Source organism: Marmota flaviventris, chromosome 5, assembly GCF_047511675.1.
Source record: "Marmota flaviventris isolate mMarFla1 chromosome 5, mMarFla1.hap1, whole genome shotgun sequence".
Lineage (NCBI taxonomy): Eukaryota > Metazoa > Chordata > Mammalia > Rodentia > Sciuridae > Marmota > Marmota flaviventris.
Window position 1 is genome coordinate 130,860,380 of NC_092502.1, and position 72,089 is coordinate 130,932,468.

A 72,089-nucleotide genomic window follows, 5' to 3' on the forward strand; every position below is an offset into this window, starting at 1 on the left:
ACTTTTTTCCTGGGGCTTCTTTGCACAATTCTAGGGACCACCATTAGCACTGCCTTTTCTGAGGACAAATAGTTCAGGATCATATGTTGAAAGGGTCGCGGTGTGTGTGTGTGTGTGTGTGTGTGTAAATTTTTCAACAGTCTTCTTTAGTACAGTGACTTTGGCCTTCTCTCTCCCCCGCCCCCCTTCCTTGAGAGTCTTTTCTTGAGATTGCAGAAACAAAGGAACAATGTGAGATTGGCCAATTTTCCCTATGTCTAGGAGATCAAGTCTCAAAGTTGAGAAGCCATTTTCAGCTGGGTCCTGGAGCCAGGAACCGAGGTTCTCTGGGGTTGGGACAGTGTGGCTCAGAGGTGTAGTGATTTCCATGAATGATCTGTCTGTGCCTTTTTCCAGGCTTGATGTGGCACATAATACCTACTCACCTTGTCCCCTCTCCCCTTGCCCAAATAACCCCGCCACACCTCAGGCATGAGTGAGCAATATTAAACTTAGTGAGAATTTGTCCCCTGACACTCTTTTATCCCCAAGTCAGCTCTCACCCACCTATTAGAGATGATTTTCCTCCCACGGCCCTGAACCCAGCTTCATATTTTTTAGCCTCCTTTCTCACTTCAAATTGTTTATCTTTAGGGCATGTTCTGCTGTATGCAATTAATGTTATCTTCAGAACAAACTTAATCCTTTTGGGAAATGGAATTCATACATCACCTTCTACAAAGACAGCCCTTTCTCTGTGTTGTTACAATGTGAACATGTTACAATGACTGATACACGTTAACCTTTCTATTGTTATTGTTACTAGGATAAGATGAATTATGAGTTCTGAATGACTGACCAACAAGTGTATTTTTGGAATATACTCTGTGGGCTAGAGGCCATTTTTAAAAAAAATCGATTCAATTCATAATTGTAGCCTTCAGATATTTGCTGAAAGCGCAGTGTACTATACTTATCCTGAGAATAATTTTTCCCCCTAAGGGACAAGAATTATCTTTTATAATTTCACAGCATTTTGGGTATTCATGGAAAATCAATCACTAGGTAAACATTAAAGTAGGCTTGGTTGTTACACTTTTTATTCCAGTAAAGAGGCTTCAATTATGTTAGGTTAGAGTCAGTTATAGTTTGGATTTGATTTATCCCCTGAAAGCTCCTGTGCTAATGCAGGATGCTCAGAGGTGAAGGGATTGGGTTGTGAGAGCTTGAAACCCAATCAGTCCATCCTAGTTTGAATGGGCTGATGGGGTGGTAATTGTGGGTAGGTGGGTTGTGTCTAGAGGAGGTGGGTCACTGGGGGGTGTGCCCTGGAAAGTGCCTGTTCCCTGTGACTCTGTCCCCTCTTTCTCTTTGCTTCCTGGCTGCCCTGAGTGGAGCAGTGCTTCTCTGTCAAGCTCTTCCACCCTGATGTTCTGCCTCCTCTCAGGCCCAAAGCAATGGAGTTGGTTGACTGTAGATTGAACCTCTGAAATGACGAGCTCAGCATAAACTTTTCCTCCTTTAGGTTGTTCTTGTCCGGTATTTTGGTCACGACCATGAAAACCTAATTAAAAGAACAATGTTTAATAAGGATTTGAGATCACTATTTTCTGATAAGAAGAAAAAAAAAAACTACTTTAGCTTTGTATCGCTGACGTTCTTGGGAGGAAATTAGGGGGTCAGGGTCCTGTGTTTTGATCTTGAACAGGGCAGAACAGTAGAAGGCAAGACCCTGTCCTCTATCAAGTGAAATTCAGCTAGGAAAGTGAGATTTATGCAGAGGCTTAGGACATCTGGTAAATTGATGGCTAGTGGTCAGGCAGAGAATATATCATTTCACCCCCAAAGTGCCACCTGTCTGTAACCTGATTATAAAACCACAGGATCACACCAGAATTGGAGTTTGCGTAGAAATATAAAAATATAAGTAGAAAGCATTAAATTGTTAGGCAATAGGAAATTGTCATGCTTTCTTACTGCCCTGGTCATTTTGAATACTCTTAGGCTCCATGGAGAATTTTACCACTATGCTAGTATTTTTGATTGCTGCTCTAAAAAAAATCACCACAAACTTAATGGGTTAAAAACTGCAAATTTACTCTTTTATAGATCTAGAGACCAGAAGTCCAAGCAAATGTCTCCATTGAAATCAAGGTGACAGTAGGTTTGCCTCTCTTCTGGAGCCTCTAGAATTGGTTTCCTTGCTCTTCTCAGAGGCTGTTGACATTCCCAAGTTCATGGCCTGGGTTTCTGTCTTTGTTTTTAGTAACACAGAGTCTTCAGGCCTCTCTCCTTCCCTCTACTCCTATCACACAAGTCCTCTGTCCTCTACAGGACTCCTGTGATTAGAGAAGTCCCACCTGGACAACTCAGGATGCTTCTTCCTCTCAGCTTTCTCAATCACATCCACAAAGTCCTTTTTGCCATGGAAAGTAATGCACTGCCAGGTGCTGGGATTAGGACTTCTTCAGCGGCCACTTTTCTGTGTGCCACCCTCAGTCCTAAATCTAGAGACTTACTTTCCCAGCCTTCTTATCAAGATTGCAATCAGAGTGAGTGTGTAAGTCACTCACCCAGTGGACTAATTGAAAGGAGCAGCTATAAATTCAATAACAAATTTTAAACCAATATTTTAAAGTCATATTTAAAAGATTAAATTTCAAAAACATCCATGATAGACAAAATTTTAAATAAATTCAACATGAATATAGCAGGCTTTCCCTTTAATTTTGGCCCAATGTGGCGGAGCATGGCGATTTCCACTGTAACTATGCAAAGGCATGTGATCTGTACTATACAGAAGAGGTACACATATGGCACACTTCGATTTAGAAACCACAACCGAAGGAAGCAGGGACATTGTATACACTTTTAAAGCCAAGGTGGTTGGAAGCTGGCACAGCAGAGGTGGACAGTATAACTGGCCTTGGGGGAGTAAGCTTCTTGCCTGTGCCTTTGCTTTGGGAGAATGTCAGTGGCTTCTGGCCTGTAGGACTTGTGACTTGAGTTTTGTTCTTGGTCACATTGCGTATCAACCCATTCTTAGATCTATATGAAGATTCTGAGAGGTAACTTTTATCCTTTACTGAATCCCTTTTCTGCTTAAACAGCCAATTTACCATTGTTTGCAAGTAACTACCCTGAATAATGTAGTTTATCACAATAAAGGTCATCTAATTTGGTTGGGTTAGCCAAGGCGTGCATCAACATTTAAAGGGAACCATGACAATGGCTTAATCAAGGAAATACAGCATGTGTACACCATCTAAAAACTCATCCTAATATTTTCTGGAATGTAAAAATAAAATCTTTATTTTTCAGTTTCTCACCTGATATTTCCCTGGCTCCAAATTAATACCTTATTCAGGGATGTATTAGTAATAAGAAGGTTTTGACTTTATGTTTTCTCACAGAATAATGGATCAATTCTGGGTGGAATCACATATGAGGCACTGGAAGGATTCTTCTGATGTGAGCTTTGGTGCATGTGTGCACACACTTTCTCTTTTCTTCTGAGTATTCTAATATTGAGGTAGAATTATTTGTGGTTTCAAATTTCAAAACTTTCAGATCATATTTTCAGGTTTTTAAATTTTTCTTTTAGTTGTAGATGGACAAAATGCCTTTATTTATATATTTATGTGATGCTGAGGATAGAACCCAGTGCCTCACACATGCTAGGTGAGTGCTCTACCACCAAGCCACAACCTCAGCCCCTATTCTCATATTCTTTAACTGGATTTTCTGTTCAAAGATGGCATTGTGACAGTTTGCTCCAAAAGCCTTAAGAGATACCTTGCTTGTATAGCTCCATTTTCTTCTTTTCAATTATTTTCTTTAAGCAATTTTTTGTCTTTTTGTCCAAAATGATTTAACTGAATTGACTATGTATCAGAATCGATTATGTATTCAAAAAATAAGGCTTTTGATCATGAGCCTGATACTGTCATCAAATCACAAATGTGTGTCTAGAGGAAATATAGATGAAATAAGTAAATGTTGGAGTTATTGATCAAGGTGGTTGAAGTGAAGTAGACAGTTGACCTGGAAGTCAGGGAGTTAGGACAATGTCCTGCAACATTTAAGTAAGCTTTAGAGCAGTAGGCTCCTGTTGGAAGATTCATCTTTACTGCCATTTCACATGCAAAACCAAGGCTCTTCTAGCTGTTCTTCCGTGCAAACATTTCCATCTCCTTATTTCTCTCCAGCTTCTTAGTCCTGATGAAATTACTGAGGTTGTAGGTAATTTATGACACATTGGCAAAGAGGATGATGTATCAGTGACTGTGCCCAAACCCCTGCCCTTCCACACTGATGTGAATGAGAAATACTCTGCTCCTTACAGATGAATCTAGCACATGTTTACATATTGGGTACTGTGCTAGTCTCTGAGTCAAAATACCTAGATAATCAACTTGTGAGGAGGAGAGATTTATTTTGGCTCAAAGTTTCAGAGATTTCAGTCCATGGTTGCTTGGATTCTTTGTCTTTAGGCCTGTGGTGAGACTGAACATCACGGCAGGGAGTGTGTTGTGGAGGGAAGCTGCTCCACTTTTTTATGGCAGCCAGTTAGGAGGGATGGGGGGCAGGCAGGCAGGCCAGGGTCTTCTTATTTCCTTCAAGGGCACACAGCTTCTCAATGTTCCACCACTTCTCACACCTTCTCAGTGTTCCACCACCTCTCAGTAGTTCTGGGACGAAGCCGTCAACACATAGGCCTTTGGGAGACACTTCAAAACCGTAGCAGGCACTGACAAAATGCCCATTGCTGTCATAGGTATGACCTTGGAAGTAAATTTAAAGCACCATGCCTTCTGGATACTTAAAGTCTAATTGGAGAGTAGAAATTCATATATTAGAAAAAAAATACAGAGTAAGATATGAAAGTATGGAATTAAGTACAAATTTGTGAGGTGCTGTCTGTGCCCTACATAATTTAGGAGTTCAGACAGAGAATGGAAGAATGCTGACTGGGAGGGAGGTGTCTGGGAGGACTTTCTTGGGGGTGGTTATCACATAACTTTCTTCCCTACCAGATAAGCTTTAGAATTTAGAATACAATTTGCATTTATTTAAGAATGTGAAGTGGACTCAGGACAATTTTTAAAAATTGCTTAAGGTGATTCCAGCAGAGAGGTAAGGTATCTAAAATGAGGAATTAGATGACAAAGTCATGGGACTACTGCCTGGAGGAACAGAAAGGGGAGCAGTTTCAGAGGTTAGGAGCTACAGGAATGTGTGCCAGCCCTGTGGGAGTGTGTGACTCCTGGGTCAAGCTGCTGACCATGAGCAAACGTGTGGTGTTCTGTCACTCCAGAGCTCAGATGTCTCCAGCAATGGCTAAAGCCTGAGAAGGAAGGTAGCTGCTCTACTTCCCCTGACTGCTCTCATGTGAGAGGCTGGCTGAACATTGACTGGAGCCTCCTGGCACAGGAGTCTGTGATGTGTAGACTCCAGGCTTCTAGCTTGGCTCAGAATCAATAGAGAATATCTCGCCCAAGAGTGGCAGGTGCCAGTGCTGTTAAGAGAGGTTTCTCAGGTACTGACCAACGTCTCAGTTTCTCACAGTGTTTTCTCTCTTCTCTTCTTACTCAGACCAAACCCCCTTGCAAGTACTTTTGGATTATTTTTTTTTGACATATGCATGTGACATATTTGTTTCATGTGTCTAAGTTTTTTCTTCCTAACTGAATTTTTAAAGATTGGGAGCAGAACCTCATTTATTAGCTAATTATTTTTATGTGTACAGGAAGTAAAACACTGTTCGACACACCAAGGACAGAGTGGTGACCCAGACAGCCACATTCTGCTCTTAATGGAGCCTACGTTGTAATGAGAGAGACTGACAATCAACAATAAATGCATAATTAATATCCTGGGATGATAAATGCGCTGAAAAAATAGAGTGGGATAAAGTGCTAGAGAAAACAGATTGGCATGGCAGGGGCTGCTTTTCATGTGGTGGGTAGGGGAGGATTCTCTGATGGCAGGATCTGCAGACGAGGAGGGAGAGGGAGCATGTGTGTAACTGGAGAAAGAGGTTTCCAAGCAGACAGAGCAGCAAGCGAAGAGTTGAGGCCAGACACATTTGAGAAATGGCATGAAGCCCAGTGAGGCTGGAAAGGAGAGAGCAAGAAATAAGACCAAGGCAGAGGAGAGGGGAAAGATCTTCCATGTTTATGTATCTTCTGTATTCCAAATAGAGCTGGCTTTCTTCTGGAAAGGTAACACATTTAGCTCCAATCTTCAAACCCGACACCCGCCATCCTGAGCGTGGTTTTTTCCCCTTCTGCCTTATAATGTGCTATCTTCTCTTTGATGTGGGTTCGTAGCTGCATTTATTTTTTTCCTCTTTATTAAGTCACACAGACCACTTGCTGGAATAATATATAGATCTGTTATTCCTGAAGGCAGGTTGCCTTAGCAACAGGGCAAATCTTACCCATTTGAGCAAAACCTTATCAATAAAGCAGTCTCACAAGAGACTAGTGTTCACATCATTAAACGTCTGCTATGCTTTTTTCCCTCTGTTCCTTAACCATGGTAATTCTTAGATTGTTAATTAGGTGAGTGCCAATCAGCTGAATAGCTCCACAGAAGGGACACTAAGAAGGCATAATAATAGACGGAACCCCAGCAGTCGCAGTTGACAGCCTCAAGTTGCCATGTTGTTTTCATTCCCTAGCTATTCCACAGCAAATCTTTATCCCTTTCAGGCACAAGCAAGCAGCTTCCATGTTGAACACCTGGCACCCATTTAGCCTGGGCAGTATCTATTACCTAACAAGCCTCAGGCAATGAGGAAGCAGAGTTTGGAAGAAGAACAGAGTGTGTGGAGTCTTGCCAGCTATGAATAAACAGATATGTGGCTCCCTGAGGAGGCAAAGTCGAAAAAAATAAACCCTAAACCTCTCAGCTTAAATCTTAAGGGATTTCATACTATGAAATAAATTACCTAATTAATAGCAAAAGAGGTATGTAAATGTAGGTTTTTCTTTTTGTATAAGAAATTGTATCACTTGTCTGAAACAAGTGCATTAGACAAGAGAAATTGTATACACACCCTCACCCACGTATATGCACACATAGATTTGGTGTACTCATTGATTGATTGGAATTGGCTCACGTAAGTCTGGAGACTGGCAAGTAAGGTAGACTGGTAGGGGAGAAATTCACCCGAGATGGTGCTGCAGTCTTTAGTTTGGATTCTGCAGGGGAGCAGGCTGGAAACGCAGGTAGGGTTTCTATATTGCAGTCCTGAGAATCTTGGGGAGAAGTTTGGAAACCAGAATCTTGGCCTATATGACCTGCACCTGACTGGATGAGGCCCTCAAGGAGGGCTGTCTGATAGTGTCTGCTCATTTGGAAGTGAGGCACATCCTTGAACACCTTCCCAGCAACATCTCAACTGATGTTGGACCATTCAATGGGACATCATAGCCTCTCCAATTTGACATGAAGTTAACCATTATGAGTGCAGAATAAGATATTTTTTAGTTTTGGTAGTTCTAGTTTTCTAAGGGTGATTTCTTTCTTTCTCTCTCTTTTTAAACTTGAAAAACAAGTGAACCAGGATATAAAAGAAATATGGAAAGTTAGAGTAAAAGAGACTAATCATTCTAGAACTTCCTTATCATTAATTATTTTTCCTTCTTAATCATAGCACTCTTAGTTGGTAAAGCCATTAGGGAGGCTGAGAAGAATATTCAGTAAGTTGATGAATCAGAATTTTCTTTGTAATTATTTTATATAGTATCATTGAGTTAAAGAATAATGTTATACCTTGACAACAGAAAACTGTTGCATGTCCTGGAAAGATAACATCTGCATAATTTGAGACTTTTTCAGTTAAAATAACACTTTTCATTTATGTGGTATGACTTATTTAAATCAATGAAGATTGGTTTTGCTTAAAGAAAAAAAAGGTATAAAGAACTCAAATCAATGTAATAACCAGAGTTGGGTTTGGCCCTAGAGGTCTGTCTCTCCAGCCTATGTGGTTGTAACGTATATGGTTTGACATAATTTCCTATGACCATTATTTTCTATCATTAGATGGTCTCCTCTTGCACAGTGAAAGCCATTCTCCTCTCACTGATGTCATCTTTGTTGATACTAAAACTATAATGATATTGTGGATTGATAAGGACCACCACTCTGTGACAGGTTAATGTGTCAACTTTGCTAGGCTACAGTACTCATTTATTTAATCAGAAATCTAGGGGTTTCTGTCAAAGTGTTTTGTAAATGTAGTTAATATTTAGAGTCAGTTGACTTTAAATAAAGCAAATTAGCCCCGATGATATGGGTGGGCCTTATCCAATCAGCTGAGGGCCTGAAGAGTGGAAACAGGTTTTGTGGAAGAAGAAGGAATTCTGCTGTGATAACAGAAATGCTTTCTGAGTGACTAGTCTGCTGCCTGCTTTATGGATTTCATACTTGTCAACCCACACTATCATGTAAGACAATTCCTTAAAGTAAATCTCTGAAAAAAATATGTGTATTATTCATAATGCAATTCAGATTCAGTCGGATCCATTCCACTCTTCTTCCTTTGTCCCACCCCTCCTCCCTCCCCCTCAACTCCCTCAACAAGTCCACCAATCTTTCCAGTGTACATATATGAATATACCACAGAGAATCTCACCCTCATGTATATTCATAAGACACTAATTAAAAATACACTGTAAGTAAGTAGTAGAAAGATCAGTAGAGTGAAGGGAACAGGAGGGGTGGGGGAGGGAAAAGGAAAGTGCTGGGAACTGAATTAGAGCAAATTACATTCCAGGCTTTCATAATTATGTCAAAATGAATCCTAGTGTTATGTATGATTCGAACTGATAAAAATTCTTTTCTCAAAATTATGTTATACATGTCTATGTTTACGCATACACATATGCATATTCATATGTAAATATATCCTGTTGGCTTTTTCTCTAGAGAAGCTTGAATGATATGTACACTAATATCATTTGTTTACTTCATCCATTTTCGTTATCAAACTTGGAAAATCAGTTATCTTTAGGATACTGCTTAGTCTAGTGGACATATGATGTCATTGAGCCAGGCTGCTGTGGACCAAACAGCTATTGTACTGGGAGTGGCTAGTGATTTGTAAAAAAAATTTTTTCATGTTGGATTCAGTGTGGGATACTGAACTAGGCTGTGCCATCTTCAAAAATCAATTTATTTGATGGTGGGATTCAACCTTGAAAGTATTAATTAAGTTTCTAGTAACAAAAATTAGACTAACGACACTGCCTAAAATCATGACCAATTGCAAATGGTATGGGTCTCTGCAAATGGAAGCATCCAGGAACCAGGGAATTGAGAGCATTCATCATGACAGGCATAGGAAACTCTAAGTGTGTGTAAAAACACCTGCATGAAGTTTCAGTACCTTTAAAAAGGATGCCAGAATGGAGGCTTGGTTTCAAAACATACAGTGGGTGAGTGCTGTGGCTTGGTTTTGTGATGAGGACACAGAAGTGGAGAATAGTGTAGACGTTAAGGAACAGACCAATGAATGAGCCTTCTTCTAACTGTAGCCAGTGGAGATCTATTGGGGAAGGTGCTGGATGTAGAGTTTATTCTGATAGAGCACTATTTCAGAAATGAAGTCACAAATACACAGTTGTAGGAAATAACCTGGAGCTACTCGGTGACAGAGGACAGAAAACATCCAGTGTTTCTGGAAAGTAGATTTTCTGTGTGCGTGTTAAAATATGTGGTTCTGCAAATGGTCACGAGTACCACTAAAGCCTTCAGTTTTATTACTCATATAAAGATTTCTTCTGCTTTCTTGAGTTAACCAACAGAATTTGAGGAGTCTGACACATGATGATTTATAAGAAGTTAGGAAGCTAAGTTAAGGAAGTACAGGATTAGAGGGGATGATTTCGGCATTATTTGTGTCATGCAAAGCACTCCTTTCTGCTAAAGGTCACGGTGTCTTTCCTCATGGTCAGTTTGTTATCTTCGAACCTGCCCTTGTCCTCCAGGGTTTCTGCTCGAGTTACCCCTGCAGCAAGTTGCTTACTGACAGTCCTTTCCTCTGACCAGTGGTTTTTCCTCTGCTCTGTGGGTTTCTCCTTTTGCTCTCAGTCACATTCTTCTTTACAGACTGAATTTTTAGAGTGCCTAAGAATACAATGGTTTTAAGAAATAATGTTCTCATCACTAGGAAAACCACTTTTCATGCCCTCTGCATCTCTTTCCTTTGCCCTTTGTAAAGAGGAAGAGGGAGTTTTAAAATAATGATAATATGTGGAATTTGCTTCAAATTGAGCTGGAGAAGGGGTTTGCTTGTATTGCAGCCGGCTTTCTCCGGAGTCTGGAAGATGCTGCTTCATTCTGGGGAAGACAGATGGGGACTCCCATATCTAAGGAGCTGTCACCAGCATGGAGCCAGAGGTAAGGGTCAGAGGTAGGGTCCTGACACTTTCTTTCCACTTGACAGAAATTGCCAGGAGAAACAGGTCAGAGGACACTGGGAGTGGGCAGGAGTAGATCAGAAAGGTAAAAAGTGAGGGAGTGAGATGGATCCAGGTGAGCCCCACTGGACAGGCATTGAAGGTACCCTTGGGAAAAGTATGGAAATGATTTCACACACTCTCCCACTTTGCAAGTTTATATTTTGCAGGTTTTCTCCTAGGAGAGGTCTGTGCCTGCCTGCTCTTCCTGCCATCACAGGCCTGCAGAAATCTTACCTGGGGCCACATAGCAAGGCCTTGGCCTGTGGCACACACTGGAGATGGAATGGCTGTTATGATCTCTTTTCTTTCATTTCCCCAAAACATCACATTCATATTCCTGCCTGCCTTCCAGAGGTATAATTTAGATCTCTCAATGTTTGAAGGGACCCAACTTGCCCCAACTTGGCATGCTCTTCTCTTTCTATTATGGCTCATATTCCATATCCTCAAAGGAATCATTATTCTTCCAGTCAAGAGGCTTAGGAATTTGGAGTTTACTTGTACTCTTCTTTATGTTTCACAACTCATATTTGGCCTGCCTTAAGTTCTGTGGCTTTTTGGCCTGTGGTTCATAGCTGGCCTCTGTACTCTCTTTTCCATTAGCCTGTGAATAGTGTTTGAGTCTCTATAGGGTTTGCACTCCCTGACATTTCTTCTTCTCTCTCCCCATCCCAGGAGGTTGCCTGCAGCTGCCATTGAAGAGGCAGAGTGAAAGTGTAGACTCAGCAGAGGGCGGGAGGAGACATTCAAACCCTGACTCTGCTATTCCCTTCTTTGGAGAACAGAAATGCTCATTTTCTGTGTGGCTATAGGTTTACATGAGGATTATATGCCTTTCTAACCAACGTCCCCTGTTTGAGCACTATGGTGTGGCAACATCTCTGATTTCACAGAAGAAAAATGAAAAGCTGGATTAGGAGAAAACTCAGAAATTCTTTGGGATTAGTTGGGGTTTCTGTGAAACCATTGAAAGCATGATGGAACGCTTCAAAATACAAGTGTGCTTTTAAAATTTCCCCATTAATATATTGATGTTATATGACATTCCATCATAGGCACATTCAATGATTTTTTTTTACTACTTCCTCACATTATACACATACACACACACACACATACACTCATGTATACACAAGCATATATATGTTTATACATATATGTGTGTGTGTGTATATATATATACACACACACACACACATTTGGTATTTTAAACATCACTAATAATAAATCCTTATCTGCCTTCCTTGTGAATTTGTGGCTGTGGATTCTTGGAGGAGAGGCTGTAACCATTTTAAGAACTAACTGTGAGTTTGAAATTTGAAATGTCCCTTGTGAGATGGGTAACTTTGGCAGAGGAAAAAAATACGCAGAGTTAATCATTAGCATTAACTGCTGGTCACATTTACATGGGAACTGCACTCTTGAATATCACTATGCACTAAGTTGTAGCTTTTTTTGTTTTGAGACAAGGTGTCCCAGTGTTGCTCAGCCTGGTTTCTGACTTCTGGCCTCAAATGCTCCTACCACTTCAGTCTCCCAAGTAGCTGTGGGGAGGCCTCCTTGTATCTGTTTTGGAACTGCAAGCAGACCCTAAGGGTGGCAGTCAAGGTCTGTCTGTTAAGGTAAGAGAGCCTTTCTCATTTCTCATGCCAGATTTAAGAAATACCTTGACTCTGTTTCCCAGTGCTGGTGCAAGTACCCTGGGCTTCATGGAGGACAGGGCGGTGGTAAGCCTGAGTCTCCTTTGTGGTCTCAGATGAGGCATTTAGGGCCACGAAGAAGCATTCTCCTCTCTCTGAATACTGGGCTACTTTTCTGTGTTTTCCTTTTATCAGAACTCACTGTACTTTTGCAAAGCTAGGCCCCCTCCTTTCCCCTTTCCTTATGTCATATTGAGAGTGCTGCATTTTTCTAAATTGTCTAACCAGGCAGAGCAATTAGTGCCCAAGGATACAGGAGGTTGACTGCCTGGCAGGATGAACGGCTTTCTTGGGAACCGCGTTGAAAGCATGGTACGGAGTGAGGAAATTTGCCAGAGCTCTTGTTTGGTGCTGGCCCTCCTGTTTGGCTGCACACAAGCTGTTTATGCTTGCTGATGCTCTAATAAACAGCCCCTTTCATGGAGTGAATCCTTGAAATAGTTTCATTCCCAGCATGAGCTCCTGTCACCAGCCAGACGACAAGCTAAGGAGGGCATCAGGAGAGTCATGGTCTTCTCTGTGGTTCAGTCGTAAATGGACACACTTCTTGGTCACTCCTGGGAGAAAGATTTCACCAGCCTTTCAGTCTTCCAGTATTTGACAGTTGGCCAAATGGTCAGATCCTGTTTTGGACACTGGGGTTGCAGTGAGGGATAAGACACACAGGTCCTATTTCTCCTGGGGGGTTGCAGTCTAGTGAGTCATCAGACAGTAAACAGATAAACGAACATACAGTGTGTCAGGTGCCGAGAAGGGTATGTGGGGGATTTTATTAGCCTGCTGTAATGGTGAATTTCTGTCACTCATGGGGCGATCTGGGAAAGTGTCTCTAAGCTGACATCTCAATAAGACCTTAGACTGGTATGTCTGGAAGAGGGCTGAGGATTGCCAGGCCAAGGGATCAAGGACAAGTAAGGAGAAGATTGGTGGGTTTAATAAACAGAAAACCAGGAAGAAGGCAACCTGGGTAGGGTTTAATGAGTAAGTGGGTGTGGTGTGAGATGAGGTTCCATAGGTAGGCAGGGCCAGGTCACAAAAGGCCTGGAAAGCTAGAATAAGTGGAGTGGGTTGTATTGTAAGTGTCATAGAAAGCCACCAGAGGACTGTGAGCAGAAGAGTGCTCCATTGTGATTCGTGTTTTAAAGTACTGCTGTGCCGTTTGAATGCTCACTGTATTGTAGGACAACAGAGGAAGCAAAGGGCTCATTCCCACTAGGTGCTCCCACTTCACATGTGAGCCACAAAAGGTGTCCCCAAGTCACCCATACTTTTGCCCAGGCTACTACAAAGTTAGGGGTCTCCATGACTCTTCCTCAGGTTTAAAAACTTGCTGAGATGATACTCAGAATGCAGAGAAATGCTGATCTTCCCAATGCAGTTAGTTATAATGATATTAATGAGCAGCCAGATAAAAAGGAGTATATGTAGGGAGAGGTCCAGAAGGTTCTGTGGCAGGAACCTCTGTCTCCCAGCATGAGGATATACTCACCCATTCAGAAACTGCCTTAGCCTCTTCCTTTCCGTGGCTCTTCAGGTTACATTGTGGAGGCATGATTGATTAAGTCGTTGGTTATTGGTGACTGAGTGAAATGTCCAGCCCCATTTTTTCCTCAGAGGTTGAGAGGGATGATGAAAGTTTTTATCCTTGAATCGAGTGCTTGTTTTTTCTGGTTACCAGACCAGTGCTCATCCTGAAGCAATCTAGGGGCCTTGCCAAGAGTCATCTCATTAACATAAATGAAAGAGACTCATTATAAATAACAAAAGACTCTCCCATCACTCAGGAAATTCCGTGGGTCTTAGGAGCTCTGTGCCAGGAACAGGAAAAAGGGCCTAATATACATTTCCACATGTATATCTGTGGGTAATTCTCAGCTTTCTTGCCTGTCTAGTACCAAATTGTGCTGGTTGTCTTATTCATGTTCAACAACAGAGAAAAATGACAGTTTGTATCTTATTATTTCGATTTGTTTATATTATTCTACAAAAAATTCTCATTTTGTCCCCAGCATTTTTTAAGGGGAGGTGAGTACATACTGGAAAGACGGGATAGGATTGGAAGCATGAGTTGACCTGTTTAGAAATTTCAAATGGACTGGTAGTGACATGCTCACTGTTCAAAAGATGAAAGGAAAACTGTGTTAGAGGGAGTGTATGTATGCCCATGTGCATGGGGCTGATCTCAGTCCCGGTTCCACAGGTGTTAGAGGGACTTCCTTACTAAAATTCTGACCTGGGGGATGATTACCATTTTCTTGAGCTTAACTGATGTGATGTGAGCAAAGCTTTGCAGTAGGCTGACCAGCAGAGGCACCTGAACTGGCTGCTAAGAGGGTAGGTAGAAGAGCAGCAGTTCCATCTTTGGACAGAAGGGGAGCTCATGGACACAATGGCTGCTGGGGCTGCAGGAGTGGATCACTCTCCTAAGGCCCGGGTGGGAATGTCCAGCAAAGCCTCTTGTGTCCCTCCTTTATGCTTTCATGGCCTCTCCATGCCTAGTTTTTTTCACTAGGGATCCCCAAACTTTTTCTTCTCTCTTACCACTTTTTCTAGCCTGGAAGAATTGCTTTCTCATGTTTGGTCTCAATCACTTCTTTTGCCAGAGATTTCCTTCTCTCTCAGTTTGCACAGCCCTTGGCGTAAACCCTATAGGGTTTTGCTTCAGTTTGGGAAAAAGGCTTTAGGAACTGAAAATCCACGGGCTACCGAACTCATGCAAATAGAATGTTTGGAAATGACACTGGGTTAAGTGAGGGAAGACATTAAGGGATTTTGGAAAGGAAAACACTGGAGGAGAAAATCATTTAATATCTCAAAAAGTATTAGCTTGACCTGTTCTGAAGCCAATATTTCTCTTTCAGCTACAAAATCTGCTTTTCCACCAATTTCTGAAAGAATAGCTCTTCCATGTTTTCAGTCATATTTTGGTAATGTTTTAAGTGATGGGCTGAAAGGCTACCCAGATATCTGAGGAAGCTGTGAAGATGATTGAAGTAGCTTATAGTCATACAAAAGCTGGTAAGGAAGTATAAACAGTAAATGTCATTTAAAACTTTTCTCTTCCCATTGGCTACCTTTTGCTCAAGTCATTGCCTTCTCTTAGAGACCTCATCTAAAATTTCTGCATGGTTCTTTCTTTTGCCTAAAAGTGAGTAGTCTCCACCCTGGGGTGTATGCACAGGCTTAAGTGTGAGGAATCCAAATAATCTGTTTGCATGTGAGAAGAAAATATTAGAATTTGCTCTTCTGTTTTTAATCCCATGTTTTCAATTTGTCTATTTTTTGATGTTATAATATTGGCACAGTGAACATGTGTATAATACAAAAGTATAACTCAACAGCATAAATTATTTGGGGGCCTGGAGTTGTGGCTCAGTGGTAGAACACTTGCCTAGCAACATGTGAGGTACTGGGTTCAATTTTCAGTGCCACATAAATATAGATAAATAAAGACATTGTGTCAATCTACAACTTAAAAAAATTATCTGGGGCTACTGATCTAGAAATCTTATAGGTTTGCATTTTCTTTTCTGAACCTGATTTCCTGAGTCCTTGGTCATCAAAGTCCAAATTGCTCATGAAAAGTGCTGATACTTGTTCCTCCACATTCCTAATTATGCATCAGTTGTTCTTGAGTTGGGCCCAAGTAATCTTCATTTTAAGGAGGTTCACAATGGTTCTTGAACAAATGTTAGAAAAGAACTCAAAGTTTTAATTTCCAGCAGCTCATAGAATCTCCATGTAAAACACAAGACCACATGATTTACCTGCAGGTTTTGACTAACTGTGGCAACTTGCCATGGATTCTGACCCTTGGCACAAGTCTTCTAAATGGAAGCGATGGCGGGCAATATGTTCTTGAGCCCTGTTGTAGACTCCAGTAGTGGAATGAGATGGCTTGAGATATTTACTCTCTGTCATCATTCCAAGTCTCGTTCCTACCTCTCCTTCCATTGCTCATTGTTTTGTGAGCAAGCTGTGGAATCTCTGCACTTGTCACTTGTAATTATAAGCAGCAGGATAGTGACCTCAAATGATGCTTCCTTTGGCCTTCTTTTCCTGCCCCAAAGCACAGTACTCCACATCTGGTAGATGGCCGTTAGCATCAAAGCCTCAACATTTAAACATAGTTATGTTCCCAGCAGCACCAGAGACGGGCATGCCCACAAATGACCTGAAGATATGGTCTTTTAAATATCACTTCTCTTAAGGTCAGACTGTGGATGAATTCAGGAAAAATGTCATACCATATGCTATAGATCTTGACCAGTATAATTTGCTCCATTTCTACCAAGGGGATGAAAACCTTTGTGATTTAGTTGTAGATCCTTTTCTCCTGCCTAGGGAAGAAAATATGAGAAAAACCAATGATGGAGGGTCAGTTGTACATGGATAAACACACCTGGGGATATTCAAGTGAGACTGCAACCTCAGGCAATGATCTCACTTGGGATATTTAAGTTGATGCACACATCCTTCAGGCAGTAGGTGCAGACTCTCTAAGGTATGGGTGGAAGCCTGGAGAATTATAATGGGTTCAGATTCTAGAAACTCTGTTTCCATATGTGTTTTCTTGGAAAATGATCTGCCTCAGAGAAAGTTCATGATGAATCTCAGCCATTATCCTTCCCACTTCTCCTTTCAAAATCCTATTTATTTTTGCCTTGTAAATAACAGCATGGCTTTCTTCATGTTGCTTTTCATCATGTGCTCTTATTTATAATGAATAAATATCAGGGAGGCCAAACTCAAAATCCTATATAATATTGGTGTCAGAGAATTTTTTTTTCTTTTTAGCCACACCCTAAAATCATGCCTATTCATTTCAGTAAGAAATGCACTTCCAAAATGTCTTGCTTGTTATTACTTATTAATTACCTAAGTGCATTATATATTTATGTTATTTTAATCAATCATGGACTAACAATAATATAATTGATTTTTAAAACACCTGCCCCCTTGAAATTTAATACTTAGAACTGTCTGAACACAGTGACCTAAACACTGTAGGAACTTAAAATCATTAACACCTGCCTGTTCACTTTTGATGGGGTGATCCATAGAAGTCATTCAAGCATAAAAATATATCACCTTATGGTAAATTGTATGGGAAAGGGAAACAAAAATGTGATTTTAAGAAGAAAGGGAATACTGTGAAATCTCGTTTACAAAAGAGCTAATACATGTATTTGAAATATGGCTGATGGTAGAAATCAAATTGCTGATTTTTAATTTAATTGTAATTTCAAAATATCAAAATTTAAATATATGATAGAAATTATATTCTTTGCAACCATTAAAATATGCAATAAAGAATTTTAGATGTAAACTTAAAATGTGTTAAATAATCAAAAGTCAGAAGTTATAAACCCTTGTTAACAACTTTTAGAGTCGCTGTTGCAGGCATAAGTAATATGCATATTTTTTCTCAGTTTGCTCTCTGATTTTAGTCCATTAGAATGTTTAAAATTATTCTCATGAATCTTTAGTTCTATCAGGATAGAGTGACTTGAGCACTTTCAAATGCTAAAAGGAGCTAGTAAAGATGAATCCAAGGGAGATACAGAGAGATGAGGAGTACATTGAAGAACAAAGGGTAATGGTGGACCACGGTCTTGGAGGAGGGAAGAGAGGTCAGGAGGGAACACAGGGAAATGGAAACTAGCATGAATGCAAAGGGGTGCCCCTTTTTTCAGTTGTTGTTGGGAAGAAAATGAGAATAAAGGTGGATGTAACCAAGCTTGATGGTGATGGTGGAAGGTGGTGGTGATTGTTTAGTTGTGATGATGTAAACTCTCTCAATCTTTTTGCTGAAGGAAGAAGTATTTGTTTTTTAGTGGGGTGGTGAAAGAGGCAGGAATTGGATAGTTGGCATGCACCATGTTAAGATTTTGAATTGTTTCCATTAGGATGGGAGAAGAATTTGCAGGTATTGGGGCTTCCACTTTGACAATTTTTATTCAGTTTTGCTTGTGGGAAAGAATCCTGCTGATTTGCTATTCTTTTCTCTAAACTGCTGATCTCTAAACATGCTTACAGAAGTTGATTCTCTCAGGATTTAGAGAACTTCACTGTTTTCTGTTACAACAGGAAGAAGAAAATCTAGAGTCTAGTTTGTGTCTGATATGTATTCTGTACTATGACTAACCCAAATCCTTCTCTGAGGCTCTCTGATTCCAGAGCCCTTGGGGCTCTGCATTCATCTGTTTGAATTCAAGAATTGGTAGAACCCTCAAGCTAAGAAATGCAGCAGAAGAAGGCTGATAGGCCCATAGGCAGAGCCCAGGCTAACACCTGGTGTCTCTGAGCTCTGGCTGGTGTTTTCTGACTTTCATGAGCTTATTAATATGTTTTAAAATTGAATGCTGGTCTGCATCAATTGCTTTAATATTTAAATTGTCTAATATTTAAAATGCCTAAGAGACTGTGTCCCCCACATTCGCTTCCACCCCTTAGCCTCTGAAACATAATCATGTAACATCCTTGCCCTTGTTTTTTTTTTTTTTTTTAGGTCTTTGAGTGAGCTGACCATAGACTGAGCCTCTGAAGCTGTGATCCCAAAATAAACTTTTCTTCCTCTAAGTTGTTCCTGACTTGGTCTCATTCTTTTCTGCTTTATTTTCAGCACTTCGGACAGGGTCTTGCACATAGGTGGTGCTCAATAAATACTTGTTGAGAAAAATAGTGTGAATAAATGAGTGAAGTTGACCTCCTTTGTATTTTGAGTTATTTCTTTCTTGAAGCAGTGGAAGTGGCTTGAGTAAGGGGAAGAGCTTTGGGACCAGAGATCCCCTGCCCAAACTGCATAATATCTGACAATGTTGTACCATGATATATATGTGCAGGTGATAGCTACAATAAATGTATACATGGACTATGAGAATGGAGTTGATGTTTTCCTAAAGGTAGTAGAGTCCACCCAGTTTCTTCCTGGTAGACAAATTTTGTTTCCTGGTGTGCATGTCAGAAGAAGTTGGTGACGGTTTGGAATGCAGCATGGCTGTCGTGGCACAGCTCCTGGAAGTCTTCTGCTTCCAGTCATAGTCATGGGTTCTTTCTACCCGAGTTACTGCAAAGGCCCTGTTTACATTCTTCTTGGAAACTCTTGATACAGTGGGTTGCAAAACCACTGTGGAATGCAATAAAACATCAGAATGGAGACACTAGTGGGAACTGGATCTGAAGTTCTTAGTGTTTTTTTTTTTCTGTCCAAAAATACAAGCATAGAGAAATTTATTTTTATAGAAATAACTGTTTTTCTAAATAGCTTTGTTCTAAATAGTACCGTAAGTCCTATCCCCACCCCCAAAATCTGAACCTAGTATTAAAGAACATAAATATTTTGAAAAGATTTACCGACTCACCAGTATCACCAGCTGAGATAGAAGATATCCAGTGCACACACTGGGAAAAACCAGTGTGAATCCACACAGTCAGAACTGTGGGTACAGATTCTTTTGGATTGTAGAGAGGAGAGATATGAAATTTTTTCTGAGAGTAAGTATAGCTTACTCATAGATTACAAGCACTAGCAAGACTAACATTTTAAATCATATGCTTATTCCTGATAATATATGGTCACTCCTTGCACTCATTTAAAAATACTTGGCAGTAACAGACTCATCTCTACCTACAGATCACAAATTAGATATGGGGGATTTTTATGTAGGTTATTTTTGCAGATTCTGAGTGAAGACCTATTTCTAAGAAGAATTATACTGTCCACATATTTTGAGCTCTAGTCAAGGTCCCATTCTGGTAATTCCCAGTTCAGATGTTTCTCATTTTATGCAGTATTACTCCCTTGAAAATGCAGCTAAACTAGATCATCTTTTAAATGCACTGAAAGCACTGGCTGTAATAAATCAAGAAAGATGATATCTTCTCCAAACCAAATCACTACCTCTAATGTAGCTGACTTTTAAATTTGAATTCCCTGAGGTTTGGCTTAAAGCTTGGCTCTGGGCCAAGCTGCCATTAGGAGATTGTGTGGGTGACTCTAATACACTTTGTGTAATTGCCCCCAGGCTTGTAAATGGCCCCAACAAAAGGGCAAGTCACATTTTTATATGATTTTTGCAGACAGAAAAAAGATACCATATGGAAATTTTGTTACAATATACAGTTTATATTAGTTATTGCTGCTTATGTGCATATAAAAAAAAGAAAAAAAAATACAGGTATAATTAAATTGAAGAAAGGAAACTATATTTTTATCCTGTTGGTATTTATCCTGTTGTAGAGAGAACCTAAAGGAGGAATTATGTGGTCACATGGCCACATGAATCAAGGCACTTGGACTCTGTGCATAATATGCTTGAAGACCACTTTTCTCGTCCATTTTCCACATTTGCTGCCAAATGGAGCAATTTATCAACTAGACATGTTAAGAGCTGGTAGGAGGGATATATTACAGGGCCTCTGTGTTTTGATTCCTGCTTTATGGTTTTGAGGCTCATAAAAGAATGCAAACTCATCCAAAATTTCAGCTCACTATAGGTGCAGGGTTGCCAATATTTCTTTTGGGACTTAGAGGCGTCTCCTTTTCCCCTGGGACTTGGAAAAAAGATTTCCCACTAAGAGTTAAACTTGGAAACTAGCTTATACAGGCTTATACTAGTATACAAAGGATTCTTAAAATAGACAAGATGGCTTTTTAGACCCTTTTACCCAATGAAGTCAATCTTTTATTAGCTATGCTACTACTGTCATTCTGAATGGAGGTTGAGCACACTTGGACACTTGGATAAAAGGAGAATCATAAGGCAAACATGATGTTAACCATCTAAGCGCTGTCTAGGATAGCAAGTTCAGTCAAGCAACCTCACAAGCTAATGGCCCCAAGTCATGACACTGTTCCTCTTCTGGAGCTCAAAGCCCAATAACAGTACATTTCCAGTTAATCTCATTCCCTCCATTCTGATTCCAAATTCATTTGGCCACATGCTGAATACAATTTTTCTTCTGTTATCGGTATGCAAATTTCTTGATTTAGTGAGTTCATGGATCTTGATGTGTGTCAGTGCATGTGTATTTATCTTACATATTTTGTTACTATACATTGCCTCCTGAAAGACAAAAACACCCCCAGTTTCCTTTGTTCAGTCAACTAGGACTCACAGGACACCCATTGCTGGCTAAAGCCATTTGCAAGGCCTTTTGGGAGAAGATCGAGGATAAGGATTCCACACTGGCTTAGGGTCCCTTTCTCCTTGGAAGTGTCTACGAGCTCTTTCCTCTGTTCCCTCCCCTTTGAGCCTTTCTCAGTGTTTGATGTGGCACTGTTGTTAAGTGACACATTCAACCTTTGCAAAGCTTTGATAATTTTTGTGAGCTTCCTGGATGGCAAAATGAAGCCACTGAGCTCTACTCTGCAAATGAAGTTTATGAAAACCATTTCTTATACATCCCTTCACTCTTGCTCCAGGGGTGTATGTTCTTGGGTAGATGGCTCCTGGGTTTGGGAAAGGCTTTGCGGTACATAGCAGCCTCTTTACCAAGAGTAGGTTATGATATCTTGAGGCCATTTTGGAGCTGGATGGAGCCTGAGAGATTGTAGCCCTCATGTTTCCAGAAGGAAACTGAGGTCCAAAGGAGTTAAATTATTGGCCCCTAAAATATGGCCTAATTTAATTTGATTTCTGTGATTTGAGGCTAGTTCCAACTGTTATTAGCAGTGATTGAAGCAGAAAATGTGCTATAGAACACGCCAAAGTGGGCTAGTTCTGAAGAATGCTACAAATCAATGTGGCAGCTGCCTTAGAAGGAAGACAAGAGGCCCTACTTCTGTTGTTTCTATGACTCTGCATATTTCATATAACCAGTTGCAAACTAATCATGACCAAGAGCTCTAAAGGGTATGTGAAGGTTAGCTTCTCAGGTGGCTCACAATACCCACTGCTTTTTGGTCTGAAACTCTTGTGTCCTTGTCTCCTCTTGCACATGGGCTGAGCCTCATGATTTTCTTCTAACTGATAAACTGTGCAAAAGCAGACCATGGCAAAAGTGTGAGGGCATGCCACTTGCAGGATTCCATTATGAAAGGTTGGGACTTCTTTGTGGCTGATAGTCTCTTTATTGCTTTCCTGACTTGAACATTTGGATGAGGCAAGTTGTCACAATGAAGAAGCTAATGTGACAAGGAATTGAGGGTGGCCTCCAGCCAACAGTAGCTAGAAACTGTGATCCTAAGTTTAACGACCCAGGAAGAAGTGAATCTTGAAAACAATCATGTGGGATTGCAATTTAACTGTAAGATGTCTACAGTGATCCACATTCCTTGAATGCAGGTAAGACCTGCTTGTGACACCTGCGGTTGAGGAGGCAATTAAACCATGCCCAGATCCCTGACCCATTTAGGCCATGGGGTAATAAGTATGTGTTGATTTAAGCTGACAAATTTGGGGGAAATTGACTATATAGCAGTAGATAACTGAAGTAATAGAAAAAGGGATAAGATAAGTTTGCAAGCATAAGTTTAATGTTAATGCATTGATAGCCACACGAATTGCCTGAGCTTAATTTGGCAATTTCAAAATGAAAGATATTTTGAATGAGAGCACATTCAGGTAACATTTGTGAGTCCTCTGCTCCTTTTAAGTCTACAGGGACAGTGAAGCCGTATTTGTGGCTTATATAAAATTTGAATTGCACCAGACTTTTCCAAATTTGAAGTGTGGAGGGAAAACAAAATGATACTTGCCAGTATAATATATATACATAAATCATAATAGTAATGATTTATTGAACACCTGATATGTGCTAGGTAATGAGCTAAATGATTATGAATCATATTTCAAGGAATCTCTTACCCCAGGATCTAAGTTGGCAGATAATCCGTTTTAAGTGAAGGAAAAAAAAATATTTTGGCAAGTTTACCAGTTCAGAGTGTACGTCAGTGAGGACCCTGGAAGCCTGGTACGTTCATGGTTTTTAAGCTTGAAGAATTATCTAAAGTATACCATCCCTCTACTCCACTTTGTTCAAACAATGGTGGCAGACTTTTAGAAATTGTTACCATCGTTTTGCAAAAAATAAAAATAAAAATAATAACTCCTCCCCTCCAAACCCCCAAAACTTCTAGGCTCTAAAAGCTACTTTTTTTTTTTCCCAGAGCAAGTTTGCAATTAATCATATTCTGATTGGTGAATTTAAAATGCTTATCCTATATGTGAGTTTCTTTATTATTTGGCTTTTTCATGTCACGCATTTTTGTTGTATTTACAATCAAGTAAGATCTTGGAGGACAGGAATATACTTTGAAGCCTGTCAGTGAACTTTGCAAATAACAAGTACCAAATCTTTTTAAAATGAATTTTACTCACTCAAAAAAAAAAAAAAAAAAAAAAAAAAAAAAGATAAACTGCGAGATCACTGCTTTCTAGGAAACTGTCAGCTTTGCACAAAGGGCCGGAGGGGAGGGGCTCAGGAAAGTAACACAGCTCAGGGCATGCAAAGAATCAGAAGTTGCTGCATGATCTGCCCTAGGAATTCTCTCTGATGGAGCTGTGCTCCTGGACCACTCCTGAGAACATTTACAGGTAAATTAAGGTGACCAACCATCTCAGTGTGCCTGGGACTGACAGGCCTTCAGTGCTAAAACTAGGACAGTCCCAGGCCAAACAGGGTGACTTGGCCGTCCTAGTCAGAGTGAATATTTGATAGGAGGGCTGCTATTATTTTTGTTTTTATGTGGCTTGCTTTCACTATGATTTTAAACCCAACTAAACAAACAATTCCAACTATCTTAAAGGTGTACTGAAACTTATTATATCATAATGCTATATGTTTCCTATCATAAGTATTCCTGAATTTAAGTAACCAGTTTTAATCTGAAAGATTCAATGGTATTTTGGAGGTCTGTGATGTGCAGACAGAACCCCTGGGTCTGTTCCATGCTGCAGATTTTCTTTGAAGTTCTGGAGAGATTTACCCACTGAGCAGCCATAGAGGGTGCAGTTAGGAATAAAAGAAGGTTATTAGCATGCACTCCAGGTCCAAGAGACCGGTATCAAAAGCTCACGCACCAGGCTATTTAATTTGTTGGCCTGCTCAGTAGAAAGAGACCTGCTGGGCAGGGTGGGACTGAAGAATCAGATGGAGAGAAATATAAATGAGTCTAATTCACACTATTATTTCTTGGCTTTACTCACATATAGGTGAAAATTTTCCTACCCTGAGCTGGCATATATCTCTTGCCACTTTCTCTGAGCTGAAAGTTGATGGAGAAAATAAATCACACAATTGAGCGGACTAGTTTTTTTTTTTTTTTTTTCCCCCCGTTGCTTTCGAGTTATTTCGACTTTCCATTTGGCACTGCCAGGTGAGTTGAATTGAGTTTCTTTAGTGCATGTTCTTTGCATTCCCTAAGGTTGTTCTTCCAAAGCTTCCTCTTGTCCCTAAACCGCCCACATCTTCCTTGCTCCAGATGACCTTGCCTCATACTTCATGGAGATTAAAATATGTCATCAGTCCTAATGCTGTGGCTTGTCGTCACCAATTACAGCAATCTACCCTAACCTTTACCCACATGCATCTCTCCTGTCCACTTATGAAGGGATATCTCTTCTCCTCCCCCATGACCACTCATTTTGTGTGTGCTCCACTCACCTCCTTGTTCTGTGTGGGCAGCTTCTGGGTTGGCCCCTGTGATCCCCACTGCCTGTTATCCATGACCCTGTGTGGTCTCCTCAACTTAGTGTTGGTGAACCTAGTGACTTGCTTGTGAAGACTACAATATGGCTAAAGTGATGGTTTGTCACAACCAATGTTAGGTTATAAAAAACTGTGACTTCTGTCTTGCTCATCCTCTGTCTCACTGCTGGCCCTGGTGAAGCACCTGCTATGTTGGGAGCTGCCTCATGGAGAGGCTTCCATTGCAAGGCTGAGGGCAGCCTCAGCATAAATATGTGAAGAAGCTCAACTAGCTTTATATTTCTAGAATGCTGTTGTCCAGTAAAAATATGTAGGGAGCCACAAATATGAACCATATGTCACATAAAATTTTCTAGCAGCTACATAGAAAGTGAAAAGAAACTGGTAAAATTAACTTTAATAATAGGTTTTATGTAGTCAATACTTCAGAACCATGTTGTTTAAACATTTAATCAATAAACTGCATGATTAAAAAATATTTTAGACATATGTTTTTGTACTGAATATTTGAAATCTAGTATTTATATTACACATACAAGACATCTCAATGCAGATTAGCCAGCTGATGGCTACATGTGGCTGATGGCTGTGACAGATCCGTTTCAAAATGAAACTCATTTTGCTCAAAAAGTACTTTATTTTTCAAATAATTATTTTTATTCCTATTTTAAAAAGAGTCTCTTTGGATAATTTCCCCACCACTGAAAGTTTATTTCTATGACCTTTGTGGGTGCAATCCAACCCTGAAGGTGCTATGCAGCCTGGGAAGAACTCATCTCCCAGACCCGTGTCATCCCAGATGGCTGGTGTCCCTGTAGGGTCCCATGTTGTGGGTCTGTGGGCTTCTCTGCGAATGCAGCTGCTCCATGCTTGCTCTTCTGCACAGGTCTTCCTGCTCCTGTTACAGGGAGGTCTGCTTTGCCCCCTCCCACTCTACCTAGCCCTGCTGATTCCTCGGAGACTTGAAGAAACTTCCACTAGACTCTGCTAGGATTCGAATATCCCCCCAAGACTCATGTTGACATGTAATTGCCATTATAATAGTGTGGAAAGATGGAACATTTAAGAAGTGACTAGGTCATAGGCCTCCACTCTCATGAGTGGATTTAGACTGTTATCTTAGGAGTGGGTGAGTTATAAAAGAAGGAATTTTATCACCTCTCTCTCTTCCCATAGCTTCCTCTGTCTCCCTCTCTCTTCCTCCCACCCCCTTCCTTCCCTCCCTCTCTGTGATACCTTTGGCCATGGTCTGATGTAGGAAAAGATCCTTGCCTGATGCAGATCTTGGACTTCACAGGCTCCAGAATTCAAATAAACTTCTATTGTTTATAACTTACTCAGTATATGCTATTTTGTTATAGCAGCAGAACACAGACTAAGACAGACCCTCAGCTTTGGACTGTGAACATGTTCTGCTATAGGGTGTCTCATCCTACATTTCGCTGACTCTTTTCAGGCATGCTATGTCCTGTTTTCAGTTATTCTCCTCTCTATGGCCAATGAGGAATGTTCTAGGTTCTCTCCATGCCTTACAGGAAATGGGGGAGCCTGAGAATGGGGAGGGGATCTCCTGGCACTTCCTATATTTGCCTCTCTCCCCTTCCTGTCCTGCTGTGGCTGCTGTCTGTGGGGTGGGGTGCTCTGTGAAACTGCCTCCCCTTGGTGTTCCAAAGGGCACCACATTCTTGCATTTACACTGGCACACGTACTGCAGATTTCTCTCACCCTCATCCCATCAGCCTGATATCAACCATACTCTCTCCTTTTGCCCCCTTTTGCAGCAGCCATCAACTCTGTCTGATTTTTCTTTTCTTTTCAGGTTCTTAACTATAGTAAGAGCAAAACTAAAACACACACAAAGGGGTGGACAGCATTGGTTCTGTAGTCTCCTTGTTCCACCGTTAATGGCAATAAACTTTGCTCTAGTTGTCAACCTGTTTTCATTTTCCCATCAAAGCCCTTTGGTTTGGGGAGCAATGCCTCTTCCTTCACCATCTCTAAGCTTTTCTAGTTCAAAACCACTTTGACATAAGAGCACCACAGAAGTTGTCTGTGAAGAAGAAAAATCATTTCACCACTTCAGTTGGCCTCTTGTTCTAGTCTGGGACTGACCTTCTGATGCATGTCACCAATCTAGTGGGAGAAGAGAAAAATACCTCATTAAAAATATGTAAAACTATTACTCTCCTGCTTCCCTATTGACCTCAATTCAGCCTCTACCTTTTTCTGGGATTATTAAAATCACCATCCTGCACACACAGCTCTGGCTCAGATGGCCCATTTTTGTACCATGATAAGTCTTTCCTTCTGCCCAAGATCCCAGGTCTTGTTGGGAGCAGTGCACCTAAGTACATTTTCTAATATCCTTTGCAGATAGGTGAGACTAATGAGATGCAAATAAAAATCTGGGAAAACTATTAAAAAAAAAATGATTACCCAGCTGCTGGCTGCCATTTGGCCTTTTTCTGCTTTCCATTTTTTTTTTCCTGATTGCAGTGTAGAAAGTGATGCTGGAACTAGCAGCTGTCATGTGACCACAAGGCATCTTTAAGGAAGGGAGATCCGTGCTAAAAATAAGTGCAGAAGTGTAGAAAGAGCGAGCTATCGATGTCAAGTTTAAAGCCTGGAGAGCCTAGGTTCATTAGTAGAAACCCTGGAATATCTACTTCTGGATGTCATGTTATAGGGGAAAAATGAACTCCTGTCTGGTAGACACCATGTTTCCATTTATAGCAGTCAAATCACCATCGCAGACATTCTGACTTTCATTTCACTTTCTTAACTGTTTATAATCATGGCAACTTGGACCTTCTTCCTATCACTACTTTGAAACTGCTTTGGTTAATTGAAAAAAATATATTGACAACCCATTGCCAAATTGATTTGATTTTTGTCCTTACCCACTAATGGTGTCTCCCAGGTTCAGCTCTGTTTCGTTCCTGAAGCACTCTTCCCTCAGCAGCCGCTCCTCTTTCTTTCTTTGGCTGATTCTCTTTCCTGTCCCACATCTGAGTTGTGACGTCACTGTGGGCTTATTATGGATTAGATGTGGGGTGTCTCCCAAAAGCTCATCTGTTAGGCAAGAAAGTAAAATGATTGGGTTATGAGAGCCTTGAATGTAATTAGTAGTTAATTCACTTGAACAGATTAACTTAGTGGTAACTGCAGGCAGGTAAAGTGTGGCTGGAGGAGGTGGGTCCTTGGAGTATGCCTTTTGTTCTTGGTGAAGATGGCTGTCTCTCCTTCCTGACTGTAAGGTCCTGAGCTGCTTTCCTCCTCCATACCCTCTGCCATGATGTTCTGCCTCACTTCCAGCACAGAGCAATGGAGTTGGCCATCTATGAACCAAGACCTTTGAAATGGTGAGCCCCAAATAAACTTTTTCTTCTCTAAATTTATTTTTTCTTCAAGTCTTTCAGTTGCAGCAATGAAAAGCTGACTAGAACAAGGCTCTTTGAACTGCTTGTCTCCTTCTTCTGTATTTTTCCTTTAGGTGAGGTCAACCATTTTCATGAATTGAAAGCAATTTCAGCACTAATGATGCTTAAAATTTTGTCTTTTGCTTACAACTTTCCAGACCTCACATTTGTAGCTGAATCTCTGACACTTCCTTTTAGAGTCACATGGACCAAACTCAATGTGGACAATGGCAACATGGGGCGCAGTCCGTTATCTACTCCTCCAGCTGCTTCTTGCTCCTCCACCCACCCTCCATGTAGCAGCTGGAGCAGTTGATCTTCTCTCCATGGAGAGAACATAATGTTGCCCCCTTGCTCAGAACCCATCATTTTCCATTTATTACACTTGGAGTAAAATCAAAATGCTTGGATTGTGTGACACGGACCCTGCATCTCCAGAGTGAGATGCTTCCTCCTCCTAGAACTTGGCCTCATCTCTTTTATTTTCAGAGTGTCCTGAGCAGAGGCCTGTTCTGCATGGACTCTGCACAAACCCTTCCTTCTGCGGGAACTGCTGTCCCTCCCAGGCATTTGCAGGAGGAGGTACTTCTCTCTCTGTGTGCCTCCGCATCTCCCTTTGCTTATCTCTGAGTTTCTAATTTGTTTGAGTTTCCTTTAATTCTCACTAGAATTTGTAGTTATTTCATTTCCTTGACAACTTCTTTCTTTTTTTGTTTCCCTAGTAAAATTTAAACTCCAACCAATGGAGGGATTTTGTCTGCATTTCTACCAATAAATTCCGGGCACCTTGAAGGTGTGAAGTGCCAATCTGTAATGTGAATTGGGACAGTGGCCCTGGCTCTGCCTAAGCATGAATCTGCCCTCATCCTCAATTCCATTTGTCACTGAGAGAAATATAATGGAAACCAGAAATCTGTAGATAATACTAACATATAATTCCTCAAGGACAGTTATTCCTCAAGGACAATTATTTTTGTAAAAATTATGCAAAATGAGCATAGTGGCACATACCCGTAACCAAGCCACTTGAAAGGCTAGAGGCAGGAGGATTGCAAATTTGAGGCCAGCCTTGGCAACTTCACCCTGTCTCAAAATAGAAAATAACAAGGCTTGAGGTGTCGCTCAGTGGTCAAGCATGCCTGGGTGTAGATCCCCAGCACCCCCCCCACCACAAATACACAAGTTCACTCTAATAAATATGTCAACCATAAATATGTAGAAGAATGTAAAAACTCACTCCAGATCTGACTACACAGAATATACAATTATTAGCATTGGTGACTATCGTTTGACATCTAGCTGGGAATACAAGAGAAAACATGCATTTAATTACAGAAAATAGTATTAAGTTCTATATGACTTATCACAAATTGTTAATTTAACTTTAACTCGAAATACTTAGAAAGAAAAGTGGTCTTAAGAATAATTCTTCACTTTAAAAAAAGATATCTCTAAAGTTAAGAAAAAAGAGTTTTCGGGGTGCTGATAATTTCAACAAGTTGATGTCATTGTATTTTCAAACCCAATCTTTAAATTTTAGGAAGACTTAATGGACTTTTCTTTATCCTTTCACTTCTTTCTCATGTCTTGATTTTTGATGGTTATGTGGTTATCCTTACATTGCGATGGCATAATGCTCACAAGTTGTTTAAAGTTCACTTAATGCTCATTCTAAATTCACCCTTGTCCTGTGTCATGACTTCCTCAGACCTCAATGTTGAGAGAAAAACTTCTTTCATTATCAAAGAAAAACATGTATGGCATAGGCTGTATTGCCTTCCTTTTTGGTTCCTGTTGGTGATTTTTTCTTTCTTATTTAAACTTCTTCTTTGTTTTGACTATTTTTGGTTATGTGTGATAAGATTGTATTTGTCAGATCTCTTTGGTTGTAGATTACAGAAAGCAAGAATGAGTTTAAGCCAAATTTGGAATTTTATTTTCTCATCTAAGGGGTTTTCTAGTGTCAGGCATGGCTGGATCCAGGAGTGCAAATGTTATCACCAGGTCCATGTCTCTCCATGCCTCAGCTCTGGTGTGTTGTTCTGCGGTGGTTTCTTTTATTTGTAGTGCCAGCGATATTGACCAGCAATGCAAGCTTCAGCTGTCTTCATAGAAAACTGACAACCTGTATGCAGAGCACATTTGGTCTGTGAATTTAAAATCTTTTCATTGCATTTCTCCTACTTTTGAGTATTTTGTACTCCAGTTTGATGCCCCAACCTAGTAAACACAGGTGAGTGGTTTGTCAGGCACAAGCCATTTCCTTGGGAAAGAGAAAGCGTTGATTATTTTAGAAGAAGACGAAGGATTTTCTTGATGCTCTGTCATGATGTGCCATGACAGAAAGCCAGCTGGAAGAACTGGTACCGTTACCTGGGAAGCTGCATACACTCTTCATTTCTGCCTTGCCTGATATGAGCAGCCTGACTCTGGGTGAAGTAGTTTTCATCTTTCCGAAAGCATGAGAGGTGTTTCCCATGACCTGGGTCTATAAATATCTTTCTGATCTGTGTAGGGACATCAGAGTCACCGCAGGCTCCCACAGCAAAGCAAGCCTGTGAGCATTGGACCATTTGAGATCCTGAATGCAAAGTGAAGAGGCCGGAAGACCCTGGAAAGTTGGCCTCCTCTGGGCAGGAAGACATTCTATCCTTTTCCTCTCTGGGTCTCTAGCACACACAGGGCACATAAAAGCAAATGTGTGGTTATGTATTAATGGTTTGAATAACCAGGTCATTGTAGAAAAGTTAAGACATTGGAGTGAAAGTTAAAAAAAAAAATAAAAAAAAGGGCTTCCTAAGTTGCTCCCTACTCAATGAATTTAATCCTCACACACTGAAAAGACTCAGTAAGTGCTCGTTTGTAGAAGCAACTGATTTTCAATTAACTTGTAATAATTACCTTAATAATTCTAGAGCAGTAATTTGAATCTCCTTACATGTTCTCCAGCGTTTTCCTTTGTTAGTCCATTCTGGGGGAATGAGTCACAGTATTCATTACTGGGTGGGGATTGATTTTTTTTTCTTTCTTTTTAAAAATACAATGATTAATATGTTGCACTAATATTAAATAATTCTCAGTCATTTTTGGATACTTTGGAGGTTATTAATAATTGGTGGACAAAGAGAAGATTTTGTTCATTTGTCCAAGCACAAGGCAAAAGAAAATGAAATTAAGGTGTTGAATTTCTGCTTCCAGTGAAGAGCTGAATAAAAATGAAACTAGAGAACATGTAATTACCCCAAAGGAATGATTATGGGACATAAAAAAACTGGCCATCCTAGGTGGTTAACTGCATGATTAGGAAACAATAATGGTGTGGACAACGTGAACCTTGCCCAGTAGTGATCTCTATTTGCATTTGGATTCTGCAAAGCAGGAACAGGTTAACTGAGTACCAAAGAGCAGTGAATTGCCTATGATTTGCATTCTTAAATATATGGTTAAGAATTCAAGGAATTAGAATGTAGTATTTATAACAGTATATGGCCAAAATGCCATCTCAACTTCCTGTATTTGCGAGTGGAAAAAGGCAGAAAAGGCCATATTCTTCACTTCTGTAACTGATAACCACTAATTTTCTAACAATTTTCCAATGATTGCTTGCTATAAAAATGTAAAACTAGGCCAAAATCTGTGGCATATATTATTCACACTACAATTTTGGTTTATTTCTTCCTAGCCTTTTCTCTGATGGATACTTTTTGGAGCAGTTGTACTCATACTGTACTTATAATTTACTCTGACTTTTTAAAACCTGGTGTTATAAATATTACTTATGTTTGCAACAGCCAAAAATCTGAAAACAAAATAAATATGAAACATACTCAGTAGACACACCATATTCTCAAAGGTTTTGGTTGTGAAGGTGATATCATTTATTCAACCATGTTTATATATCTGGTTTAAAACATCTCTGTTTTATTCTTGTTATAAGTGAGACAAATGTTACAATGTGTGTATTTTTAGGCACACAGATCTTTTCCCCAGGAGTCTGTTTATTCTCTTAGGAGAAAATAGCTACCAGGGAAATTGTGGTTGAAAGTTTATAAACCTCTTTTCAATGATTCTTGAAGTAAATATTGTTCAGGCCCTATGTGTTTTCAAGTGACACTGATAGGTCAGTAGTAAAGGGGGGAGTTGGTAAAAGTAAACTATCATGCTTGCATAACAACAGAAGAGAAAGTGCATCTTGGAAGCTGGATCCAGGGACTTACGTGCCATAGCGACTTTCTCTGATTCTTATTCTTTGCAAGGCTCAGCAGTCAACCTCATTTCATTCCTTATCTGGTGAGCACACTCCTCCCACCTAGGGGAATACCACCTTTACAAACTTCCAAGTTTCTTACCAGTAATGAAGGTTTCAGATCCAATTAAACAGCTCTTAGAGAACTATTTTCATCTTGACCTGGCTTGGTCAAGGGCCTGTTATGAACTAGTCTACCTACATTGGCCAAGCGGGCAAGATCCTACAAAAGAGATCACATCTCAAAGTCTTATAATTCCACTTCAAGAGGCTGCAGAGCTGGGAGTGGTGGCACATGCCTGTAATTTCAGTGACTCGGGAGGCTGAGATAGGAGAATCCCAAATTGAAGGCCAGCCTCAGCAACTCAGTGAGGCCCTAGGCAACTTGGCAGGATTCCTTCTCAAAATAAATAATAAACAGTGGTGGAGATGTGACTCAGTGGTTAAATGCCCTTGGGTTCAATCCCTGGTACCCCCCCCCCCAAAAAAAAAAAAAAAAAATCAAGAGAATGCAGAACTTTGGTGAACTAGGTATATTTGTTATTTATGCCGATTAAATTATCTGTCACTTGCAATTTTATTAGCAGTATATAAAGGTGCTGGTCTTCCTTCATGGGAATTGAATATCAGAGTTTTACCTCTTAAATTTTTTTTCCACTTCTGGTTCAAGAGGGTGGACTGAACACACGCTCGTAATGCCTTCCTCACAACAATTTCACTGCAATGCCACTAGATAATTATAGTGGAACAAATCCATAAGGCACTCTGAAAATGGGATGATGGGTCATAAGTTGGCTACTGATATATTTTTGATATTTTATGAAGGACACAAGATCCACAGAGGGAGTTACAGTACAGATACATAAAGATAAAATAAATTGTGGAAGTAGAATTGGTCCTGATGGAAGCCCCAGAGGAGTGTATCCTACTCAGAGTTTACATATGAAGAGAAAATGGGAAGGGGAAGTTGCTGGAGAGAATTACTGAAGGATGTGGTGCCAGGTTCCCTCCACTACCCCTGCCCAGGACATTTCTATTCTTGTCATGTGGAGTGACAGCAGCAGCATCAGCACAGGCCACCTGGGGTAAAACCTGAGATTTGCTCACCAAATAACTGGCCAGATATATTTAGCTGGTATCACTAGGCAGGACTTGACCCCCAGGACTTTTTCATTTAGTCATGGAAGCTATTTTAACTATCTAATGCTGAATACTAAGGACCTCAGAATTTAGTGCTTAACCCGACTTGCTTATTTTTCTCAAGATTATCAGTTTTCCTTGAGGTTGGGGAGGGGGTTGGCCAGGCCCCTCATTTAACTGCTTTCTGTTGAAAGCTCTGCTAAGCTGAAACCTCTGAGGTGGCATACAGCACATGTTCTGACCTCAGCCAGAACGACTACAAGGTCTGTGGGCTTTCAGGGTCGGGTCACTCTCTCTCTCCACATTACCTCTCATTATTCTATGACCTAACCAAGATTCTTTACTTGGCAGCTGGATCCAAAAGGTAGAGCACATAGTTGAGGCAAAACTTCTCTTTTCCATTGATGATGGTGGATTTCATGTGTCATTTTGACTGGGTCATAGGATATTCAGGTTTGGCTAAGCACAATTCTGGGTGTGTTTGTGAGTGTGTTTCTCATATGAATCAGTAGAATAAAACAAATCACTTTCTTTAATGTGGGTGGGCCTCAAAAAATTGGTTGAAGGCCTGAAGAGAACAAAAAGCTGTATAAGAGGGAGCTCCTGCTGCCTGATCACATGGGCTGGGACATTGGTTTTTCTGGCCTCTGGACTCAGATTGAAACACGGGCTCTTCCTGGGTCTCCAGCCTTCCTGCTTTTGGACCAGAGCTTATACTATTGGTTCTCCTGGTACTTAGGCTTACAGACTTGAACTATGCCTTAATCAGATTTCTGCAGTGACAAAATACCTGAGATAAACAACAGGAGGAAGGTTTATTCTGGTTGACAGTTTCAGATTGTCATCACTAGGCCCTGTTGCTTTGGACCTGTAGTAGCACAGTATTTTATGGTAGGTGTGCCTGGTAAAGGAGGACTGTTGGAAGACAAGAAGCAGAGAGAGAAAGAGGGGAGGTGGCTGGGATCCCAGTATCATTATGAAGGGCATGTCCCCAGTAACCTAGCCTCCTTCCTCTGGGCCCCACCTCCTAAAGGTTCTACCCACACCTATCCCCACCAATAGCACCATGAGATGGGAACCAAGGACTCAAGACATGGGCTTTTGGGATACAGTCCACATCCAAAGTGAAGCAGTGCATTGGCACTACTGGGTCTCCTGCTAGCTGACTGAGGATCCTGGTTCTTACCAATATTGATATACTGATTCTGATTCTCTAGAGAACACCTACTAGATAGCATGCATACATGTGGATAGTGGAGATCTTTGGGGAGCATTTTTGAAGATATTCTACCACCTTGGTAGTGGACAGAGTTGCATTCCCAACAATGTGTTTCCATTGCTCCTTCTCTGTCATGTGCATAGATCGAGGGGTTAGTATGGCCAGCAGGGGAAAGCACAGGAGGGGAAAGAGCTGCACAAAACCTTAACATTTCCAGACTGTCTTCCTCAATATGAACAGGTGACAAAGGATCTGAGACATTTAAGGAAAATTACCAGAAAGAAAGAAAAGTGTCCCTAGGACAATATGACCATTCTGGAGGAAAGAGAACAGAACAACCAGAGCTTTAAATGTTAATGTTAACTTTAAAATAATTATAATTAGTGTCCATATCAGTCGCTTTTGTAACAGATTACCAGGAACGTAAAGAACACAAACATATCGGGGTGCAGTTACGGAGATCAGAAGACTGAAATGCTCTTCACTGGGCTAAAATCGAGGTGTTGGCAGAGTGGGCGTTGCTTTGTGGAGCTTAGGGAAGAAACCCTTTTCTTGCCTTTCTTACCTTCCAGAGGTTTTTGACACTCCTTGGCTCATGGTCCCTTCCTCCGTCATCAACACCAGCACTGGCCTGCCGAGTCTTGCCCCTGCTGCCATCTTTCTAGTTTCAAACCACTAAACTCCCTCTCTACTACTGAAGCCCTCTTGTGATTACATTGAGTCCATACAGATAATTCATGATAATCTCCTAACCTTAAAATAGGATAAGTAGCAAACTGAATTTCACCTACCACCAACAAAATTGTCTTATAATTTAAAATATTCAGTTTCCAAGGATCAGGATGAGGACGTCTGTTGTGAGTGTGTGTGCAGGGAAGCATTATTATGTTGTCTCTTACAGTTCTTAGGGAATTTGTGTTTTCATAGAACATAATTCTATAAAAATAGGAATTAGACTGTTTTTCTTTGGTTCAGTAGCATTTATATGTTTGCACAATCTCAAATGTATTAGGGGCTCAATGAACATTTTTAGTGGTTATAGAGGAGAGATAGAAGACCAATAACTAGACCCCATCAAGTTTGCAGGTCTTGGTGATACGAATAAATATCCATATCACTAAAGTTTGCAGAAGTACACCTGGGGACACCCGGTGAGGGGCTGTGGAGCAGGATCTTTCTATGATGTGGGAAGCAAATATAAAATAAGGAGGAAAGAATGTGAAAGATACCTCGGGGGAATCTGAAGTGTGTGAGTGGCATTAATTGGAAAGTAGTTGGAACATCTAAAACCCTAACTGGCATTTTTTGTGGCCTGGGTCAGAAATATTCAGGTACCTAAGTTATCTAAAGTTGGTAGGAATATAGAAAAGGTTTGTTTATCTACTTTGTTATAGGGTGGATGATGACTGGATAAAGGAACCAACTTTAAGGCTCAAATAAATAGAATGTGGGGTTTGGAAAGTCTGATGTTTCCAAAGAAACTAACAGAAATGTTTTTTTCAGTTTGTTGCATGGTATAGTTAATAAGATAGGTTCTCTATGGAAGGTCTTTTTCTTCTCTGTATTTCTTCAACTTAAAAATAATTCTCACTTTTGTTATGAGGCAGATCCTTGTCTAAGATGCTGTGACTTCACAGTGGATGTCTGCTTTATTTCTTTTCAGAATTCCATGAACTAGGGAATAAATTATTTTTACTAATGTTCTTCATATACATGTAAACAAGATGTTCCACTGAATCCAAACAACCAGAGCTTTAAATGTTAAATAACTGTGAGAAAATTGAGTACTAGAGATTCAAAGAAAAACACACGCACACTCTCCATTCCCAAAGCTAAACGTAATGATAAGTCATTAAAATGAGATTCTCTCAGGATCTGGGACAGAAAACTGCATTTTAAAACCCACTAAGATATTCTTATTTTGGTTCAATGGGTGGCATTGACATGTGATGTCTTTTGAATTATCTCACGAAAAAGAGCTTTGGTTTTTTGAGCAGGGAGTTTCAGTACATTTCTGTCATGAATAATCCAGCCTGACATGGTCCATGGCCCTGTAGCATTCTGGAGCACAGGAAATATTTTAAGGCTGAAGGTAAATAAGTAGCAGAGTTGTGTTACCTTTTTTTTGCTCAAATGTAAAGTATTATATTCAGACTCTGTATTATACATAGAATTTTAAATGTGGGTTCATGTTTAGACTTAATGAATATTATAGGGAATAACGCTTGAGGCCCTGCTTCACAATGAGTATACACCTATCTCTCTATATTTTTGTAATACAATTTATTTTGAAATCTTTTTGGCTTTATAGCAAAGTCACAATGATAGTACAGTAGGGTTCCTTTATATGCCTCATTCAGCTTCCCCTCATGGTATCATGTTCAAGCCCCTTAAATTTGTCAAAACTGAGTAACAAGCCGGGTACAATGGTGCATGCCTGTAATCCCAGAAGCTTGGGAGGCTGAGGCAGGAGAATTGCAAGTTCAAAGCCAGCCTCAGCAACTGCAAGGCACTAAGCAACTCAGTGAGAATCTGTCTCTAAATAAAATACAAAAAGGGCTGGGGATGTGGCTCAGTGTTAAGTGCACCTGAGTTCAATCCCTGGTACCAAACAAACAAACAAACCAAAACCAAGACAACAACAACCCCAAAACCAAACAAAAAACCAAAACTGAGTAACAACCACTGGTACAATATTAGTGGCCAAACTCCAAGCTGCACACAGGTTTTGCTGGTTTCCCCCTAATTTCCTTTGCTTCTGCCAGGATCCTATCCAGGGAACCACATTACACTTGTGTCTCTTTACCTTTCTCTGGTCTGTGACTACTTCTTACTCTTTTCTTATTTTTCATTACCTTGACAGTTTTGAGAGTATTGGTCAGGAATTTAATAGACTATTTCTCAGTTTGTGTTTTTTTTGATGTTTTTCTTGGGATTAGGCTGAGTCATGAGTTTTGGGGTATTATTTACAACATGGAGTTTTTGTTCACAAGACAGGTTACCTGAGGTCCATGCTACTTATCACTAAGTGTATCACCCTTGATCACTCGGTCAATGCCACACTTACCAGTTTTCTGCATTGGAAAGTTACTCTTTCCCCCGCCTTTTTTTTTTTGGGGGGGGGGTGAGCCTCTAAGCCCAGCCCATACTCAAGGGAATGAGAGGGATTAAGCTCCACCTCTTCCTTATTTGGAATTCAAAATTGAATTTTGGTAGTGTTGGCAATATGAGGATTCTCCCTCAGTGGACCTGCATTTTGTGTGTGTGGAGAAAGGAAGTACACAAAAGCCTGGTGCGAACTCTTCCTTATTGCTCCTGTGCTGATTGAAGGCACATGCCTGATGCCTTGTTGACACTCTTGGATCATTTGTCTAAGACATCCAACAATATTGACCTATGCAGAGTGATGGTGGAAGTATGTGGAGAGATTTGCACATCCCTTTGAATGTATTTTCATCTTCAAGTGAAAGGAAGCTGAGTTCTAACTATGAAATATAATAAACCCATTGATTTTAAAACTAAACTTAGGGTATGACCATCTAGCCATCCATTTATATGTCTCTGGTTTTAATTGGGCCTCCATGCTTACACAATGGCTCGCTGACCAATAGGTTTCTGTCTTGATTTGCAGCATTGATCCCTAGGGCAGATGTTAGGGTTTGAATTATGTCTCCCAACCTCCACACACTCCAGGATTTCAGAATGTAACCTTGTTTGGAAATGGTCTTTGCAGGGGCCCTAGTCCTATATGACTGATGCCCTTATAAAAAAGGACAGTTTGGTCACAGAGGTGTGTGCATAGGGAGGGTGACTTGTGAAGATGAAGGTACAGACGAGGGTTATGCTTCTCCAAGCCAAGGATCACCAGTGATTGCCAGCCCACCCCTGATAGTGGGGGATAGGCATGGAACAGTCTCTCACAGCCCTCAAGAAGAGTCAACTCTATCATCACCTTGATCTGGGACTTCCAGACTCTGCAACCATGAAAAGATGAATTTCTATTGTTTAAGTCACACAGTTTGTGGTACTTTGTGAAGGTATCCCTGGAATCCAGCACAATAGATAATCGAAGTTGGACTGAGCAGTCTAGCTTTTGTGGTGCAAAGTCAGCTTGGTTATAGGGCTTTATCTTGTCATACTCTAGAAGGAATCTGTAATTTCTCATTCACAATGAGCCCTTCACCATTAGACTCCTCTCCTGATTCATTCGAAATATTTTTCATGAAGTGGATCATAATGAAATTTGTGTTATTTCTGACTATAGAAAGGCCTTTGCCTTCCAGAATCTCTTTCAACACCTGACAGCTTTCTACCTACTGACACTATCGTGATGGCAAACCATTGCTGGTTTTGGTAGTCAAATTCCTTCCCATTTCCTAATCATTGACTCATTTAGCTTTGCATTCAGATCTTATCATGAGTGAAGGCAGCTACACTACTTCTCTGATAAAGCAGTCACCTTTGGCAGGGGTATGAATGGAATACAATTTTTTCCTTGACAGTTAAGTTGTAGGAGTTTGTACATCTGCCCTCTGAAGCAAGCCCTTTTCATTTCTCCAGTTGTGCAGGGCTGCAGTAACTGTGGACCCCTGTAGCCTGGACAGGTGAGGCTGTGGACAACTCCCCAGGTCTGTACCTGGCTCCATGGGCTATGGCACATGCTTCCCCATTCATTTAGGGACTGGAATGTATCTACTTTCCATGGAGGAATTATTTAGTTAAGTGATGAACTGGAGAGTGGAGTAAAAAGGTAGTGAGTGATTATATTCATTAAGAAAATATTATATTCATTAAGAAAACTGAAAATTTAGTTCCTCGAAGTGACCATAAGCTAGGCAAACAGAACTGAATGAGTATCATTATGTCTACTTAAAGTCTAAAGGAAATGAACCATGGCAATGAATGAACAACTCGAAGATGTACATTTTCCTCTCCAGCTTCGCAACCAACATTCACTAGGGAAGTAGTCTGGGTATTAGAATAGGCCAATGGAATCTTGGCACTTTTATCGATTTTTCAACAAACTGATCAAATTTTGGTGATATGAGGTTTCAGAAGGTGAAACAGACTGTCCCTACATTGAAGAAAGAAATCCAGGAGTGAGATGTTACTCCCTAACTGTGCAGCAGGGACACAGACTGGTCCCAAAGTCAGTTGAGATCACGAAAGAGGAATGGATTCTGTGCACATCAGTGTTTAATGTAGCAAGGAGTCTAGATGCAGCTTTGGTGTTGTATAGCATGCCTTCTTCAAATCCACTGCCTATATTCCATATTATATTCTTTGGTTTTAGAGCAAAAATTCTTATTCATCCCCAGTATGCTGATTTCATGTCTTCTTGGAGTGAGTGTGTTTTTAAAGAATGAGCTCTAATTTTTCTACCTGTCAGAAAATTACTGCCACGCCTGGATTATCTGGAGGGTAGAATAAGCCAACCCCCATCCTTGGAATGGCATCACACCTTAAAACTGGAGGAGGAATGGAGGGAGAAGAAAGTATTTCCAATCACAAAATGAGCTAGGATTTAAAAAACAATAACCATAAATAAATAAATAAATAAATAAATAAATAAACAAGCAAACAAACTGAATAAGCAAGTGAGCACTGGAGACTTAAATACCTCCAGGTAGTGCAATCGTTATTTACCAGAGCAGAACCAAATAGCACGCCCTTTGCTACAGTGGGTCTGAGAGCAGAAGCAACAGAAGTGCAGGGAAGAAGCTTAGAGGAGAGGGTAGAAATAGAACAAAATAAATCAAAATAAAATAGAAGAAGCATAGCTCCATGGAAAGGTATAGAAGTGGTGACTGCTTGGCTGTGCCCAGGGACCATAACTTATGCAGGCTCTCAGTGACTGTCAGGCAGTGACAGCGGGAGCTTTTGCTAGGTCTGGGAGGAAAAAAATGGGAACCATTATTTGGTGTAGAAACTCATGATCCTACAGGTGTTGGCTCATCAGGAATTGATTATACAGCATGAAAAACTGAGGCTCCTAATTAGGATCTTCAGTTAGCAAGGAAAGTTTGAATTATGCTTGCATATTTTACTAATGAAGGAAAAGAAGTTCATAATACATGAGTTGTTTCATGTAAAACAGTTTGCATTACAGAGTTAAACCCAGTGGTCCGGGAAAGTGTTATTTAGAGTTATTTATTCCATAAAATATTGAAAAATTGATGTGGAAATTGTGTTGTACCTCATCACGAAGATAAAAAGATTGGAATTGAATTTCACAGAAAAATAAATAATTGCCTTGAAATGACTGCCATTGTTGTTGAGGCAATTTGTGGGATGTAAATGTTGAAGAATGCAAGGAATAAAGGTAAAGATACATACTCCCAACTTCATACACACTCACAGCCTCCACGCACACCCATGCCCATACACTCATGCACCTCATGCACCTCACACCCTGCACACACACACATACACACACAACTCCTAAGCTCGTTCACACACACACATACACATTCATACACACACACACACATATTTACCTCACTTACCTTACAATAGAAAAAAAAAACTATGAAAAAAAGCAGCTACTCTTCCTATTTCAATATTTCTGAGTATGAAACCTACCTAGGAGGTGGAAGTGCCAGTAGGAGAAAAGTCTGTTTGTGTACTGAAAATTCTCAGCAAAATGCAGCTCTGGGAGAGCATTCATCTGAAGCCTGTCACCAAGTGACTCATCTCTTCCCCCCTCCAAGTTGGCCTTAAGCACACATTTCTAGGGCTTTCTGTGCTCATATATTATTGACAAGTACCATCCTCCATTCCCCGGGCGGGGGGGGGGGGTGCCGTGTGAATCATGTCAAGCGAGCACTTTAGCCAGGGGAAGCTGCTGAGGACATGGATCATGGGTCATCCCAGCAAGCAGAATGGCTGCCCCTGACCTGTCTGCCAACTGGTGGAACCAACAACACTCATTAGGAACAGGGAGGTCTGGGCTTTATAGTTCAATGCCATCACATCACTGCCCCCTTCAAGAAGAGACGGAGACCCAGAAGGAGAAGATTGTTTGGAAGGAATGAAGACGCTTACATCAAGGCTAGATGGAGATCACCTTGGAGACTCCTGGAATGTATTATTTGCCCTCTCACTTTTAAAACACAGGGTTGTAAGGCACATGTCTAGGATGCCCCAGAGGTTGAAGGGACAGGTAAACATTTAGACAGTGAACAGATAAAGAAACAAGAACTGTAATTCCTTGAGCTGGGAGGGAGCTCTGTGTTTGCTTGCTGACCTTCACAGGGAGTCCAGGGTGGGAGAACAAAAGTGATCCTTGTGGCACCAGCTGCCTGCTGGGCTTTGGTGCTGAAGAATGCACAAACGTTTTTTGGGCTAGTAGATTTTCTTAAAACTGCAATAATTCTCTGGGAATTCCTTTGGAAAATTTGAAATATGTCATAGAAACAGGAGAGTGAGATTTTTTTTTTTCTCTCTCTTTTCTCCAAGGAGTTAAAATGATCCAAATTTAGACTCAGCTTTGAAAGCACATTCTCACTTTGTCTAAGGAATTCAGAGTGAGGGAAATTAAGTGTCCTCGGTACTGGAACTTTCAATGTGTGTTGGAGGAAAAGCAAAGCCCTGGCTCATTTTCACTGAGCACAATGATGTGAGAGATTTAGAGATTTTAGGTCATAAAGGGTCCACACATTCACTTGTTCCCAAGTTCTGCTATTGGTGTGGAGGCATCTGAGTCTCCCAGGTATCTTGGTCAGGGTCCCCTGCTGTGGTGAATCCTAGAGTTAGGAGGAGGGGGAGGAGGGAGGGTGGAGGAGGAGGAAAATGGGGAGAAGGGGGAGGAGGGGGAGGAGGAGGGAGAGGAAAAGAAGGAGGAGGGGAAGGGAGGGGGAAGAGGGGGACCAGGGAATAGGCAGCAGCCAACTGGGTCTCAGAGGCAGGAGTCAGCAGCAAGAGCTTTGGAGGAACTGAATAATTGGAGATGCGGAGCAGGTAGGCAATCAAGAATACCATTCAAGGAGTTGTTCTTGCAAATTAAAATGGAGACCAGATTCAAAGAATCCCTGAGCAGACAAAACCAGTTGGGTTTAGTGACCTAAACCTTACTTGTTTTGTTGACACAAACAAAACTTAACTTGAGCTATTTCTTGTAAATACCTCTATTAAAGAAGGGTAGAATTTAAAGCCCAACTAATCAGAAGTAGCCAATAAACTTATGCTTCTATAACTAGGGACTTTCTTTTTCTTTTTTTTTTTTAATTTGTTTTAATTAGTTACACATGGCAGTACAATGATCTTGACATATCATAAAACAGATGGGGTATAATTTCTCATTTTTCTGACTTTCTAATAGAATAGATCAAAGAAGGCCACTGTGTGCTGAAAGGAGGCTAACATCCCCCATGCTGTGGCCTTCTATAGGTCCTCCCCTGCTTCCCCTTAGGAGGGCTTCTGAACCACTTCCCATTTGAAGCTGGTTGATTCATGAATTATTGTTTCTTAAATAAACTTTTTCAAATTTTATTATGCTTCAGTTTGTCTTTAACTCTGTTGGGTTGACACCATAACCAGGGAGGTGGGGACAGATTCTTCCAAGGCCAATTTAGGGCAACTCTTCCATTCTTACTTCAGACTCAGGACTAGGAAAATGTATTTTCCCTTCTGGCTAAGGTGGGTTCTCAGCTTAGCTGACCTGCCCTGGTGTCATTGTTACTCACCAGGTCACACCAAGTTCTCTTGGAATAGTTGGGAAAGTCCCCAAGGTCATCCTATGCAGCTAGTTTTCCGATTCTCTTTCCCAGAATTCTGGTGCATGCTTGGAGGGAGAAGGAGGAGGCTGAATTATCATCTTTCTTTTATCAAAGCTGTTACATTTCAGCTTTTCTCTACTAGAATTCCCAGTAAGCTTTCCTTTGGGAAAAAGAAGGGAGTTCTGTTGAGTAACAAAATGTATGAAAAATCACTCACCTAATCTCTTCTCGTTTTACAAATGAAGAAACTGAGACCTAGATCTGTCAATTGATGGATCTAGGACTTCACAGTTAACGACACAGATTGAGTTACCACTCTAATCATTTTACACCAGGGTCCTGGTGGTGGTGGTTTTAAAGGAGAAATAGAATACGAGAAGGCTCCGTATGTTATCTGTGCTTTAGCTATAACTCTATTTTATACAGATGCACGGTAGCAATCATCCATATTTGTGTGTCACATCAATTTAAAAATGGCATCACTACGTGTAGATTGGATTACATTAATAAAGTCTTTTTTATTTTATGATGGTTACATAATAATTCTAAAGACCTATTTTGCTGGTTTGCATCTTGTACGACGACAGAACCAAACTCCAATTTCTGGTTTTAAATAATTCATTTGATGACTAAAAATAAACCAAGTTGTAAACTTCTTCAGAGTTTTGAGCCTATTTCTTCAAGAACAGAAATAATTATACTTATTGACCTTTACAATGTATAGGAACATTTAATTTCTTCCCTTTCCTCTCCTTTTTAGTTGGAAATCCAGACCTCCTTTGATCACACTCTGCTTAACTTGAAATTACTGTCCATCATTGCTTGTTAGTAACTGTAGGTGTTTATCTTCAATAGCAAACAAAATGCAATCAGTACCTGGCAGTGAATCATAATACTTAACAGTATTAGCAAACCAAACCAAAGGTCATATAATAGGAAAAATTTAAGGTTGGAATTACTGCTGTGTTCCAGTTTCTCTGCTGTCAATTGTCAACCTTTTCTATAAAGCATCCTTAAGACTTTAACCAGCTGCTATCTTTTTTCTTTATTTATACATTTTTTTTTTTGGAACTGAGAATTGAACCCAGGGACACTCAACCATGAGTCACATTCCCAGCCCTTTTTATATTTTTATTTAGAGACAGGGTCTCGCTAAGTTACTTAGGGCCTGGATAAGTTGCTGAGGCTGGCTTTGAACTCTTGATCCTCCTGTATCAGCCTCCTCAGTTGCTGAGATTACAGGCATGCGCACCACCATGCCCCACTATGTGCTGTCTTCTAAGATCATCCCAGGTGCTGTGGTTACAAATGTGAGCAAGGTGTGTTCCTTGCCTTCACAAGTGTACCCTAGAGCTATATAAAGAACATTCTGGGATCCAGCAAGAGGAACAAATAAAACAGCCTGGGCAGGTGGGGTGTGGAAAGACTTTTAACAGAAGCAAGTATTTTCAGACTCGTGTTAGAACTGAGGAATAAACTAAAAGGACAAAAGCTGGTCAGTGAGCACCACCTTTGAAGCTCTTAGCTGCACTGGAAACACAGGCCTTCAGGGACTCTGTAGAGAGGAAAGCACATTTGCGTGAGATGGGGGCTCAGGCTAGATTGTTAAATTTAGTGCAATGAAGTGAAGGGTTTTAAGTGTGGAGTCACAGAGCAGGGCAGCAGTTATCAGGAACAGAGGGAAAGTTAAAGTCTGAGTGAAGGCAAAGGCCTATAATTGCCAGGCAGTGGTGGCCAAGCTGAGTAGAGAGGGGAAAGAGTGTAGTTGAGAAGGTCAAGGTAGTAAGCTCAAAGCCAGAGTGTGGGATCAATCATCCATTTTGAGACAGGGATGTCATTCTCAGCAGTTCAGGGGTGAAGGTGAAGAAGAAACACTGGTAGCTACTAGATGACCAAATCCTCGACAGATATCAGGGAGAGTCAGGAGTTTGATAGAAGAGATGGTCTCAGTATGGTAGAAGAGATGTGATTTGAAGAAACATAGGAGGTGAGGGGAAGTCTTTTCCTTCTCTAAGTCCTGACTGAGTCCCCTGCAGGAGAGGTGGGAGATGGAGTGGGCTCCTCTTGAGCAGGGCTCGAGTTATGTCAAAGTTCAAGGGAAAAGCATCTATGCGTTTTCTACCTAAATGATTTTAAAATTATTAGGCATATATTGCTCAGAAATGATTACTAAATATTGCATAAAGAGCTGTGGCTGTTTCGTGGAGTAACAGATCCTGATTACTCAATATCTTTTTGCATTTTCTCTAGTCTACGGAGATATTTGCAGCATTCCTACACCTGTCAATATCTCTACTTTTAGTGCTGTAAGTTTATCTCCATCAATTTGCCTTCAAGTGAACTGAAGTTTCATATTCATGATTTTATGGATATTTAATGTGTTGCCAGTATTTTCTGAGCACTATTGTGTATTAGATGCTGAAAATATAAAGGGGAACAAGTTAGAGAAGGTGTCTCTTTATTCCTAGAGTTTATGTTTGGGTAGATGTGAAGTCTTAGTGGTATTTTTTTTAAATAATTTATATCTTTCCTTTAAGAACCAGAAAAAAATGAGTAGCTCTTTATAGAAACATTATAGCACTTATCATCAAAGATGAATATATGCAAAATGTAAATATATCAATATATAGAAGTGACCATTATTCCTTAATTATTGTGATACATTGATTAATCCAGCCTGTGTTTCCTTTTTACTTTTGAATTCTTAGAGTTCTTTGACATTTTAAAATCACAGTCTATGTTCTTCAATATGGCATTCAAAGTCCCTAAAATCATAGGGGTTTTTCTACCACACACATTCCTTAGTTTTTGGATTAAAAGTAAAGATTTGTCTGTACCCATATTCCTGTTTTCTCTCTTTGAGTCTCATTTTCCTTATGAGTTGTCTACAGTCAATTTAGGCAAATATCTGAGTGAGTATTGAATATCTTTATGACAGTTGGCAGAGATGATCAATTTTTTTCCATTTCATAAGAGAAAGATAATTTTCCTCATTCCCTGTAGAAATTAAGCTCATTTGCTATTTATTTTAATGATAATTTGCACTAAATTTCTCCATAGCAAGGAACCATCTGAGTTGCAATGAGGAAAATTCAGTTTACACTCTAAATTGCTTTTATAAAAGGTTCTACATTTCCTCTCATATTTTTTTTAAAAAGCAAAGAATGAAAAAAGTCCATCTTAAAAATAAAATTAAAAATGGCTTACAATCACAGGTATAGTAAAACTCCAGTGATTGTTACAAATCCAATCAAGAATCAGGTGGGTAAAATCATAATTATGCCATGTATAGTTTTATCATTTTAAAATATATGTACAAAGTTTAAGGAATATTTGAGAGTAATGTGTTATTAGCAAATTACTTTCTAAAGTAATCTTAAAAGGCTTTGGATTTTTTTTCTCTTGAGGTGGTCATATGTAGTTTGCTCCATAGAGCTTTTAAAAGGCACAAGGATCCAAGTTATTTTATCTTACATTTTGATGTAAAACAGTCCCAGATATGGGACTGTTTGTATATAACTATAGACATATATCTACACAATATTACGCTAACAACAGTATGTCCTTGTGGTCATTGTTAGTTGCATATCCAACAGTTGCTTCCCTTTTCTTTTTTTTTTGAAAAGTTGTTTCTCAAGGTTTGAAGAATGATTGCCCTCCATGCCTATAGCAACATATTACCAAACAGTATGCTCTGAGCAATGAGCTATGAGTTGGAATTCCAACTGGGGCTTCTGGGAAAGATTTTGTCTTTTGAGGAAATGGTTACATGCAAGAGGAGAGTTCTCTGGTTCTATCCCTGTCCTTACTCTCCTGCCCTGAGTGCAATTATGTGAGAAAATGATGGTAGTTCTGTGTCAGCCATCTTGGTTGGGGCCACGGGACCACAAGACTAAGGACTGTAAAGGCATCGTAGTTGAGATGACAGAAAATGGAAAAAAGAAAGAACAAAAATCAGGTTAGAAACAAACCTATTCTCTGATGACATCACTTCCTACTGTACCAAATTTAGAAGACTCTACCTGGTGTTTCATTATATATGAGATAATTAAAAGTTGGCTGTGCCAGGCCCCTGTTGGTGGCTGAATGGTAACTAATATATTATAACGTTTTCCTGACTCATGTCCAGTTTCCTGTTTGATCTGTTATCAGCAGCAGATATTTAAACCTGGTTTCTGGACTGAAAGACTGGTGTTTCCTGTCCTTTTTATCTGTGTACATAGTTACAATTTGTGAAATAAATACAACAGTGTGCAGTGATCACATGCATTCCCCATTCTGAAGAATTTCCCTGATCTCATTGAAGGCCCTGCTTCTTTCTTAACCCTCTGCCCTCACTCTGACACATTGTAGGTGAATTTTCCTTGATGGTCATTTGTCACTGAATGTTCACTTGCCTCGTTAGGACTTTGGGATAGTTGCTGAACATCAACTGTATTCCATAATCCTTATAAAAGAAAAGTTTATATTAGTATCTTTATATACTGCACAGTCTTGTTGAGTACAGAGGGGTTCATGGGACTCAATTTATCATCACTATTCAATTTTTAAAAACTAGCTCAATGACACAGATAGCTAGTTTTCAAATACTTTTTTTGTGCTGTAAACAATTAGTATTAACTACTAATAAGAAAGCAGACCAGCTTGTAATAGTTGAAAAATTACCCATTGATAGAAATTTGATATGTGGGCATTCACAAGAGAGAGAGAGTGGAGACCAGGAAACTCATGATTGCCTGCCAAGGTCTCCTTTGGAGAGGGTTTGTTGCTTGCTTTGGCTCTTTAATAAAGAAGCCTTTAATATAAAACTAAAGTTTATATGAATTCACTGTTGTTTGAACCTCAGTTTATGTTTTCTAATGTATATGTCTGTATAGAAATTATACATTGAATAAAACCCATAATTAGATGCTACATTTCTATTTGGCCTGGTCTGTAAAGAAGTGGTTGTACTTAACATCTTTCTTCAATTTGCAATGGTGGCAGTCCATCATTTTTTTTTCCTGTTGATTTATCTCTTTCTCAACATCATGCACGAAAGATCTATATTTAGATATTTACTATGGGGGTAACTGAAATCTCATTGTGGAGTTATTCATGTACCCAAAGAAACCACAGAGATTCTCCAGTTAAAGCTCATGGCCCAAACTGGGGATTATAATGAGAATTTAAGAATTTGGAATAAGGAAAAGGGGAAAAGCCTTCCAAGAATACCATAAAACTGATACATTGATACATAAGTGAACAAAGTGGAGATTTATTGAGATACTAAATATAGAAAAATCATCCTAGGCCATGAGGACCTTGATTTTTGGTCAACTAAATATACCAATATATTTAAAGAAAGAATGTGTCCAACAGATGGATGACTGAGAAGCTGAACAACATAAGAAGAGGGAATCTATAGGAAATCTTTGTTCTATTCAGCTAAGACTTGTCTGGATATGATGATGTGAACCAGGGCCCTCTGCTTCTAGGCAGGCACACCATTGCTCTGATTATTATTATTAACCTCTAGTATGTGTGGGCTGTTTTCTATGTCAAGTGCTACAGCTTTCTAATCCTCAAAAAAACTTAAATATGTAGGCACTGATATAGATTCCTATCTTATAGACGAGGATGTTAGAATTGAAGGAGATAAAGTTGTTTGTCTAGAATCTTGCAGCTAGTTAAAAGTCTGCCAGTATTTGAACTTGGTCTTGAAAGCCTGCACATGTAACCACAATTGTGAGAATTCATAAGGGTAAATAGAAATCTTCTCTTCAGTTTTGCAAAGAAGAATTGGAGGATCAGAAGTGTGTGACTAGCCCAGTAGGATATGACAGAAGTTGGAATTAAGTCAATAACTTGGGTATCCTGAATCTCTGTTCAATGTATTTTCAGTATACCAGGATGCTTCTCCTTCATGGGGAAGTTAAAGAATAGACCAATAAAGACTATATTGCATTCAGGGTTGAGACAAACACAGAGAACTGTACTCTTTGGAAGGAAGTGACTAGCATAGATCACTCTTAAGAAATGAATCTATCCTCCACTTTCTTGAAGATAGATTATTTACATGAATTGTTTGGAATTCTTCTGTGTAGTACATTCATCTATTCTTACCTATTTATTTATTCAATCACTTTCTTATCTCAACATGGACTCAAGGGCCATTTATTTATTTTTGAGTTATAATTCGATAGATTTTACTTATTTTCTTGCTCAGATTGTTCCAGCTTTGACCACTGGAGTGTGTTCATTTGAAGTCTGCACCATTCAACATGTCCATCGTTTTATGTGTGTGCATGTGTGTTTATCATTTCACTTTCTGGTACTATGAGATGCTCTAGTTTTCCTCCCTCTAACCTCTGAATTGGCCATGTCTCTAAAGAGCCCTATTTTCTCTTAATAGTGAATGATATTAGAAACCAAGGTCTAGGTTTGTGCCAAGTGTACGAATCTTGCTATAAATAGTAGCCAATGCTTAGAAGTCAAGGTGGTGACTGCTCTTGGAGGAGGGGAACTGGATGGTGACTGGAAAAGATCACAAGGGTCTTCAAGAGCATCTAATCTGTTTCTTGATCTCCATCCTGGTTGTCTGGGTTTCTTCATTTTATGAAAATCCATCATGCTGTATGCTTAATGATGTATGCTTCTCCTTTTATGCTGTATTTCAGTAAAACCCTTTTTTTTTTTTTAATTAGAAACTAAAGGGAAAAAACCCACACACCCAAAAAACTAATTCTTGCTTACTGAGTATCAGGCAATCTCTGGAGTCTGAATCTTTGGGTTTACTTAAACCAAATATTCTAGCTATATAGTAGTACCTTCAAGTAAGTGCTTAATTTTCTTCATTCATAACATAGGGAGAGGGTTACCATTTGCCTCAGATGGCTGCTGGGAACATTAAATGGGTCTGCAGATTTTCCTACTTGTTCACATTTATTTGAAACCCTCAAATCAATACTTGTGCCACTTTCATGGTCACTCAAAGCATTTGAGAGTTGCAGGATGCTCATTTTCCCAGTGAACTCCTATGAAGTGAAGCTCTGCCTTCGTGCTTCAGCTGTCACGCTGTGCACAAGTGTCCCTGCTCAGCATGTTTCATACCACGCATTTCCCACTTTGTCGTGTTTTCTTTTTGTTGTTGTTGTTGTTGATTTCACTATTGAAAATGGCCCCCATGTGTGGTACTAGTTTCATCTGATGTTCCTAACTGCAGGAAGCCCAGGATGTGCCTTACAGAGAAGATAAGTATGTCCCATAAGCATGGCTCATACTTGAGTTACAGGGAATCAGCATTATAAATCAAAGACAATGCATATAAAACAAAGTTACTGATTGACTGGTTGATGGAAGTGGTAGGCCAGATGCCCTTGGTTGTACATTCTGTGTGTAAGGAACTGCTGAGCTAGAGCGAGCCCAGGGCCAGATGCCCTTGGGAACCTAACCCTGTATTTCTTCTGGAAGCAACAGTTTAGCACTCACTAACCATTCTTACTATTTACATCAACTTTATAGACCATGGTTATGATAATGAAACCAACTGTATACTAGGTATTAACTGTATGTTAGGTATTATTATCTAGGTATCTGGTTAGATTTGCTCTCCAATACTTCACCCCTAGGAAAGTTGATGATTATTTTTTTAGCTCCAAATAGCATTGCTTCTCCACCTTCCTATCCCTGGTAGAGAAAGAGCAAATATCCAAAAGCAAATATCCAAGTCTTATTGAACTTACATTGTAGTACAGATTGAAACCCCTCAATTCACCCCTATATAGAGAGCATCTAGTATTTAGTACCTACTACTTAGTCCATACTTGATATTTTTTTATCTGAATTATCTAGAAATATTAAGGAAAAGGTGTAAATATAAAAGGAAAGAATGGTAATGTAGGAGACCAAGAGGCAGAGTAAAGGAATGGGTAAGGAGAGGCAATGCAAAATGAATTCTTAAAAAATTATGCTATGTGCATATATAAATACACCATAGGGAATTTCACCTTTATGTATAAGTAAAAAGAACCAATCAAATATAAATAAAGGAGTGAAAAGAGGAGAATGGGAGGGGAAAGGGAGGATGGGAGGGGAAAAGGAGAGGAAAAATGAGTGGAACATAAATTGAAATAGAATTTTATACATCTATGAATTTCTCAGGATGAACGCAACTACTAAGTATAACTATAAAGCTCTAATAAAATAAATAAATAAGGGAAATGAAAAAAATAGTAAAAGAAAAAGTGGAGTTATAATGAAGGAAGATCAAAGTTTGAAGTTAAGCTACTATATTAGACTAAAATAGACAAGTATGCAAATGAGCCATGGGTTAGGATTGTATAATGATTTGCCTTTGTCCCGAAACTCAATGTTCTGTGAATAGGTGTCTTGAGCTCCACATAAACGATGACAATCCTGCCTGATATAGGAAATGAACACATGTTCCAGCTTTCAAGTCAATTAGGGCGATATTCCTATTTTTTTCCTTTGGTTAAGGAAGCAAATCTGTTCTGATGAGATGCCAATTAAACACACGATCTGATTGTTCCAGCTATCCTGTGCCAAAAAAGCAAAAAGGACTTTCCAGGGCTCATTATGGAATATTGAACATATTTGCTGTCTGTAGGCCTGAAGAACAAGCCACTATTAAAAGCTTTCTAGGCAATTTGAATTAGGTTGCTGTGCTTTGAAAACCACTCTATAGCTAAGTGTAGAAGACCAAAGAACTTAGAGAACAGGCATGCTTAGAGCATTTTTAATAATGCTGCAATCAAGCATACGAGCAGTACTCAGGGCAGTACAGACACAAATAACATGAGGATGGATTTTAATGGAAGGGGGAGCAGGGCAGGGACGGTGTCCTGTGTGATTGTAATACAGGACAAAGACAAGCCTATTTTACCTGAATAAGAAAAGCACAAATTTGGGGAAATCTAAGGGGTACGATCATTGGTTGAAGTTAGGTGAGGCCCAGAATATGTATGAATATCAAATCATACATAAGTTGTTGCTAGAATTGGGCCCAAATAACTAAGTTCAAAGTCTTCTGGGCTGTCAAACTGTACAACCTGGATGTCTGATTTTTAGGCAAATGATACAAAAGGAATATCAGGAAGCCTACTCCAGAAACATGGAGTTAAGAGGTAGGGGTGAAAACCTACTTAAATTAACACAGACCTGCTCATATATATTACTCAACTATTTCTAAAGACCTCTTTAATCTCTAAAATACATTAATTGGGAGAAAGAAATATACTATTCTATTTTCTCCTCCCTTCCTTCCTTCCTTCCTTCCTTCCTTCCTTCCTTCCTTCCTTCCTTCCTTCCTTCCTTCCTTCCTTCCTTCCTTTCTTTCTTTTTGTACCAGGGATTGAACCCAGGGGTGCTTAACCACTGAGTCACATCTCTAGTCATTTTCTTTAAGCAACAAGGCCTCCCTAAGCTGCTTAGGACCTCACTAAGTTGCTGAGTCTGGATTTGAACTTGCAATCCTCCTGCTTCAGCCTCCAGAGCCACTAGGATTACAGGTGTGTGCCAGAGAAATATTCCATTGTTACTGCATTCCAGGAATCATTTTATCACCAAAATTGTAAAAAGTTCTACCAGCACACACAACATATACTGCTTGTGTTTTTCCTCTTTGAGGGACTGAAATTCTTCTTTTCACAGGGAAATCTATAAGATAGAGCTAACAAAACACCAAGGTGGCTGGCATACGTGTGGAGGCTTGAGGTGCATTGCTCAGTGTTCTCTCCAGGTAAAGTTGCTTCAAGCTGGGAGGTTGCAAAGGGCCTCCAGGTAATCCTCCTTCTAATTCTGTGGGGCACTCATACTAAAGCTATGTTTTCCTGGGTTTCCCTCAGCCAGCAACTGAGCATGGTCAGGGTACACGCACCAGGACATTCCTGCAGAAGGTGGGTGTCTTCTACTGTGTAACCTTTGTTCCTGGGCTAGTCATCTTTCCAGAAAAATTTCTAGAGCTCTCTATAGGCTCAAGTTCTTTATACCACATCTTTTATGTTTCTCTTTTCTGATACAGAGGTCAGAACTTCATCTCAGCTCGAGGACTATCCCCAATGCAATCCCAGTCTTTCTCCTCCCTTCTCCATTATCCTTCATGGGTATCCCACTCATCTCTTGAATATTCAACTCTGTCTTCATGTCTGCTTCTTTGAATCATAAATTGATACATATGAAACAAAGGATTTTCTACTCAATACAATTCAGGAAGGAAGGAAGATGATCTCTATATTTCTGAGTCTGGTCAACAGGAGCTTTCTTTGACTGAGTACCTGATGAAGTCAAGTACAATAGACACAGACTGGCCCCTTCTTCTTGGGCAGGAGGGACACATGACCCATCCTGACACAGACTGGGGATGGAAAATCTGGGCTATATCTTGAAACACAAGTAGATTTGGAGTGAGAAGGATTAGACAGATTCTTACAAACAACCTCTAATCAACTCCAAGTCTGGCAACTGAGAGGGAAGTTAGAAACTGGCCTAGCAGAGAAAGGCAGAGGTGGTGTATTCAAATTCATGCTATTTCCTTCACACTTTCCATTTTAGATCCAAAAAGTGCTTCCAGATCCTTCCTTTCTTTCAGGGTGCCATGAATTTTCCTTGTCCAGTAACTCCTAAATGGAAATGCTGGATGATGTGTCAGGAAGGAAAATCTAGTTAGGAATTGGAAGTTTCAAGTCTGTCTTCCAAACCCTGTGCAGACTTGCTGTGTCTCTACCATGAAGGCTTCAGACCTTGCTGACCCTCAATGTCATGCACAGACATATGAACTGATCTAGAATACAATGAGAAGCTCTGACATTCTCTGCCATATATTGCCCAAATAAAAAAACTGGCACACAGAATATAATCCCATGAAGACATATTGAAATTGGGGTTGTCCTTCTCAATCTGGTCAGTCATCTTTGCAACTCCAGTTCTTTCTAAATAAAAGTTTTTCCTAAGTATTCCATTGGAAACCCTATCTACCTAGAAAACTTAATAAAGAACCTTTGGTAGATATAGAAGTACATTATTCTCTGCTTAATTCAGAGTTTGGTTACCAGGCCTGTTCAACCTAAAAACAAAGGCACTTTACTTAAATCAAAGTTTATAAAGAAGGTAGATTACTTATAAAAAAGTAATCTTGTAATAAATGTCATAATTATTCCAGGAGTATGACAAACACATACTTATTTACCCAAAAACATTAGCTACCAAATAGAATTTTAGATTAAAATTTTTTAATAAAAATTATTAAAGAAAAACAAATCTCCAATATTCCAACATCTTATATTAATTTATTTCCTGAACTCTAAGCAATCAACTTTATTAAAGGAAAATGGGCTGTGTGAAAAACAAGCATAGGGAAGACATACGGGGGAGTGCAGAGTAAACATAACAGGCTCATTGTTCAGGTTAAATAAGTATAATTATCTGACAACTGTTGGTAGTTTCCATAAAATACCTCTCCTTTCTGAATTCAATGCTACTAGCATTGCTTTTAATCTCTTTGTGCACCATCAGCAGCTGGTGAAAAAAAAAAAAAGGAAAAGAAAATTGAAAAGAAAATAGAATCACTTAGGTTTGGCCTTCATATCATTCTGTCCCCAAATTGCACTGAGAGTTGACAGATGGATGACCAGCTGCAGCCGCACAGGACCAGGGTCTCAGGGGACCACCATGCTGCTGGCTCCAAAGCTTCTGAGTCTCCACTGAACACCCAGCATGGTTTTCTCTAGCCAGCAGCACACACTCACCGGGACCGAATGTTGTAACTCAAACCAGGAACATTCTCTACAGGCAGCCAGGAGTTATTTCATTGCCGTTTACTTTTCTATGTATTGGTTCAGCAGTCACTCTGAGAATAGGTAACCTCAGCCACAGCAGAGGGGAAGGGCTCTGCCAGGGCTGCCTTCTGACCCCGAAGGGAGATGTGTGAGGGAAAGAACTTGGTCAATTGAAACATCCTTCCAGGAGCAGTTTGCACTTAGGAAAAGAAGACCACCAGCTTCAGGAGTGGGTACCAGCAATAGGTACCCTTTCCTCCATAATGCAAGACAACTTATTCATCTCATTCTGTGAATTAATTGAACACAGAACTATCTTAATTTCTTATTCCACCAGTTCCCAAAATGTGGGCTCTGGACCAGCAGCATCTGATTACCTGAGAGCTTGTCAGAAGTGCATGTTCTCCACTGCCTCCAGATCCTGCTCAGTGGGAGTTCCTGGGGGTGGGGACCATAAATCTGGATTCAGCAAGCACTCCAGGTGACTCCGATTCACGCTCAAGTGGGCAAATTTCTATTTTATGCTTTGTGCTCATGTTTCTATAATAATATTGATATTTTCAAATTCATACTGTCAGACTTCATATTTTCAATTTTAGACTCACAAAGCATTTCATCCTACACCTGGGAAAACATACCTAAGTTGGATTAGGTGACCTACAATGACAACCTGTGAGTGACAAAACGAGAAAGAGAATACAAGTCTTCCAGTCCAGGAGGCTTCCCATTCCACTGCAATAAAATGCAGAAATCATGTTCCCTCTACTTGGACATTACAGGAAAGAATGATGTCAAGGTCACCTGAGGCAGGTCCCCCTGCTCTACCTTGCTTGGTAAATGCATTTTCAACAACAACCCAAAGTCTTTAGAAATCTGTATTGTCTGAAATCCAAGGAGGATCAGAGGCCAAAAGCAGAGACCAAAGCTCATGACACAACAACTCTAGCAAACATTCTGATTCTCCTGCAAAATGTTGGAAGAAAACATGTGTATATATATTTAGTTCCATAGCTAAAATGTAAAACAAAATCAAGTTGAGAATAGCCTGATTTGTCTACCTGAGAACTGGACCATTTTGAGGCTCAGAGAGGAAAATACAGATAAAAGCTCTGAAAGCGAAAGGTTAAGCAGCAGTATTATTATCATGTACCTGTACACATTTGAGGATGTAACTTGAAAAAAAATACTAACTAAATTTTACTAGATTAACTCAATATTGTTGGTGGCCCCCTTGGAATTCACTCAGATTTTCAGCATTGGTATTTAGAGCCCAGCACTTCCAAACTGCCCTGGAAAATGAAAGTAATATCTATACACATCCACTCCTTAATTTGGGATAGAGAGGGTCTCTCAAGCAATCCCCTTAGTTTGCTTGTGGCTGAAATGGCAGTTTCAGGATAAATGAGGAAGTCTAAAGAGGGGAGGGGAGGCTTTGATCTAGAGGCCCTGACTCTGTTTGCTGTCATGTTTGCAGCTATCCAAGAACTCAGACTGGAAACTTCCTTTTTCTCCCTGTTCGGCCAGTACTGCTTAGGTTACCCTATCTACTAGATTTTTACAAACATTTCTTGGGGGTCTTTGAATAACATTGGCTCCATTGACAAACCTAAATAAACCCATTTCAACCTGGTACATTACTCTAGTAAGCAGGCATTATTTGTAAATTACAAATATATATAGACACACACACACACACACACACACACACACATATATATATATATATATACACATATATTGACACATATATATGCATATATAGACACATATATGTACATATACAGACACATACATATATATATATATACATATATAGACACAATAATTGTACATATTTGTGGATTACAATGTGATGTTTTGATACATGTATACAGTATTCAATAATCAATTGATATTTAGTATATGTAGCCACATATATTTGTTATTTTTTGTGGTTTGAACATTTAAAATCTCTTCTATTTTGTAATACTTGATACATTATTGTTAACCACTGTCACCCTACTATGCAATGGAATGACACAGTGTGTTCCTCCTCTCCAGCTGTAACTTGGCACATGTTGACCACTTCTCTCTATTCTCCCTTCCTCCCCAGCTACCCCAGCCTCTGGTCAGCAAAATCATGTGTTTCTGTGTCTGGCTTATGTCCGTGTTTGTCCGTGTTGCTGCAGTGACTGGATTTCATTATTTATGGATGGACAGCATTTCATTGTGTATGAACACCACATTGTCTTTATTTCTACATCCTTTGATAGATACTTACTAACTACTAATTTTTACTAACACCCTAGATTCTATCTCTTGGCTATTGTGAATAGTACCTCAATGAACATGGAACTGCAGACATTTCTTCAGCATATGATTCATTTACTTTGAATGTACACCTACTAGTGGAATTGCTGGATCGTGTGGTATTTCTATTTTCAAAATGTTTGGAGGAACCTCCTAAGTTTCATGTATATACATGAACTCTTAAAGTAATTATGTTAACTGCCTTAATAAATAAAATTTCCCACATATTAAAATAACTATTACAAATATAGAAGAAACTTACTAAAGTACTAAATAACCATTATAAATATTAAAAGTATAATGATGTAGTTTGAATCTTAAATGTCACCCGCAGGCCCATGATTAAAGTCCTGGTCACCAGGCTGTAGGGCTACTGTGAGGTGGTAGACCATTTAGGAGGTGACGACTGGTGGGAGCAAGTTCCCTCCTCAGGGTGTATCCTTGAGGGTAACTTAGGGATGCTGGCTCCTCCTCTTTCTGTCTTTGCTTCCTGGCAGCCATCTGTGAGCAGGCTTCCCCCTCACTCCTGCCATGATATTCTGTACAAAAGCAGGTCCAGAGCAACAGGGTCAACTGACTGTGGACTGATCCTCTGAAACCCAGAGCCAACACAATCCTTTCTTTCCTTAAGTCTCAGGTGTCTTGGTGGTGTCAGAAAGCTGACTAACACAGAAACTTAATAAGGAGAACCTTTGTTATCTTGGATATTCCAATGTTCTGCACAGATGTAGCATAATTTTTACTTAACATCCCAAATTTAATGAGTCAATTGTATATTTTTTATATTGACATTATTAGGCTGTTACTTCAACAGGCTAAATCATTGCAGGTATTTGAAATGTTTGATATGAAAAGTTTGGCACGAAAAGCAATATATATATACAATACACACACACACACACACACACACACATATATATGTTAATTCTACTTTAACATAAATAATATGCTAGTGTTTTGATGTCCCTGAAATTTTCTTTGATTAGTTATATGTTTTCCCAAGTTTAAAAGACACTTCCCTATTTATGGGAGTTAGCAGCCTCCCTGTTAATTTAGTTGCTTAGGGCTGGGATTCTTGAGAATGACCATGGTGGATTTCATGAAACCCTGTGTTGGAACTGTGTCATGGGCTTTAAAACTTAAAAAACGTAGGTCTCCTTGGTCCTGTAGCTTGTATTTCTGGCTTCAAGTTACACATATTCCCTATTCTCTTTATTCACAGAAATCTGCAAACTCCATCCAAGGTGATTGCTTGGTGACTCTTTATATACTTTTCCCATATAAGACATGTAAATAAAGGTGCCAAATCATACAATGGTGCTGGAAAAACTGATTATTCATATATAGAAGAATGAGATTAGACCCTTATCTCTCATCCTGCACAAAAATCAACTCAAAATGTATTAAAGACCTAGGAACTAGAAAAGAAAATATGCCACTCATAGAAGGAAATGTTGAGTTAACACTCCAACATACAGGCACAGGCAATGACTTTCTCAACAGGACTTCTAAAGCTCAGGAAATAATGCCAAGAGTTAATAAATAGGATGGCATCAAATTAAAAAGCTCCTGCACAGCAAAGGAAACAATTAAGAATGTGGAGAGAACCTACAGAATGGAAGAATGTCTTTGCTAGCTACTTTTCTGACAGAGAATTGATATTTAGAATACATAAAGAACTCAAAAAACTTAACACCAAAAACCAAAAAAAAAAACAACAACAACAACGAATGACCCTATTAATAAATGAGAAAATGAATTAAACAGACACTTTTCAAAAGAAGAAAAAAAGGCCAACAAATATATGAAAAGGTGTTCAACATCATTAGTGATTAGAGAAATGCAAATCAAAACTAAGTTTTCATGTCACTCTAGTCAGAATGGCAACCATTAAGAATACAAACAGTAATAAATGCTGGAGAGAATGTGATGGTGTGGGGTGCGGGAAGGAACACTTTTACAGTTGGTGGCATTGTAAATTAGTACAAGCACTGTGGAAATCAGTATGAAGATTCTTCAGAAGACTAGATATTGGAACCATCATTATGATCCAGCTATACAAATCCTTAGAATTTATCATAAAGAATTGGTTATCATACTATAGCGATAGATGCCTATCCATGTTTACAGCAGAACAATTCACATAGCCAAACTATGGAACCAGCCTAGGTGTCCATCAATGAATGAATGGATAAGGAAAATGTGGTATATAAACACAATGGATGGTCATAAAGAGGAATCAAATTATATCATGTGCAGAAAAATGAATGGAACTTGAGACCATTGTATTAAGTGAAATAAGCCAAACTCAGAAGGTCAAGGGTCATATGCTTTCTTTCATATGTGGAAACTAGAGAGGAAAAAGGAAAAGAAAAGTGGTGGTGGTGGGAAAGATTTATAAGTATATTTTCTCTCAATTTATTGAGACTATTGATAGAATCTTATGACGTTTAAAATTATATTTTCTATTAAGCGGCATAGATATTTTTCTTGATGTGATTCTGCTTTCTTTCTTGGTCATAGAGCTTTGATGAATATTAAAATTGATATCCAGTTGAATTTTGGATACCTCACTCAGCCTTTTCTGATTTGCTGCCACAATTGATGGGGCCATTCTAGCAACATATACATACAAGCAAGAATTCATTCACAATTGCAAAATCTCAGGTTCACATGTCTACTTTCCAATGTTACCTCAAAATGCTCAACTTTGCTTGGGGTAGAAAGAGAGGGATTGAAAGTTCTTTTATTCCCTTGAGAACTATCTATGTTGAAAATGTAAATCAATAGAAGAACTGAATATAAGAAAAAGGCAACTCATAAATTCACAGTGGATTTTATTGGTATAGGATAGCACTGTAGTTTTTCTCAATGGGATGCCCAACTGGTTTAAAATATCTATTCCTTGAGCCCTTGCTACAGGTCAAGCATGGTTTCAGGTGACTTGATATATCTGAGTGAACCTAATGAGCAAAGATGGATCATAACACCTTAATCATAACACCACAATCATAACACCTTAGTGGTTTGTATAATATCCCAGAAGAGGCTAAATGTTACTGGGAAATGGAACAACAGAGTAGGGCATCATGGGAGGAAGAAGGGCAAAAGCCACGATGTAAATAGGGGGTCTGAAATGGGATGATTGGACCAAGGTTTGAAGGGATTGAGGGAATGAGCTCTAGAGGAGAGCCATCCAGGCAGGGAGAGGACCTAAGCCAAGGTGTAACTGAGGAAAGTATTACTGGGTCTGGGGAGAGGGGGACAGCTCTAGTGGGAGCCAACTCATGTGGGGCTTAATGTCCTTTCAGGAACTTACTTTTTCTCAGAGGGAACAAGGGAGTCATTGTAAGTTATTGGGCAGAGGAGTGACATGATCTAAAGCATGCGTTCAAAGGCATGTGCTTTGAATATACCTTTGGGGGACTATATAAGATCCAGCAAGAGAGTAATTCTGGGTTGAGCCACAATGGTAAGCACTAGAGATGAAGAGCAGTGGTTAGGTCTGAGGTAGCCTTTGAAGGTAAAGTCAAAAGCATTTTTCTTTTTTTTTTGCACTGGACATGTATATGAAAATATCACTATAAAATAAACTTACAGTTCAGTAGACATTTTCCTACTCAATCTATAGAAAGAATTTCCAGAATTAATCCAGAGATTTCAGCTTCTAATGAAAGGACCTAATTGCAGTGTATGCAATTTTACATTTTATTCATTTACATATTGTCATTTCACTCATGATTGTGAATGGCACAGGTTTTATTATGTGCAACCAAGAGTTAGATTTGATTTGCTAGTAAATGGATGGAACTGGAGACTATCCTTCTAAGTGAAATAAGTCAATCCCCCAAACCAAAGGCTGAATGTTCTTTCTGATATGCAGACGTTGACTCATAATAAGGAGGCAGGGAAAGAAGAATAGAAGTTCATTGGATTAGACAAAGAGGAATGAAGGGAAGGGACAGGGGATAAGAATAGGAAAGACAGTAGAATAAATAACACATAACTTTTCTATGTTCATATATGAATATATGACCAGTAAAACTTCATATCATGTGCTACTGCAAAAATGGGAAGTCATAATCCGTGTAAGTATAATATGTCAAATACATTCTACTATCATCTATAACTAAAAAAGAACAAATAAAAAAAATTTCCAATAAGATTTATTAAAAAAGAGAGAGTTAGGTCTGAAGACCTCAATAAAATACAATCATATTCCATGATGAGAGTGTCATTTGACTTCAAACGGAGCCCATTCTCAGCATTTTTTGGAAGCAGCTTAGATCTTCATTTTCATGACTCAAACAGAGGCAAGACAGTTTTCATCCTCAGATGTTATCTAGGTGTAGCACTAAGAATATTGACCTAGAGGTAATTTTTAATTATGTCATCTTTTTTTTTTTCTGGTAAGAAGAATATCTGATAATTAGTAAAGAGATGCAATTGTTTTAGAAATACATATAGACAGTCCCTAGCTTAAGATAGTTTGACTTTTGACTGTTTAAATTCATAATGGTGTAGAAGTGATAGGCATTCCGTAGAAACCCTACCTTGAATTTGAATTTTGATCTTTTCCCAGGATAGTTGCATGCAGGATGATATTCTTTCATGATGCTGGTTAGTACAGCCAGCTCCCAGTCAGCCCCCGATGGCGAGGACAAACAACCCAGGTTCCACTGTGCAGCCAGGCCATGATGTGTGGTGGGTCAGGGGTACTCAATGCATTTTCAATTTATGATGGGTGTATCAGGATGTAACTGATCATAAGTCGAGGACTATTTGTAATGTGTAATGGGAGCATGTCCTGTTATTTTGCCCGAGTTTCTCCGTTCAGTGCTGTCAGGGGAAGGCAGCCAGGCAGAAATATTCCTACCTGCAGACGTTTCAGAAAATTCCCAGAGGTTTAAAATCACAGGGACATTGCTGGGATTGCTCCAGCCATCTCTCGGACTGTGATTAATTTGGTCTCTAGCCATGATTTGTTGGCTTAGGCGGATGGATTTCTGAGTGCCGGGCAGAAGTACTGCAACTCAGCCCCTTCCAGGCAAGTGATACTAAGCGAGCCTCGGGAAGCTTCTATTCCCTGGGACAGGGAACAGTTCAGCAAGGCCTGATGAGATTTCTGTGGGCTCTCCTCAAGCTTGCAGCCTCTCCACTCCTGACCCGAAGGGTTTGATGCCCTTCAAAATAGAGAGTATATTGATCTATTTTCTAGGCAACAAATGCTGAAGCCCTGTCTGCTAATGTGACTTCAGAAGGTTAAATATGGATTTTGAAAGAATTACCAGCTGCCCACAAATGTTTTATAGATGGCTGAATTGCAGACACAGAGGAGGAAGAAACTTGGGGGTGGGTTTTTGTGTGCATCTATGCATCTCTTATTTTATTTGGCTCTACAATATCCTGGGTCTTTATTAGACAATGTCAGCCCCAGAAGAGTAGTAAAAAATGGGATGAAAACAGAAATTGTGAAGGAAAGGAAAGCAGTTCTCGCTGTATTTCTCTATTATGCATGTATTAATCTGCATGCCTGCCATTCTCCCTGAGTGCCCCAAAAGAAGAAGGTGGAGAGAGGAGAACAGACGTGGGTGGGGGGCGCGGGGGGAGGAGAGAGCAGAGGGACTTCCTTTAGTGGGATGCAGAATTTAAATTTCTTGATGCAAAGACACAAAGAATTTGGCAATATGTTACTAAGCGACAGATTTAGAAAGTTCTTTGTCATTTGATCTTCAGGCTTTTCCTCTTTTTGCTTTTTATACTGAGCGTAGGCAGTAAAAATAGTTGTGTTGGTTTTCATTTTGAGTCTGGTTTCACTTCTTCGTCTTTTATGTGGTGGTAAGCTGCAGTAGACTTGAATTTATAGAAAATACCTCAAGGGAACACTTACAATGTGCCCTTGATTTTTGTTTAATAGAATTTTGTTTAATAGAATTTATGGACTGATTCATATTCAACTGAGTTTTTGCTGACCGTTTCAGTCTCTGAAATGGTTTAAGTCATGGCTGTTCTATCTCCTAACCATGTGACCACTGAGAGGATTATGTCACCTCTCTGTTCACAATTTTTATGTATGTGATGTTTGAGTTCACATGACTGTGCACAGAGTTGTTTGGAATGTTTAAGAAAAAAAGTGAGTTAGTATATTACAAAGTATAAGGCCCACCAAGGGCTAGTTACTTATATGAAACTATTTCTACATTTTTTGCATGCTATTATTAGGAGAGTATATTTTTGAGAAAATTTCTAAAATTGAGCTTGGAGCTTTTCTTGGAAAACAAGAGATGTGGAGACAGACTAAAAATGGAGGAGGGATTTTTCTAAACAGGCATATGGATAAGCTGCTACCTATGAGATATGTCTGTGATATTTCAGGGTGCTGCAAGTGATTTATTGTGGTGCCTATTTTTCTGCCTCTGCTAGTTTGTGTGCAAATGTAATGTTAAAGTATGAATTATATAGGCAATTCAAGGCCATGAGACTGAAAGGTGATGCTGTCCCAGAGGTATAGTTTTGCAGGATCAGATTTCCACTGGGCGTGTTCCTTTCCAGAACTGAAAGACAGCACCCCTACCCCAAAACCCACACTGTGAAAGTAACACAGGGCTGCATGGCTTAGAAAAGTTTCCCTTCTGCTGGTTATTGGGCAGGGCCCAAAATGAAAATGAAATACTGCTTGTCAAGACGAAATGCTTAAAAGCATATGATGTGGTGCCACATACAGCAATATGAAGTTCTACTGGCTTTTCTCTGAAGGGCAAGGCAATGACAATTCTGTCATGTTCTGTCTGTTCTGAGGGTATTGTGGATTCTCCACAATTACTAATCTGTCCATGACGATGGTTTCCTTCCATGATGTGACAGAGACTTTGAATGGCGGAATAGATTTGAATCATCAGTTATTTGCTTCCCAAATAAATATTCATGTTTTGCCAGGTCTGGGGGAACAGAACATCCCCCAAAACAGGAGAGTAAAGAAGCATATTCATTTCATAGATGAATGATATTAATTACAGATGTAATGAGTAGAACCAAATCAAAAAGTTTTCTTTTTCTTTCTTTTTTTTTTTTTACTAGTGGATTGCAATTTATCTAAAGAGTTGGGATGTCTGTGACTTTAAAAATACTCTGAATAAACTGCTTTGTGGTTATAACCCAACTATAATACTTCCTTGCTCTGACACTTTTGGGAAGGTTGCTTAGTCCCTCAACCTCAGTTTCCTGCAAAATGAGGGTCAAGCTCATTTGTGAGGATTGTGAGGATTCCATAAATTACTATGTTGAAGGCGCCTGAAGGCATACCTGGGGCATGACACTAAGAGGCAGCTAGTTAGTATTTAAACATTTCAGAAAAACCACTGAAGCAAGGAAATCTCCCTACACACTGAAATCCTTGTAAAGCCACAACAAAAACAATAAGCTCAAAATCTTCTGTTGGCATTTGTGTAATGGCATTTGGCACAATCATTGTTATGCTAATAGGATTGCTGGGAACAAAGGGTGTTGTGCTAGAAGGACCCAGGCTTCATTTTCACTGCATGTCAGCCCTCACTTTGATTAAAGAGGGACACTGAAATGTGGTAATACAAAATCATCCTGATTTGTAACAATTGGGCTTGAAATTTTACAAATGCATTGAGTAAAGTAGGCTTGCTCCAGATCTCCACTAGCTGTCTAGACACAGTTTCTACCCTTGGTCTCTGAGGCACATGTGCTGTGCTTATGAAACACCTGGCAGGTGGCTGTGCCTCAGGGTCTCAATCTAATTCTTCTGGCTGTTCCAGGCGGCACTCTATGTCTTCCTCTCTTCTTTCCTTTATTTTCCCTTTTTCTCTCCCCCTTCCAGTTTCCTCTTACTACACTCCTTACTTTCATGATTTTTAAATTCTTCTTCCTGTCAAGTTTGAAGTTTGCCGGAAGAAGCTTGTAGGTACCTGGTACCACCAACGAAGGACAGAAATACAGAAATTAACAACTTCTTACTAAATAGAGGAAGGATAGCATAACTTGGCCTTTCTAAATGTTAGAGTCCCTGCGCTTACCTTTTGTTTGAATTAGTCCTGGTTTCCAGTAATTACTGAGCTTAGAGTGGTATTGAAAATGAAACTTATTTACATTTGTAATTCTTACAGATAGACTTTGAATATAGCAAGTGGTCATTTAACCTATGCAAGGGATTTAAAAAAAAAACTAACAGTGGATGTGCTTCTATTGCTCTGGGGTTGTACAGTTATTAATGTTTTTTGAGAAAATGAAATAGAGATGTCAATAGAGATATAATTATCACGAAGCCAAGGGGAAATGCTGTGCTTTAAAACAATGGAATTGAAGTTAGAAGAATGTGCACTTGGGTAGGGCCCCTGAATGTGGAGGCAGGGCGGTTAGCGAGGACCAGAACACACTTACTGGGTTGAGCTCTGACAGCACAGAGCAGCAGACTTGGTCAAAGGAATCTGTGTACATAGGATCAGTAGAAAGAGAAAGCATGGGAGAAATAGACAAACTCTAGATAGGGCAGAGGGGTCGGAGGGGAAGGGAAGGGGCATGGGGTTATAAATGATGGTGCAATGTGATGATCATTATTATTCAAAGTACAGGTATGAAGACATGAATTGGTGTGAATATACTTTGTATACAACCAGAGATATGAAAAATTGTGTTCTATATATGTAATAAGGATTGTAATGTATTCTGCTGTTATATATAAATAAATAAAAAATTTACATAATAAAAAGAAAGAGAAAGCATTTGCCAAAGAACAGGTGATTAGGACTCACCCAGCCATGGAAACAGATTAACTTTCTTTTCCAAGTTTAGTTTGAACATAGGGTGCAACCACAGCGACTCCCTACATGTTGCTATCGTGAAAATAAAGGGCAAATCGTGATGAAAGCCACATGGAAACAGCTTTTCAAAATGGAGTCTGGAGGCCTGGAGGGAGCAGGACCTAGATTCCAGCTGCTGCCTGGAATGTGAACTTTGGTTTCATTTGTGACTTTTGACTGCAGACATCTGGAATGATGGTGACTGGGTAATGACGCTAGGCCCCAAGGCTCAAGATGCATATCAAGAGGTTACTGGGCTCTTGTGCTATGGACCCTTCCTTTCTGCTTACGTGTTCTTTTCTTTATCTTCTTTGGGTCACTTATCTCCTGTTCCTTCTCAATGTTCCATAGCCTGTACAAGGTCTCATTTTTTTCCTGCTTTCTTCAGAACAGTGATTTAGAACCTTCTGGACCCGTGACTTCTGAATTGCGATTCCTAAGATCCCAGATAAAGTCCTTTTTCTGCTTTTGGGATGATTGACATCACAGACCCTCCTTGGCATGATGGATTGCCCTTCTCCTTTGCTTGTATTACTGTTATCATATATTCATTTTCTAGTTAGGCTGGAAGCTTATCCTGTGTACAGAATTTCCTTGAGTTCTACAATTGCAATGTCATATTTTCTGTACTCTTTCTTCCTTGGTCAAAGGATGCTTAGGTGACCGCAGATTTCACCATTTGGGGCATAAGTCAGAATCTCTTCTACATTGGCCTCAAGTTTCTACTGTCATTTCTGACTATCACAGAACCCAAGATGTGTATGCCAAATTTTCCAGTACTAGTTTTTCTATTCCCTATGGTTCTTTAAGTACGGAAGTTGATCAAGATATTAGAAAAACTCAGAGTCCATTGTGATGTACTGAAAACTGGGACAGATACATATTTTTGACCCCACCCCTTGCTTTAGGGCTACCACTAGGATATGTGTGGGGCCCTAGGAAAATATTTTTGTAGGCCTCTTATTATGTAATAAATTCCATCTTGAAATACTGTGCAAAATTTGCAAACATATGTGAGGCTTGGTAATTGCCACTGAAGATTTAGAATGGTCGTTTGAGAAAAGGTAGTGATGTATTTATTGTCTATTCAGAGCACTTGATGATTCTTCATAGTATTCAGACATCATCTGTCTCTTTTCAGAGCCAGTGATAATCTCTTCATATTTTCTGTCATCAAATGTACTGTGCTGGGTAATTTCCTCTCTTTCCTTGTGAGAAAAAGGTAATGGTGTTATTCTTATTCTAGTCCATAGCTAGTTACAGCTTCATGGCACAGAAACAGCATTGCTCTTCTGCACTCTGTTTCCTGATGCCTTTTATTTCCTGATGGTTACATCATGAGACTGCATTATCCATCTTGCTAAGTGAATACTGGCTTCCAATGCCTCCTCCAAAGGCAATTCCTGTGCTTCTTAGAAGATGACCACAAATGTGCAGAGTATGCAGGAAAATGTGAGTGATTATTTATTTTATGATTATGTTAAATTTATCTTTTAAAAACTTTATGGTGTACACATAGAACAGCACATCTTTCAACTATGTGTTGAATTCTTTAATGTGCAATCACAGCAGCCCTATAATGTTATTTCTTTACATGTTGATTGCACCCCTGGTTTCCACACACTGCCACCAGTAGTGAGAGGTAGGAAAGGGGCCTGTAGGTGAGGTTAGGAGAATGGTCCCATTTATGCAAGGAATCCCTGACCTTCATCTGTTTCAGCTTAACCTGGGAGAGCACAAAGTCAACACATTAAATAGAGGCAATAATGGGTACGAATGGATTGGAAGGACCAAATCTCTTGGAGGAGACAGGTGGAGCTAACCCAACTGGATATTACATGTGGTGCAGAGGGTGGAGGGAACTTCCCTGGGTGCAGCAACAGGGGACACACTCCATGAAGATCACCTGTCACTTCAGATGCAGTAAGTAGACCAGAGGCAGCATTGCAGAGGTAGCATGGTGGGTGACTGAGGATGCAGGAGACCACAAAAGCAGCTCAAAACCCAGGGCTGGCTGTGGTTTGTAGGGCGTCAAGAGCCCTGAGTTCAAAATCAGACACCATTTCGCAACCCTATCTCACACCACCCCATGAGAGCAGCTCTGAGCCTGTCAGCAGAACTGATCCAGTCACTAGACTGCTTTCCAGAACTGGAGTCCAGCCCTGGGGCCCCAGGATGACTTTGCAGGAATGAGTTTTGCAGTTCTTTGGGGCATTGTTAGTGGGTAGGAAAGAATTGTAAAGGGTACAAAGGATGATTGGGTGCATGTTTGTCCCCATCCAGGCTCAGGGAATCCACGCCCATAACACTCAAAGCTCCTGCCAGGCCAGGCACAAGAGAGTTGGGGATGGAGGACTCAGAACATGTCAGGGAGGCATGGGTAATTGTGTGTCCCTGAAGCATGAGGACTGAGGCAGAAGCCTCCCTTCCTCCCTCTATTCCTTCTATCCTTTATTGCTTCCTTCCAATCATACAGTTCATATTCCACATATTAGGAGAATTTAAGGTTAAAGAGTTAAAGGAAAGCTTTAGCTAGATCTAGGATGAGTGGCTTCCTGGGGAGAGAAGGTATGAGAGAGGCAAGGTAGGGTTAAATGATCCAGAACTTGTCTTTGGGTATCTAAAGCAGATGAGAAAATGCTATGTAGAACCTGAGTGAAACAATCATGATAATGGGTATGTTTTGGAAATGTGACGTGAAAGGCCTGCTTTATTTTGATTTTAAAATGTCCATATTTCCAAAGTAATAGCTGCTAGGAGCACCACAGCAAGCCATATGATTAATAATACAGGCCCTGGGGAAAGTGCCTGTGATTAACCCAAGATTTTTCCCTTTACCACCTGCGTGATCTCAGACCAATTATGTCACCCTTTTTGTTTGTTTGTTTTGTTTTGTTTGTGCCTCAGCTCCCTCATCTGCAAAAATCAATAATAAGAGTTCCTGTCAGGAATACCTTTGGCTACAAGTAACAGAACCATGACTTACAGTGGCTTAAACAAAGAGAAATTCCAAAGCAGGGGCTACTGATCAATAGCGTCAGAGAAGTGAGGCTTTTTGTATCTTTTGTTTTTGCCCCACTTTCTGTGTTGTTGCACTTTTTATGCAAGAAGAGAAGAAAAGGGAAATGGGAGAATTATAGCTGACTCGGTATTCCTATCAAAAAAATCCAAGCTTTGCTGAAAGTTCTTTTAAGCAGAAACTCACTTACGGAACTGAGGAGTGTCTCTTGGCCACCTTGACTTGAGATTTTTAAAACTATATATTGACCAATTGAGCGAATTTATTTATGGGGTGCAAAATGATGTGATTTCTGAATATAAAGTGTCCAAATCAAGTAACCATCACCTCAAATATTTGACATCCGTTATAAGAACATTTGAGATCCACTGAAATGCAAGTGCATGACTGTTAGTTGAGCATATATTATGATACAGATCTGGAAAAACATCAAACTTACTCCTCCTATCTAAGTGGGGCTTCATACCCTTTGATTGCCATCTTATCATTATTTCTCACCCACCGCGTCTAATATCCACTTTTCTACTCTCTGCTTTTACAAATTCTAATATTTTAGCTCCCACATATAAGTGAGGAATAGTGTTGAGCTTATTTTACATAGTACAATGTTCCATTCCTTTTATTTCCCACATTTAAGTACAATATAGTTGTACATAATGGTAGTATTTATTCATACATACTCTTATATGCACACAATATAACAATATAATTTGACCAATCATTCCCCAGTATTTTCCTGCTCCCTTCTCTCCTCCTTCCCTCACTCCCTTTCCTCTATTCTATAGATTTCCATTTGAGTTTTATGAGATGTCCCACTTTTCTTTTTCTTTTTCCTCTAATGTTCATATATTAGAGAAAATGTATGACCCTTGACCTTCTGAGTTTGGATTATTTTGCTTAACATAATGTTCTTAAGTCCTATCCATTTTCCTGCAAATGACATAATTTCGTTTTTTAATGGCTGAATAAAATTCATGTGTTTATATGCCACATATTTCTCATCCATTCATTTGTTGATGAACACCTAGGCTGGTTCCATAGTCTGGCTATTGTGAATTGTTTTGCTATAAATATGTATATGTATCTATCACTATATTATGATGACTTTAATTCTTTAGGATACTGAAGAGTGGTATAGCTGGGTCATATGGTGGTTCCATTCCTAGTCTTTTGTGGAAACTCCATCCTAATTTCCATAATAGTTGTAGTAATTTATAATCCCACCAACAGTGTAAAAGTGTTGCTTTCTACCCCCAGATCCTCTCCAGCATTTATTATTGTTTATATTCTTAATGGCTGCTATTTTGACTAGAATGAGAGAAAATGTCAGTGTAGTTTTGATTTACATTTCCCAAACTGCGAATGTCCATCTCAGTTCTTGCAAAGGACAGAACTTCTTCCCTAAGGCAGAATAATGTTCCATTGTGTATGTTGACTGCATATAATCCACCTGTTGATAGTTGGGCTGACTCTATATCTTGGCTATTGTGAATAGTGTTACAAAGGACAGGAGTGTCCAAATATCTCTTCTACATACTGACGGCAAATCCTGCCTGAATTTGAAAGGAGAAGGGAATATAGATTTACTGGAGTCAGACAATCAAGAGTGTGGGCTACAATATGTTCCAGGATTTCTCTGAATGTTGAATGAGCTAACAACTGTGGAGTTCTTTAAAAATTTGCGAATGCTTAAATATTAGCTTATTACCATGATTGGTAATATTAAGAAGGAGGTTGAAGTATTTTTACCTACGTATTAAAAGATGCCCCCTGTTTTGGAAATGTTTTCTAAAAGCCTATGGAAATAGGGGGAAAAGGAGGAAGTCAACAATGCCCTTCACCATACCTGCCCTGGAAAAGTTTCAGAAGTAGCTGAGATACACATTCATAGTAAAACACTGGCATCCTTGCCACATCTGTAATTCACCGTCCTGGAAGTCCAGGTAGTATCTTGGGACATACTGCTGTTGAGACAGGCTTACAGATTTCAAAGAAGATGCTGGAATCCTAGAATAGTGCAGGCCAAAAGGTCACACTTACTTGCTTATTTTTATTAAATATTCATGGTGGATGTATATTTCCCCTTATTTTCCATGCTGATGGGCTGTGTCTATGTTGTTGTTGGTGGCTCTAATTGGATACAAACACTTTTCACTGGGTCAGTCTGCCACTCTTGCCTTTTTGGAGGAGGGGCTGTTTGTCCATCTAGTAGGGCTCCACATACATGAGTTCACTCAAATTTTATGGGTGGATCTTTTCCAAGTTGCAAGCTTGGTACTTTTCAAAATGCGCTGAATGGTTGTTTGGAACTTGTCTCTGCTGACTCCACTGGGCTCAGTGTCAAATCTCTCCTAATCCACTAATGAACCTTTATTAAAGTGGGAGAGAGAGAGAGGTTGAATCAGCCTCTGGAAACATTACTAAAATAAAGTAGGAGCAGTGAAAAGATCAAAAGAGAACGACAATAAAGGAACATTCAGTCTCCACTACCCCCTTTCGGTCTCTCTAAAGCTGATTTTTTTTCCCCAAAAGTGTCAATATTATTAGTTAATTTCAACAGCCTTTAATTTTGTTCTGCTTCAGTTTTAATTTTATTTGTCAAGGAAGCTCCATGAGGAGACTACCATTCACCA